Source organism: Magnolia sinica, chromosome 4 (genome assembly GCF_029962835.1).
Source record: "Magnolia sinica isolate HGM2019 chromosome 4, MsV1, whole genome shotgun sequence".
NCBI lineage: Eukaryota > Viridiplantae > Streptophyta > Magnoliopsida > Magnoliales > Magnoliaceae > Magnolia > Magnolia sinica.
Genome location: NC_080576.1, coordinates 8,514,687 through 8,580,770, shown reverse-complemented (window position 1 = coordinate 8,580,770; position 66,084 = coordinate 8,514,687). Strand labels below are relative to the sequence as shown.

The 66,084-nt window shown below is 40.9% G+C and overlaps 1 protein-coding gene across 1 annotated transcript; it reads left to right on the top strand.

Annotated features, from left to right (window-relative positions):
- Positions 1-13,866: 13,866 nt before the first annotated feature.
- On the top strand, positions 13,867-38,732 carry LOC131242345 (protease Do-like 1, chloroplastic). Its single transcript, XM_058240931.1, has 8 exons — positions 13,867-14,315; positions 14,428-14,550; positions 20,795-20,966; positions 28,988-29,025; positions 34,089-34,287; positions 34,590-34,742; positions 38,057-38,191; positions 38,476-38,732. Exons 1-8 carry the CDS (start codon positions 13,897-13,899, stop codon positions 38,551-38,553), a joined length of 1,317 nt encoding a protein of 438 aa, XP_058096914.1. The 5' UTR covers positions 13,867-13,896; the 3' UTR covers positions 38,554-38,732.
- The last annotated feature ends 27,352 nt before the right edge of the window (positions 38,733-66,084 follow it).

Sequence of the window (66,084 nt, the reverse complement as noted above, 5' to 3'; positions counted from 1 at the left end):
AATAATTAAAACTATTCAAATAATTTGATTTTGGCATTGTGAGTTAGCAATTGCAGTCCATAATTTAATTGTCAAATTTCAAGTTAATATATGTCTCGTGTACAATTTTTTAAAGCTTGAATTATGAGGGACTCGGATGTAAAGTGCAGCACACGTGTCAAAGTTTTTTGGGCCTAACCCGTGATGAATGTGTTATATCTACACCATCCATCTATTTTGCCAAATAATTTTAGGGCATGAGCCCAAAAATGAGGCACATCCAAAGCTCAGGTAGATTGCACCATAAGAAACAACAATAATTAAACGTTCACCGTTAAAAATTTATTGGGGGCTAGAAAAGTTTTAGATCAAGCTGACATGTGTGTTTTCCCTTCATCCACGTCAATGTGACCCAATTAACAGGTTAGATTGAAAATAAACATTACAGTGGACTTTAAGTAATTTTTAATGGTGAGCATTCTATAATCATTATTTTCTATGGTGTGGTCCACCTGAGATTTGGATATTATTAATTTTTTGAATCCTGACTTAAAATGACGTGGCAAAATGGATGGACGATATGGGTAAAATATATACATTACGGGGGGCCCAATAAACATTACCGTGCGCCCTACGAATTAATTGTGAAAATCATTATCTCTGCTGCTATTTTTGGCGTGGTCCACATGATCTCTGGATATAATTTATTTTTTGGCTGGTGCTCTAAAATGATCTCTGAAAATAGATGAACGGTGTAGATGTGATAAATACATCACCGTGGAGCCCATATAACTTTGATCTCCTTTGAACCGTTCGTACAACTCGGAGCTCGAGGAGTGTCAGCGCTCGTCTTTGCGTGACACGTACCTACAGCTAGTAGCAGCTAGCTGCTGCGAACTAAAAGAAAAAAAAATGGAGAGAGGGAAACGAAAAGAAAAAAAGAGGGAAAAGAAAAAAAGAGGGAAAGGGGGAAAGAAGAGATTGAGAGAGAGAGAGAGGAGGAAGAAGAAGAAGAACAGGAAGAAGCGGCGCAGGGCGCAGCCGCAGCTGCAGCCGCAGCAAGGCGCAGCCGCAGCAAGGCGCAGCCGCAGCCGCAGCCGGGCGCAGCCGCAGCTGCTCGAGAAGAAGAAGAAGAAGATGAAGAAGAAGAAGAAAAGAAAGTAAATGTAAGCTACCATTAAAGCATCCGAACCATAGCCGTAATGACTCTAGTTGGATAAGTCTTATAACCTATTAGTCACTTAGGCCCTAATTAATCCATCCTAGCCTAAGAAACATTGGGCAACATTTATGGCCACCATGCTCATACAGTCTATAAGGGTCCATGCAATACCAGTGGCTAGGTATGGCTTAGTTCACGAATCTCTTCGTCTATGAGGCATGGATAATGTCCATTAGGAGCAGTTGGATAGGGTGGGATCCTAGTTTCTAGGACTTGATGGATACCATTAGTTACATGTTCCACTAAAGTGGCTATAATTAAGGATACCCCTTGGCCCTTGGATTCAAGGGCATGGCACTAACGTCGTGCGTAAGGATCAATTAGGAGGCATTTGTATCCAAATAGGTGGTGTTCAACCCAAAGGAGCTTGCCATCTAGTTGAAGCCAAACGGAGTGGGGTGGATGGTGTTAACAGCATGGGATCAAATGGTCCATCTGTTTATTCACTGTTCTTTCTTTAACCAAGTCTAGACAACAATTTTATCCTCCTTCAATATATCCTGGTCCTTCCCAGATTTGACGGGTCGGCTACTCAAAGCCTAGCATGGGACTAAGCTAGGTAAACAAAGAACTACAGTTTGAAGAATGGCCCTCTTGGTTGTCTGGTGGTCGGTGTGAGAAGAAAGGAATGGGAGGTGTTTCAATGGTGTTTCCAACTCGGGGGGATCCATAGTCCAAAGAGCGCGGCAGTATATAGTCGAGTGGGCTTCTAATATTGTTAACTTAAAGGGTTGTAATATGCTCTGTTTTGGAGATTAATCGTCTTGCTATCTCAACAAGTTGATTCCCTCTTTGTTTTCCTTATGCTTTTTCTTAATAAAGTAATCGTTATCTCTTAAAAATAAAAATAAAAAATGGTCCATCTTGCTACAAATGTGTTGGATTGTTTGGGCCTACATTGTTAACATTCACCTAGCCTCATGTTGTGAAGACCACTCACATGTTGCGATCTCGGCCCAAAGGAATGAGTCGTAATTATGCATTGGGTTTCACACAACGATTTGATGATTAGGCCCGTCATCCCGAATAATCTAGTTGACCGCCCCGTTGATTAGATAAAGTTTAGTATAATGGGTTTTTTTTACTATATGTTCAAGGTTTAAATAGGGTTTTTCCTCTTATGTGAGTTCTCGTACCTTTTATGTTGCAGTTATGAACATTAGATCTATTCTCTCTCAAATTAAAGGCATCCCTACACTAAATGGCAATAACTTCTCGAAATGGAAGGAATCATTATAAATTGCTCTTAGAATGTATGGAGTTAGGGACCGAATACACCTTAAATAGATTAGAGTGGTTGTAAGAAGAGACCACCCAACGTAAGATTCTCCCACTTGCCTACGTCTCCTCAATCTCGTTCCTGGAAGAGAAATCATCTTCCAATACAACTCTATCCAGAGTTGTCAATAGTACTTTATGCCCATAAAATCATGTACACCCGTTAACAGCATGAGTCTCACCCTAATGGCCATGCGATTGATCCAAACCAATCATTGCATTGCCCGATAGAATTATGTCATTCATGGCCCACAATTCCAACACTCTCCCACTTGGGACATTCATGGCATTTTTTAATATGTGATGTATTATCTAGTATTTCTTTAACGTGCTCGAAACTTTACTCGATATTTTAATGGATTCTGTAAAGTACCAAGAACTATCCAGTCCATTGGCCTTACAAACACTTTAGTAATCCTTACTATGGGAGAAATTGTGAGTATACAGGATCCATAAATTAGGTAAATAAAGAGATGTGATAAAGATGTTTAGCTCATGTACAGTAATACCAGTTGGGTGGAACTTATGAGATGAATAAGTTTGTACTACATTGAGTGCCTCGTTAGTGGGAGGTCCAATTTCAGGTCTTGTTTCATGGCGTGAATGATGTTACTCAATAAGGTGCAATGTAAGCACTTATGACATCATGCATTGAAACATAATTTTCACGTCTATCACGAAGCCAGGTGTTAGACGTTGTGGTGTTGTATTCCTCTGAATTAAGACAGGGACAAAATAGCACTCGCAAAGGTTTCTTGAAAGGAAGAGGATCTATAATCGTCAAATGTTTGTAAACCCCAGTTGATAATTGCATTAGAGGGTGCTCAGGGTCAGTGGAAGGTACAAACATCAAGGTAGTGTATGCGTTTGATAAAATTAAAGTTTAATTGACGACTGAAGGTTTGATTTCTATTAAGGTATACTCATTGTGCATGCAGAAGGTGAAACGAACAGTTAGATATGGCTATGATTGAGGTTAAGGCATCTCTTGATAGAGATGATTGGACCACTTGATGATTGGACCACTTAGAAGTTTGCATGCGGGTTACACCTGGCATGAGATTTTCATATTCCGCACTAATGTTTTTCAGTATTCATGTTGTTGGAATGATAGCATTTGTGATCGCGCATGGTCCCACCTCGACAAATGAGGCGAAGGCTGCCGAGGTTCGGTATCAGTAATTCCAATGGACCGGATAATTTAATATACTTCACATAATCCATTAAAATATCTAGTAAAGTTTTGAGCTCGTTAAGGAAGTACTTGATAATACATTGCATATTTAAGAATGTTATGAATATCTCAAGTGGGAGAATGTTGGAATTGTGGGCCATATATAGCATAATTTCATCGGACAATGCAATGATCGGTTTGGATCAATCGCATGACCATCAGGGTGGAACTTATACTGTTAACGGATGTACACGGTTTTATGGGCATGAAGTATCATTGACAACTCTAGACAGAGTTGTATTGAAAGATAACTTGTGTCCCATGAATGGGAATGAGGATACGTAGGCAAGTAAGAGAATCATACGATGGGAGGGCTCTTACTATAGCAACTCTAATCTATTTAAGGTGCATTCGGTCCCCAACTCTATACATTCTAACGCACATTTCTCTTGGAGAGCATACAGTCGTGGGTGTAGAGGAGGCGGAAGACTAACGTGCAATCTATCTTCCCCAAGGTTCACAACAGCCAGCACAATGGCTGATCAAGGTACACATTCAAAACACTTGAATACCCTAGATTTGATGCTAGTAAAAGATAGTGGAATCCATTGCGGTTTATTCATCAGGTTTCTGATCCTTTGATATGGATAAGACTTCCATTGGAGTGACTGACAGAGAAACCATTTCCATGGTCAACTATACATGTATTTGAGGCAATTTTATGTCTTGTGCAGCTAGTAATTACCCATCATCTCTCCCCAACACCCGCCAATGTTTCCATTACATCCGTCCATCCAAACACCCCTTGTCAACTAATTTACACTCCACGGGAAAAAGACAAAAAACTCTTTCCATTCAAATCCATCTTCCATATGACATTATGCCACCAAAAAAAAAAAAGAACTGAAATTTCCAATTCCCATTTTAATTGAATAGAATATACTATTATCGTGTTCTTCATCTAATGAGAACCCCCCAAATTAAAAAATAATAATAATAATAAATCAATATTTACGAAATTGTCCATTGCTCTCGTACATCCAGATGCCTGTCACTATGGATCAAGATCTACATTTACTCAGTGGCAATTCGTAAGCATTCAGAAATTCATTTGAAGAAAAACAAAAGCCTATATCTATTTTTCTGATTTCTCAAAACAGATCCAGATGACTGAATTTGAGATCATGGCAGGAATTACAGAAAAAAGAAAGAAAAAAAAAAGATCCAAGTCTGGAGAGAGAAATTCTTGCCTCGGCTAGGGTTGGGGTTTTCTCGGCCTCGCCATCACCCATGGCTATTTTCTATCTTCCTCTTCCTTGCGGCGATTTTCCTTTGGTGAGGAGTGAGAACGAGCTGCGAAAAGGGCTTTGGTTGGTCAGAACCTAGACGCCTCTCCTCCACTGGAAGAACGTCGTTTTGTCTCTGTCGCGACTCACCTTACATCGTATGTCTCCGCCCAATGGGGCCCACATGGTAAGTGGTTCGATGATCAGAGCCGATCATGTTGTGGAATTTATAACAAACAGCGCTAGAAGTAAATTGAGAATTAACAGATTATTTCAGGCATCAAAATATCTAGAAGAATTTAAAGCAATGAAATAGAAATTTTTCAACTGATCGAATTCAACTCTTAAATAAACGGATAGGATCGTCACTGAAGTAAAGTTATGGAATAATAATCTAATCATAGTAGTCACGAAAAAAAAATCGACGGTTCAAATCATCGCATCACCTTAGTGTGTGGGCCCCAATGGGTGGAGACGCACAATGGAACCTAAGTCGCGACAGAGGTAACGCGTACTCATATGGAAGAGTCTCCACACAGCTACTAGCCACGTGACATTTTTGTTAGACCAGGCGATCTAGGGCGAACCATGCGACGACAAACCAGAATCGTCTGGAACACCTATGGGAAAACACCCTATCTTAGTGAGGTCCACCATATTCTATATATAAAATCAACTCCGTACATCATGTTAGAAACTTTATATTAACCGTACGATAAAAATATAATACTGATTAAGAACTCAAATGATCCACACAGGATGGAACAATATCAATTTGCTCCCAAAACCGCTGACTTCGCACGATGTGTAGTGTTGAGATATCACACACGTGTGACAGGATGTCATGTGTGCAGCGAATCTCCTCTTCAGTAGACCCTCGCACGAATCTGTTTAGCATTCAGCAATTTTCGGCAGAGTATTGAGTGTATCGCCATTCTCAGGCAGCCAGTCTTCGTATCCGTGTAATGCATGGACATCAGTCCAAACCATCTGGATTGTTGGCCGGATGCATATGAGACAGATCTTCTAAATTAGACTTATTCGATAATCCTACCGTCAGATTGTCAAATTTTATTCTCATCTAGCCATCCATTTTATGATCTCCAGCCATGTGGTTATGATGTACGGTGTAATTTCTGGGCATGATGAAATGATAGTCGACACCACAGGTTGGACGGTTCGATTAAAGTTTCTGTTATGCGGCGTATACAGTGTACAGGTAAGCGAATTGGCTGGTGTACCACACATCACACACCTGGCTGGTGTATGTATGTGTCGTGCGAAGATGAGCGCTGACGAACAGTTCAAAGGGAAACGGATTGGCTACTCCCCCTGCCACTAGGCCGGTGGGCCGGTGGCTGATGGTCGGTGCTCTATGGGCCTCACCATGATGTATGTGTTTCATTCATTCCGTTCATCCATTTTTACATATCATTTCAGGGCTTGATAAAAAAATGAGAGGGATATAAATCTCAATCACAGGTGGACCACACCACAAGAAAACAATAGTTATTGGATATCCACCATTAAAATCCTCTTAAGAACCACTGTACTGTTTATTTGACATTCAATCTGTTGATTAGGTCATACAGACCCAAATGAAGGAAAAAAAACAAAGATAAGCTTGATCCAAAACTTTTATAGCCCCAAAAAGTTCTTAATGGGGGACATTCATTCAACACTGTTGTTTCCTGTAATGCGTTCCAGGGAATGGATGAAATACATACATCATGGTGGGGCCCACAAGCACCTACTATCAGTCATTGACCAGTGGCAGGTGGAGTAGCCAATCCATTCCCCGGTTCAAAGGGAAACTGTTTGTCGTACATAGCCTGAAGGGAAAAAATAAAGACAAGGTTGATCCAAAACTTTTTTGGCCCTAATGAAGTTTTCAACGACCCACGTTCATTCAACATTGTTTCCTACAACGCATTTCATCTGAGATTGGGATATAAGTCATTTTGGTCTCATGTCATAAAATAATCTGTAAAACTGGATTAATCGGAATCGATGAAACACATACATCACCACCACCTGACAGGTTGGTGGCAGGGGAGTAGCCAATCCGTTTCCGTTCAAAGGAGATCAAAGTTATATGCCCCATTTATTATATTCACATGTTTCATATGGTGTTGATAGCCTACCATTTAGATCTGCCTTGTTTTTTGGACAATTGCCTAAAATGTTATTGAAAAATGGATGGACCTGGATAAAACATATAAATCATGGCGAAGACCACACATCTTTTTTCCTTGCCTATGAGTACCGTGCTCAGTACTGGAGGGATCACTACCGAATCCCATCTCGAGTGGCGCATCTACAATGGCCACTCCCGAGGAGTCCCAGTCACACATTGACTATGGTCCGTGGGCTACTTGCCCTTTTCATCCATCTATAAATAGTCTCCTTTTACATCCATCCATTTTTCGGCCATGGATGGGATGGTTAGGATTTCATGATAGAAATGAATAATTTGAACCGCAAGTAATTTATGATGTGCTCATTTGGACTTGTTTTTATACGAACAATTTCGATTGCCCTTCTGAAGGTTAGTGCTTGGGTGCTCGGAATGAATTCGTCAGTGCCAATTTTGCATAAATGTGGCAGGGAATTTCGGTCGTCCGTGACAATTTAGCTCGGTAGACCGTGAATTTAGTTGTAGGCATAATGTACGGATTGGATTAATCCGTTGGACAGCAAATTCCATGTGTGCTACAGAAGCAGTACACAGCACACAGCTATTAAAAAAGCACTGTATTATTTATTCTGCCTCCATGGGTGGGTAATGGAATTGAAGGGCAGAAGTAGAATTTGGAAGAATTCGACGCGATTCGAACTGGATGTCAGGATTAGTCGGATCGAGTAGGCGCACTCATATTCGACCGTACATTGAGTCAAGTTGGGATCAGTGGCCAATTCGAACCGATCCGATGCTATCCGATCCGGTCAGATATCTATATAAGATATTTTTACCTTTTTTTTATTTTTACTTTTTCATCACCCTCACTCAAACGAAGCCCTAATCCCTTTTTTTCTCTACCCGAACAAGCGGCGTCACACCCACCCATCTCGATCCAACCACTCAGCAGCCCGGCACCCATCTTCACCGTTCATCTTCCTTCATTGATTAGGTAAGTTCCATTTTTTTTTTTTTGTATTTTCGAGCGGTGGCTCACCCTGGCTCGCTAGTGGACCGCACGAGATGCTGGCTCGGCTATAACGTCCCGCCCTGGCTCTCCTCCTTTCTCTCCCTCTTTTTCTCCCCATTTCCCTTCTCTCCTCCTTTCTCTCCTGATTTCCTACATCTCATTCTTTCTTTTCCCCTCTCTCCTGATCTCCTAAGCATGAAAGTATCCGGCTCGACTTGATTCAGCCCAGTCCGAATTGACTGACAGACTCAACTTGATCGGACTCAGTTCGGTTTCCCTGATCGAATCAAACTCGGTTCGAGGTCAGGCTAGCAGGGTTTCAGACCGGATCGAGTCAACCTCGCTGGACTCGATCCTAGATCGGATCAAGTTCGGGTCAGGTGCTTGGAATTATTGAATCGAGTCAAGCTGGACCCAATCTAGTCCGACTCGACTCGATGCCCACCTCTGGATAGAAGTACTAATTCCCACCTAGGGCTCGTTTATAACTAATAATAGAGGTTAACATAAATAAAATGCATTTGAAATTCATATATCATGTTTAGATGGGAGTAAATTAATGGGATGAATTTGAATGTATTGAAAATTTCTAATATATTCATAAGAGCTTATGTGACGTATAAAATTAGCTTTGACATTCAAAATTAATACACATATATTTAATAAAACAATTGTTGCGAGCTCATTGAAATATATATTCATATAAAAAATGAAAAGAAAAACAAGCCTCATAAGAATTATAAACAAGTAATTTTTCTGGAGTATCATCAGCATACCATGTGCATAGTGGACATGTGCACAATGACACCTTTGTTTAATTATGTGACTCTCCAATAGGGGTGCACACGGTTCGGTTTGATCCGGTTCTAGGTTGAAACTGGAACCGAACCGTTTCTTACAATTCTAGGATTTTTGGAATTGGAACCGGATCGTTAGCACCCTATAACTGAACAGGAACTAAACCGTGAAAATCAGTTTAGTTCCGGATCGGTTCTACGGTTCTGGGCTTTTTATAATCCAGCCCAATTGCATGTTCTATTTTATAATTTAACCCATGTCCATTCGCATTGTGATCTATTTGATGAATGGTTTAGATATTGTATATAGTGTGAAAAAATACATTTATGAAAACAATCAAAATGTGCATTGTAAACCATAAATCATGAGTCAAGTATATAATTAAAATATATTGTAAACTCACGGTTCTAGGTTCGGTTCTATAGTTCGGATTTACGGTTCGGATCATGGTTCGGTTCGGTTCTACATACCCTCAAACCGGAACCGAATCGAACTAAACGGTTCTTTAATTTTTTGAACCGGAACTGGAATCAATGCACTCTAGAACCCGACCAAACCGGACCGTTTGGTCAGTTCCGGTCCGGTTCCACGGTTCTACCTGTTTGATGTGCACCCCTACTTTCCAATGAAGCTTAACAAAATATTTCACCCCATCTCCCTCTAAATCCTCTCGAAGAGAATATTTTCATTTGTACATTTTGATCATCACTCATGCCTCGATGGTAGACTGACATGAGTTTCAATGCGAAGCCATGAGTTCAGGTACCCATTGTGGTGTGAGTGCGTGGGGGTGTGAGTGCATGTGTAAAAATAAATAAATAAATAAATAAAATTTATACAGAACCATTCACTCTTATTTCATTTCATTTCCATACATTTACTCTCATCCAAACGCACCTTAAATGCTACTTATATCAAAACCATTCCTATATGAATGAGTTTACTCACTTGTCAAATAAAAAAAGAGAGAAATACATTATATTAAATGAGTTTAAAATGAAAATTTTGAAAATTATAAAAAAGTTTGAAATTTTACCTTTGTTGCCTAAATCACCTTAATTTGGTTTAGTTTTATCCTCATGTTGAAAAGTTATTAAGAAAATTAAGCCTTTGTATTGAAATATCTCACTAATCCTTTGTATTGAAAAATAAAAGTATGCCATTTGAGCAACCTTGCATATGCCACGAGCTACGGCGCAGCACGTTGTGTCTTTGATCGGACACTTTTATTTTCTCTGCAAGTGCTTTATCCTTATGATGCATAAGAAGAAAAAGAGTTGTTATACACTTACCTAATAATTAATGAGCCAGCATGCACCGACATACATTTTTTATGTTGCTCACACGTACCTCGAGCCTAACGGCCACCTACTTTTCTTTATAAGGACATCTCATCTCTGCTGCAAAATTCATTCAAAATTTTCATTTTATTTAGTTTTTGACATGTGTTCTTTGTGGGCAAATAAGTACGGCAATTCTCAAGTTCTCGTATCAAAGATCGAAAGTGCACCTGATTGACGTTGTTCATCTTAGAGGAGAGTCGTTGTATCTCTGAAGTAGACTTGTTGGAACCCAGTAATTCTGAAATTTTCCTGTGAGAGTAAATATATTTTTAAGACAACGAGCATAACGTACCTTAGCTCTCCAGACTCTTATTTTTATATTTATGATTCCGTTATTTTGAATTTTTATTTCATCGTGGTATATTGGAACTAACAAAACATACCTTTCAATTTTCTTATTCTTAGTTTTACTCTGAGTCTTGTTTGGATTCAATGAAACAGTGGCACCATCATGGCATGTAGGTCCAAACCGAAATTTATTCACAAATTGCTCCAACCATGTTTTCCCTAAACTTAATTTGGTCCGCTCATAAGGTGAGCCCCAATGTTAGAAATAAGTGAATGGGTTAGAAAATTTTAGCCAAATGTATTGGAGTTGTAGGGTAGTTTTGCAAATTATGGGCAACTTGATCAGTGGATCAACCTAACCCCTAGGCCCAGGCATAAATATAATGACACATTTTGAACAGATGAACTGGATATGGGACTGCTTGCTATGACTGCAAATGTATGGTGTGTATAAGTTGTGTCACACACAGGTGGGTCTAGAAAATCTCATGTTTGGAGAAGCTGGATGGGCGCCACTTCCCCATAACCACCACTTGCTTCACAATGAGGCCCATTTGTGCTAACCTTGTGCCTTCCACTCCATCAATCTACTTGCCATCTCATGTTATTGTATGACTTAAAAAATGAGGAAAATCTATAATTTAAGTATGCCACTCCATAAAAGATGGTGGGGGATTCAATATTATCCATTGAAACTGCTCACACATAATTAGTTGGACGTTCAAATATTAAGGATTATTTAATGTTAATAAAGATGGTGATCCGAGTTATTATTTTGCATCACTTTGGAAATTAGGGGGCAGTGCTTGGGTGGGCACATTGTAGTTTTAATATGAAATCCACCTTAACCATTGGGTGCATCACCTCATGTTAGAATTGAACTGATCATCGGCCCCATCCATGGTATGGGTGGACCATATGATTGAAAACAATGTATATGAAAAAGTTTATCATTCAAATTATGTTTCCTTAGTGTGGCCCACTATAAACCTCGTGTGGGCCTAATTTTTGGACCCTAGCCCTAGGTTTTGGTATAGTATTTAATGGCGGGAGTGAATTTCACATGCTCATCATAGTGAACCTCATAAAAATCAACCGCAGACGTCTCTCCAAACGGTCTCTCTTAATGTATCCCACTTAATCACAAGTCAGCATTTTTTTATGACGCCCAACATAGAATTATACATCTAATGGTGGGAGTGGACCTCACATACATATCATAGTGGGCCCTGTCAAAAGTCAATGTTGGGCATTTCTATTTTTTTTTTTTTTCTAATTCTAGTGAGAAAGTTTGAGTCCAATGGGCTGATCAATTGGGTAAGATCCAATCAACAAATAACTTCCAGCCTTTCACGTGTACATGACATCCAACTCGTCTGATAGGTTAGCCTCCCATGAGCATCACATTCTAGAATAATCCTCAATGACAACCACTCATTAAGTGGATTAGAATTTAGTTTTGCTATTTGTGAATGTCCTAACTCTGTCTTATATGGTGTGGACCATGTAAATACCGTTGACTATTGCACTATGTGATTCTCGTGATAGGGCAATCTATCGGAAGGGCTAGATGTCACATACATTTAATACTTTGAAACCTATCATATGGATGGACCATAACTCATGGTCCAAGGGTCCTTATTCTTGTCCCAGTGGTGGTAGACTCTGAAGAGTTGCAACACCGGATAAGGGTTCAAGTACCCATAGGTGGTGAAATTTCGCTTAGTGTGGGGGTTTGTGCGCGTGTGTGTAAAAAAAAAAAAAACACTCATGGTCCAACCAAGTAGACTCAAAAAAAACACTTATGGTCCAACTAATTAGACCCAAAATCTCTTTTTTTACAAATGCCCTCCTAATTTTTAAAGAGCAAAGTAAGCTTTTCTTATACACTGTTTCCAGTAGTGTGATCCACCTAAATCATGGATGAGCTTTTCCCTATGCACTTTTTCCCACTGGATTTCATATTAACACCATGGTGGGCCCGATCAAGCACGGAATCCATTTCCAAGGTGATGTGAAATAATAAATCTTCTATGTTGACATAAATTAATTCTTAAAATAAATTAATTAATTGGACGTACAGCTAAGATGCTTGTGAGCATGCGACGGAATGCCTGGTGGAGATGTATTTTTTTTTACACAAGCAGTTCACGTGAAAAGATTCGGGTCAATTGTTTCTTGAAAACCAATTCAAACGGACGGCAAAGATTCCTTTCACAGACTTCATCTTTAATAGATCTCCTCATATGCTACGTTTTAATTTTAAATGATCATTTTTCAACGTCTAATTTTTTTCGTTCACCTTGATGCATGTATTTTATATCCATGCCGTCCATCCATTTTTCAAGCTCATTTGAGAATGCATGCCTAAAAATAAAGCAGATCCATATCTTAGGCCGACCACACCACATAAAACCAAGGTGACTGACCATTAAAGCTTACTGTAGCCCCAAAATTTTTGGATGAAGATAGCATTTTTGCTTTTCCAAGTTTGTTTTAATTAATCAAAAGATTGGATGGCAAATAAACATATTTTCCCCTGCGAAGTTTTTAATGGTAGGCGTTCACCGTTGTTTCTGATATTTGAATCTACTTCAGTTTTTGGGCCGTGCATAGACTGAGCTACATGTACAAGGTATACATTGAGCTGGGCCATGATCACGACGTGCTCAGACTCAGCCCCGATCCGACTGATTCGGCTTCCTCCATACTCAGCCCCCTGGATCCAACTGAGGTCACATTTCCATAACATGGGGATCCAATCCAACGGCATCAGAACTCTGGGAGCAGCTTCCATGGATCGCTGGATTCATCGGTAAGGTGGATTCCTTACTGTGGGCTCAGTATGTGTTTTATATATGCACCATCCATGGGTTCCGTCAGATTATTTTAGAGTAGGAGCAAAAAACTGGCCGGCTGAAAATCTCAGGTGGACAATACCACCACAGGATACAGTGATGATTGAATGGCCGCCGTAAAAAGCTTATTGGGAGCCACAGGAATGTTATATGCAATCCACCCGTTGATAAGGTCACAAAGACCTGGACGAACGGACCACGCAAGTATCAGCTTGATCCCAAACTTTTGTGGACCCCATACATTTTTAATAGTCAATTACCACTGTTTCCTGTGGTGTGGTCCACCTGAGATTCGAATCTGCTGCATTTTGTGTTCAAACCCTAAAATGATATGGAGAAACGGATGAACGACGTGGACAAAAGATACACGCATGAAGGTGGGCCCCACAGTCTGGGATCCACTGAAGCCGGTCCCATGGCTCCAACTCAGTGGATCATTCCCGAGAAAGCTGGACCCACTTGTCACCATATATACAAGACACCTGTAATCGATCTCCTACACAGCAGGTGTTTTGAAGAGAATGGCAGCTTCTTCTCTGATTTCCTCTCTCCTCCGCTTTTCCCCTTCTACACCTTCTTCCAATACCAAAAGAGAAAAACCCACTCCCACTCTCAGATACATTCTTTCCAAATCTATCCTCGAAAAAACACCTATTTCCAACTCAGTCCCATTCCTCAACTTCAACAACTTCAACAACAACAACAGCAAAAGCAAGGGCTACAGCAATCCCTTCCCCTCCAACAAATCCCCCCTCGATTCGATCCTTGTCTTCTGCGCCTCCGTTGCTCTCTCATTCTCTCTCTTCGCTGCCGACGTTGATGCTGCCGCCGCCTTCGTCGTCACACCTCCCCGGAAGCTCCAGACCGACGAGCTCACCACCGTCCGGCTCTTTCAGGAGAACACTCCGTCCGTTGTCTACATCACCAACCTCGCCGTCAGGTATACGGTCCCGTCGCATCTCTCTTGTAACTTCGAATTGCTGTGGAATCTGCACCTCCGTCTCCCAATTCGATGATGGGCCTGATAGTTGATTTATCATTCTTTTCCCAAGGCAAGATGTATTTACGTTGGATGTACTGGAGGTGCCGCAAGGTTCCGGTTCGGGGTTCGTTTGGGACAAAGACGGGCACGTTGTCACGAATTATCATGTCATTCGTGGAGCGTCCGATCTCAGGTCAGTAGATTGGTTTTTATTGTAGTTGTTGCTTAAAAATTCGCTCACTTGCTTGTATGATGCAATTTCCTTCTCTCCCATTGGTCTAGGGGCATAGAAACTGAAATTTATTGTCTTGAAGTAAAGTGAGCTTGGAAATTTTTGCACATGGAGTTGAGGAGTTCTAGTACATTCAATCAGCATTTGTGCATTTAGGCTGCGTAGGTCAGAAATTTTTATAGGCTTTAAATAGAATTGGGCCGATGGTAGATAGTGAAGAGTCAGTAATGTGTGGATTTGGAAGCATGCCTCGCTTTTACAGTTTGCACTGGAGAGTGATTTTTGGAAAGCGGCGTGCCATACTCTTTGTTATGGTTTGAAGTTTCTATACTTGGATTGAGCGCAACGGATACTGCCTCAAATGGCAACTGAGTCGTTTTTTCAAATTTGGCTGCGTTGATGGATTTTAGCCATACGCTCAATGTGCAATGGGGTTTCCACTTTCCACACTCGCCAAAGCAACTTTGCAGAACTGCCTTTGGTGCCTTTTTCTAAATTGCGCTTGAACAAAAGTCTCCATGAATATGAGGAGGTTCTCACACATTTATTAAATGATCAAAAGTACTTTATTGGAGGATCTGAAATCCAGGACTTGATAACTGTGACTGTGGTGCAACCCAATTATCGATAACTGTGCTGCAGTCCGGTTATCGATTCCCCCTCCCCCCGACTCTTAAGTGAATTTCTAATGAGAATCCCTCCAACTAAGAAATTGATTTCAAATCAATCATAGATGACTTTAAATCAATCTATTCTATCTAAGATGGTAATATCCTAACAATAGTAAAGGCAAATATCACACCCCCCTCATATCTTTAATGACACATTTAAATCGGCCCCCATATCTCCCAAAAACAGTAAATTGCAATTATTGATTTAGGCCCTCAAATCTATAAATAACAGTCCAAAAATCAGCAAATGTTCTGCCCTATGGTGGGCTGTGGGCCTGCATCAATTCTCCTCACCTTTAATCCTTGAGTTAGAAACCAATCTCAACCTTTGAACTCTTACTACCTCTATGACGAATCTTCTTCTTTTTTGGTGGAAATTGGTGGTTCAATCCTAAGCATTGGTTCTGCATAACTTCTATTGGTGTCCGCCGTAGATGATGTTTCTTTTGCTTACGCTTTTGTGAGTGCCAATTGCCAACTGCCAACTTGTTTGTTGTAACTTAAAGTTCTTCTCGGATCCTAAAACATTTGCCTCTTTCTTTGTGCCAGGGTTATCTTTTTCTAAGGTGCTTCAATTTGATTGTTGAGACCTATTTGCATGTTTATCAATGTGACTGTCAATATCAATGGATCCATTGGTGAATTCAATTGTAGGCTCAACATTAATGCATTGATTAGATCTCTTCATCATTTCCGGAATTTCTACTTCAATTTTGAGTTCTCTGTCACATTCCAACAATTAGATTCGATCATTGGTGTTTTCATAAGCCGGGGTTGTATTTGTTGGTTAGGACCTTAGTGAGGACCTTCCCCTATGTGTCTACGTGCTCTAATTTTGGTATACGAATTCCCTCCACGTCGGAGCTTTCCCATTTGTTTAGTGATATTGCCTACCGTATGTGTGAGTTGATCTACTCGCTTCGTGAGTGTGGATCAATTGGTTTACTTACGTAAACTCTCATGTGCCACTCTCTTTGAAGTCCTTAGGAGATGATGTACAGTTGAAAAATCTCCAAATTCGATCCGCATACCAAAATGGTGCAACCCGGTTATTGAATTAATAAGATTTCGACACTGAATCGCAAAGAAGTGGACAAGAATTACACTCACAAGAATATTTGAGTAGAGAGGGAGAAATTACTTTATTAATATCAATTTTATTTTTATTTTTATGATACTTAAGAAACCTCACACTCAAGAAGAAAACCTTGGGATGACTCTTAATTGAATCCTTAATGAGAATCCCCTAACTAAGAGATTGGTTTCAAATAAACTATAGTTGACTTTAAAGCAGTCTAATCTACTTAAGATGGTAAAAGCTTAACAATAGTAAAAGCAAATATAGAAAATCCTAATTACATATCTAAATCAGCCCCATATCTTCAATCACATCTCTCTCATATTTTCAATCATATCAATCACATTTCCCTCATATCTTCAAATCAGCCCCGATATCTATCAAAAATAGTAAGTTGCAATCCTTAATTAATCTATAAATAAACAATAAAAAAAATCGGCACATGTTGGGCCCTACGGTGGGCCGTGGACCTACATCAAACTGTTCACTCGTAAGATCAAACTAGGTTGGGTTTGGGCTTGATGTGAAAATTGTGTGTGGTGGAGGCAGAGGGTCTTTTTAATTTTTAAAATTTTAAACCAAAGTAAGAGTTAAGTGATAAACCTCAGAGGCAAAACCTTATATAATGCCAATTAGAAATCACTGTTGGTCTCTTTCTTATAGATTGCAGGATGTGGGATGGGAAATAGTTATAGATGAGAGATTTGGTTGTCCGAAGATCATAGCATTTTCCTTTCCTATTGACTACATTCCTTGCTCTCTTTTTTTCCCCTTCTTTTCTTTTCTTTTGGTGGTCAGTTGCAGGTTTTGGATGGAATTTTGGTTATTGGAGTCTTCTCTCAAGATGGCAAGGATATATAGGAAAGCATATGCATAAGGTAATTTGCAAAACATGTTTGCATAGTTACCAGACTTCGATTAAGAAAATTGGACATAGGAGGTCAGATTTCTTCATGGTTCTAGTGGAGCAGGCAGGTAGGGTGTCATAAGATGATGGGAGAGTGACTGATGCTGCAAAATTGAAGGAATCTGAATTTTAATAGGAATCAAGTATCCGACAGTCTAGAGCTCAAAACTTCCTTTAGTATGTAGCAGTTTAGAGCTTTCTATGCCTTGTTAATGAGAAAAAAAATAGACCAAATAATGGGACTGTTGGTAGGCACCTATCAGTCTACCATTAGAAACTCATCACCCACATGCTCACACTTAGTAAAGGAGGCCTTGAGAAGACCTTTATTCAAGTCAACAATCAGCATATCCAATGTTCATTCACATTACCCTTGGACCTTTATGTAGCTCTCTTCAATCACTAGTTTCATTGCTGTTTCCCCTAAGTAAGTTTGGATGATGACGCAGGGTTGTTGAGATGGAGAACGAAGTTAGACTTCAAGAAGGGCAAATGTGCTTATGCAAAGCTTCCCATCAATCTGTAAAGTATCAAGAGAGCTTTGCATTAGTAGGAGCTGTGGGTTTGATCCTTCAATTTATTGTCCACATGTAGTCATTTATTATTTTGTAAGGTAGTGAATTGCTTGAATATTCGGTACTTGGCATCTGGTATAACATGGTATCATCTACATTTTGAAGTTGCCTTAGGTGTCCAACTCTCTCAACTATTACCATAATAACATAGATACGTTGGAAAAAATGAAAAAACCACAGTACCACTCTTACATTTTCTTTTTCTTTTTGGCTCAGCAATGTAAAAGATTTTATTGAAACGACAGAACATACAAAACAACCCCATTCATCATTCAAGACCAAGGTTTGAAATGGTTGTGTTACGTAATGTTTTTTTTTTTTTTTGAGAGGTAACATTAACTTTATTAAAAAACAAAGAAAACAGTAGGGAGGAGAACAACCCGCGTTACGTAACGTATTGTTTACCATCGATTCTATATTTATTGCCCTGTATCGGACTGTTTCCGGCGGATATGGGGCTGATACACCCATATCGTTCATGGGTGATACTGGAAAGTATTGGGCGATGCGTACCGGTTTCAGAATGCTTAAAACCTTGTTCAAGACACCCCTTCCCTATCTAGAGAGTCTGCTTTGGAATAAGCCTCCCTAAATATCAAAATACCAAGGCTGGCTGAGTTCGTGAGTTGATGACTCTTCCGAATCAATTCAGCTTTAATGACATAGAGTGAAAAAAGCTGTAGACTCAGCGAGAGCACAAAATTTATGCCTCTAGTGGGTCTGAGTTTTACATGATTCTGTGACTCTTCATAGTAAACTAAAACCAGGCCAAGTCATGTTCATAACCCCAAATGTAGGGTCACGATGTAGTAGTAAATCGGTGAAAACGAGGTCGAATCCGCAGGGAATGGGGAACATGGTCTAGAATTAATTTGAATCTAATTCGGTTTGTCTGGTTAATCCAGCAATTTAGAAAAAAGGTTTTAAAATAATAAAGATAAAAGACCAAGGATCTAGGAATCCACCTATAACAATCTCAATATTAATCTGCTTGATTCAATGATAACTCGATTAGAATCGAAGTCCTATCCTATCCAATCAGATGATAAAGCAGTTAAAACACAATCTGAACTTTCCATTGTTTAGTTCCCAAATATCCGTCTAATTGCAATGATGGTAGGGAATTCAATCATCCACCATGCCCAGGAGACGATGGTGAATAATGGGATTTTACACATCACACAATTTCAAAGCCAATAAGATCATATCAAAAGCTTTCACAGTATCTACTGTAATTTCAGTCACAAAAAACCATAGAAAACTGAAAATATATCTTAATTCAACCCAAAACTTAATAGAAGTTCAACATATACTTGAATCAAAGCAAACTAAACATCAAAATAAACCATGGGTTTCATCCCTTAGCCTTAGCTAAGAGATTAGCCTAAGAAGACTAACATCCTAAAAGAAAAACAAAAGAAAAACTAGAAAGATCTACTAAAACCATGGAGAAATCGAAGTGGAAGAATGTTGTCGGCGCTCCACCTAGGCTTTTCTCTCCATTTTCAAACCCTAGAAGATGATTTGGAGTAGCTTGGGGACTCCTTTAAATAGTTTTGCAACTCAAACTTTCGCACCGCCTCAGAAAAAATCCACAAACTGCCTCAAAATTACGCACTCCGCTCCGCATAAACTCTGCGTAATGCCTTCGATGTCATCAAACATCCTTCGATGTCATCGAACATAAAATCCCAAGTTGAATAGAATTCGGAAGTCGCGCCTTTTTGCACTGCATAAATCTTCGATGTCTTCTAACAGACCTTCGATGACATCGAAGGGTGTTCGAGTAATCGAAAAAGTGTCCAGAATGTTCCAGCAAGTTGCTTCGAAAATTTTCATAATTCTCGATGTCATCGAACTGCCTTCGATGTCATCGAGCACTTACTTCGATGTCATCAACTGGTGGTCGATGTTATCGAGAAATGCTTCCAATTTGTCCAGCAACCAAACTCGATTTTCATGTAATTCTCGATATCGACCCGTGTTCGATGTCATCGAACACTTACTTCGATGTCATCGACCACCGGTCGATGACATAGACAGTGAAATTGAGTTCTCTGAATTTTTGCACTTTGCACTTCCAACTTCTTTTCTTCTCTACTTGGTTTCCTTGAATCTTTGGCATGTGAATTCTTCATTAATGACTTCCAAATCTCCAATTCTTCATCATCTTCTTTTGAGTTCTAAATCCATCCTTTTAAGCGCATATTCATCATAAGCTTTCGAATCACCTTGCATGACAAAAAACGTATATAATTAAATCAAATTATCAATTAAATGACAGAAAAACTAATGTAATTGAAGGGATAAATATGCAATATTTGAGTCTCAACAAGTCACATCATATCTTGTTGTGTTAAAAAGACGTGAATGTTATATAGCCTTCATGATATTAATATTAAGTTATAGCTATTAAAATATAACACACACTATAATGGCCTCTCAAAAAAAAAAAAAAACCACTATAATGTATTGGTTATTTGTTTTAAGATGATAAAATGCTTCTTTTAGCTAGGGTATCTCTCTCTCTTTCTCTCACACACATTTTCGTTTCTTGTTTCCTGGAAGTTTCAACTGGGCCTACAACTCCAGAGACCGGCAACTGATTGTAGGATGATGAACAACCATGGACTAGACAACTGAAAATGGAATGATGAACAACTTTATGCTCAAATAGTTCTTTGGATAGGAGGCATCATAAGGGGCTGGCTTGATCTTGCATGCCCCAAACAAACATGCATAAAATTGTGTGCAAAATCTAGCTTGTTGACTTTTGTGGTTTCTAGTGTATACTTTTACTGTTTAATGCAACTTGGATGCTTCATGCATGCCTCATTTTTTGGGGCTATTTTACACAATAATTTTGTGCCACATTGCATTCTGGTCTTGATGAGTTCCCTACATACTAATCTCTTTATTCTAGACATTATTAGTCGATTTTTTTCTCATTTTTATTGGTGCTAGTTATGTACAGGGTTACTCTTGCTGATCAATCAACGTATGATGCAAAAGTTGTTGGGTTTGACCAAGATAAGGATGTTGCTGTGTTGCGTGTTGATGCACCAAAGGATAAACTAAGACCCATACCTATTGGTATTTCTGCGGATCTGCTTGTCGGTCAGAAAGTATATGCCATTGGAAATCCTGTGAGTACAGTCTCCTCTATACATCTGAATATGATGATGTTGCATGATCTCTCTCTCAAAAAAAAAAATAAAAATAAAAATTTGATGTTTCATGGTTACGCATTGTTCATTTTCCTTTTCTCTTGTTTCTCGGGCATAAATCCTGCATCTTCATGCTTTTATCTACCAACTGCAATTCTGTATCCACATGCTTCCTTGACCAGGTTACATTTTGGTATTCTAAACTTCCTTGCTATTTTTTAAGGAATTTTATATGAATATGTGATTTCACACTCTAACTTTGTCGTGTTGCTGACTTTGCAGTATAAGCAGGTTCCTAAGGATTTCCATTTTTGTGTTATTTTACATTGTTTATTGTGTTTATATATAGTATGAGAGCTCGGGTTTAGGTTTTTCCGTTTGGTTATTTTATTTAGCAAATTTATATAGGCAAGGTGAAGGCTCAAAAATATGTGGATGGAGGTACTAAGAAAATAGTTGATGACATATGGTTTTACTGAGGATATGGTCAGTGTTGGAGTGGAATAGCAGCACAGGATTCATGTAGCTCCCAGTTAGTTGGGATCAAGCTTTGATGATGGTGGTGATGATGATGATGTAGGCCACACTTATGTTTTGGTTACTCTGTGGACGTTAGGGCCTTAGGGGTTTACTTTGGGAACATGGAAGTGTTGAATATTTGAATGCTTTATACTATAAAGCTCTTAGCAAGCAAATGTATTACTTGGAAATCCATCCATGGAAGCAACTGTTCTATTTCTACCATGCTACAAACATTTATTTACCAATTTAGAAGTGTCATCTAGTCTCTAATTATTTCTTCCATTTTTGGGTAGTGGGCACTCTACATGTATACATTTGGCTGAAGCATTCAGGCATAACTATCTCAAGTAACAAAGGCCAATCATAAACTTCAGGTTTCATATAATCTTTAGAATCCTAATGTAGGTTCTGCTACCATGTAATAGAAATGCTCCAGTGCTCTCAAAGCACTAGAAGTTATAGTGCTCCTAGTTGCATCCTGTCCATTTGGACAATCCATCTGGTCGATCTGAACTGTCTATTAGGTCCAGAACATATTTCATGGACTACCTTGCAAAAATCATACTGATTGGATGATCTAATCCATCCTTGATTTGGCCTTATTTTCTTTTGGCCATTCTTTTTCCAAGCTATGGATGGGATGGCTATGATTGTCTAACAAAAGTGATTCTTTAGAATCATAAGCACTCCACGATGGGCCCTAACAAATAGATGGATCAAATTTGTTGATTGTACCTAGTTTGTGTAAACAATCTAGACCGTCCATATAAAAGGCCATTGATCAATGGCTAATATTTGTTGGGTTGGTGTGACATTCGTATGGTAGCCCATTAAATGTGTGTTGGACATAATGAACAGCTGGATCAATGAATTGGACCGTCTGTGTCCCAATGCAACTAGCACTATAACTTATAGTGCTCTGAGAGCGTTGGGGCATTTCTCACCTTGCAATATTGGAGTGTCCAATAAATGAAGTAATTTACAAAGCTCTTTATCATGCAAACTTGTAATATTAGAGTATCCAACTAATGATGGAATTTACAAAGTTCTTTACTTGCTAATATGTGGCTGCCTATTTTGGCTCTCTGACCTATATATATATATATATATATATATATATATATATATATATATATATATATATATATATATATATATATTACTTGCTAATATGTGGCTGCCCATGGATTGATCACTAAATGACCTTATATATATATAAATGTACATAATGTCTAGATCTCAATAGTAAAATGTTCAACGATAGTGTAGCAACACATGTACAAACTCTAGTACATACAAAAGCATATTTTCTAGTATGTACAACCAATGTTTTAAATATCAACAATATCAGTGGATATATCCCACGATATATCTTATATCCCACCTGTGTGATACGAAATGCACAGGTAGTGCCGATATATCTCACATGTTCGATCCAGTGAGCATTTTCAATTTTCGATCAAAATTTTTTTTTGTTAAAATTATGTTAAATCAGTGTCAAATGGTTATAAATCCATTGGTTCTTCATGTTTTACATGAAAAATTATATATTTGGATCTTCGATTTCGATATCCATTTGTTCTTCATGTTCTTCATGTTTTTATCAAAATTTTCCTTCAACCAGCTATTGATTGAGATTAATTTTGAAGTATTCAAGAGTATTTCATGAAATGATCATCACATACACTCTAATTTCAAAATTTGTGCATAGGTGGTGTCATTTGTAGAAAATTGGGGAAAATTAAAAATTTCTCAAATTTCTTTCAAATTGTTTATAATGTTGCACTCCAAACATGAAATCAAGCATGTATGAGGGCCAATTTACTGATTTGTTAAGTTGTTGTCAATTTTCAGAAAATAAAAATCAATTTTCAATTAAAAATTAATAAAAAATTATTTTTTTAAAATTTCCTTCAACCAGCTATCAATTGAGAATAATTTCAAAGTATTTAGGAGTGTTTGATGAAATGATGATCACAAACACTCTTAAATGTTATGCATTCGATTTGAATATAGTTGCATTAGTTTAGTCAGATAACACATGGTTTAGGACCCTATACAAAAGAAACCTATTATATGCACTTCTTTTTTGAGATGTTATGACTTAAAAGTGTGTATTAAGATCTTTTTTAACAATCCCTGAAGTTTCATTGAAAAATTCAACCATTTTCCCAACATTTCACAATGTTTCCCAAAAAGTGTGATAAATTACCCGATACAAACGATTTATCCCATGTGATAAACGATATGTATCTATATCCCAAGGATGTGATATGTAACGCGATACCGATATTTTGAACACTATGTACAAAAAACACTTGACAAGGATGCCCTTAGTGAATTTCATAGTATTTTAACATATGGTTGCTTGGGATTATGGAGGGAGAAGTTTAAAATGTAGTAATTTGTTTGATTGGAAGTTTATAAATTTAAAATAGATAATGCAAATGCGATTAATGTTCTGATGAGATAAAATACTCTACAAGGCTAGGAAAATAGAAAAATGTTGCAGAGTCCCTTGAAAATGGAGAATTAAAATATGGGCTATGCATTCCCATTTTATGAAAACAGAGTCGACAATTGACCAAGCCCCACACTAGACCTTGGCATCCTTATCTGAGTCATGCAAAGGCTTCACTGCTAGTTCTTTTCAACCAATCTTATTATTTTCACTCAGATAACTATGGAAAATTCCCTGCTTTTGATCATGGCGTCCTGCTGCTTTCAACATAGAGTTGGCATGTGAGTGACGTAACAAAGAATTTGAGAACAGTGGAAGTGGTGGTTGAAGGGAAGATTTTAGGCTGTGGGTATGTACTGTAGGGGCATTTTCACACTTGGCTCGAGTGGGGTGGCCTGTGGGATGCGGGGGGTGGGCGGTCCGCGGAACCGATGTGATTATTGAACAACCATTTACTCTAAAAGCTTTTAGAGTAAATGGTTGTTCAACATGGTATCAGAGCGGAAGGTCCTTTGTTCGAATCCCGAGAGCAGCAAATATGCCTTGCCAATATATTATTCTCCCACGAGGGGTCAGGAAAATTAGGTCTAGCCCAGGGACCGGGAAATTAAGCCCGGCCTATTTATGGTGTGAGTGTCCCTCCACCCTCGTCAGTATATTCTCGTGCGGAGTTCCCACCCCGCACGTGCGGGGGGGTGTTGAAGTGATAAAGTCCATTGATATACATTGATACACCACACTCTGAAAGCTTAAGCTTTTAGAGTAAATGGTTGTTCAACATGGTATTAAAGTGGAAGGTCCTATGTTCGAATTTCGAGAGCAGCAAATATGCCTCGCTAAAATATTATTCTCCCACGGGGGGTCAGGAAAATCAGGTTCGGCCTAGGGACCTGGAAATCAAGCCCGGCCTATTTATGGTGTGAGTGTCCCTCCACCCTTGTCAGTATGTTCCCGTGCGGTGTTCTCACCCTGCACGTGCGTGGGGGTGTTGAAGTCATGAAATTCGTTGATATACATTGATACACCACACTCTAACAGCTTAAGCTTTTAGAGTAAATGGTTGTTCAACGGTGATTTGGGGCTCGTGTGAGGCGGGTGGCTCGTGTAAGGTGGAACCCATGTAATTTGTGGCCCACAAGGGGGTGGAGCCCATTCATTTGGAGCCCATGAGGAGGGTTCGGCCGAGGACCTAACCCATGGATGTGGGGTCTGGGCTATGAGATAAATGGATTAATTCGCCATGCTCTATCAGTTCGAGCTTTTAGAGCAAGTGGTTAATTGTCCTGCGTTAAATTGGTATTAGAGTGGGAGGTCTCGTGTTCGAGACTCCTTACTGAGGGTGATTAATGCAGGGGCATTTTTACACCTTGCTCGAGTGGGGTGGCCTGTGGGATGCGGGGGTACACTTGAGGTGGGCGGCCCACGGAACCCATGTGATTTGGGGCCCATGTGAGGCGGAGCCCATGTGATTTGAGGTCCACGAGGGTATGGAACCCATGGATTTGGAGCCTACGAGGAGGGTTCAACTGATGACCTAACCCATGGATGTGGGGCCCGGGCTATGAGATAAAGGAATTAATTCGCCAAGCTCTATTAATTCGAGCTTTTAGAGCAAGTGGTTAATCGTCCTGCATCAATATGGGTCATTTAATTGGACATCATCAACTCCAGCTATAGTTCGAATGCGTTTAATTTGATTCATTTCAATCTCATGTTCTACTTTTCTCCATCAAAGCATTTGCTTCTATTAATTAGAGCTTTTAGAGCAAGTGGTTAATCGTCCTGCATCAGTATGGGTCATTTAATTGGACATCATCAACTCCAGCTATAGTTCGAATGCGTTTAATTTGATTCATTTCAATCTCATGTTCTACTTTTCTCCATCAAAGCATTTGCTAGGAACAAACAAATGCTTTAGGGAAATTTACAAATAAACTATCCACTTAGTATAGAATTCACATTCCGGTACCTTTTCCGAAAAAGGTTTCCGATAAGCTACCACATTAATTAACTAATTATCATTAGAGTACCTTCCATTAGATTTCTTGATAGCGGCTCGTGGCAAGCAAAGGGATTTGTGGCTTAGGTGAGCCCCATTGTGATGTTTATGTGAAATCCACCTCGAGCGCCATGTGTGTCACCCCATGTTAGGCCCAGGGCCATCAGCCCCATCCGTGTTTTAGGTGGACCACACTATTGGAAACAATGTATAGGGCAACGCTCAGCCTCCAAATTGTTTCCCTTGATGTTGCTCACTTGAATCACAAATGGGCCTGATTTTTTGCCCTAGTCCTAAATTTCGGTGTGGCATCTAGTGGTTGGAGTCGATTTCATGTAATTATCACTGTGGCCCTTGAAAAATCAAGCGTGAACGTCTTTAACTCAACTATTTCCTTTGTTGTTGCCCCCACCTAAATCACGTGTCAGTATGGCCCTTCGCCTAACTTGGGACTACACATCTAATGGTCGAAGTGGATTCATCTCACATGCACATCATGGTGGCCCCCATCAAAAATCAAGGGTGGGTGTCCCATAAAATTCCCTTTTTTCTAATGAGGTCTTAGGTCCAACCGGTTGGACCACAAGTTACAGTATACTCCGACGGTAACTTCCAACTTATTAAGTGCATGTGAAATCCAACCCTTCCAATAGGTTGACCACACTTGAGGATCGCCTAGTGCAAAAGTTAACCCTATCTACTCATCAAGTTGGCCACACCATATAAGACAATTTCTAGCAATTGAAAAATAGCAAAACACAAGTGTGGTCCACTCAATGAGTGTTGTTTTTGAGTTTGGCAAAAGGTGATGCTCATGATAGGGCCAACCTATTGGACGGGTCGGATGTCATACACACATGAAAGGTTGGAAGTTATCAGCTAGTTGGACCATAACTTATAGTCCGACTAGTAGGACTTGAGACCTTCTTTGTTTAATATATCATCTAGAAATCTTTTTTTTTTTTTTTTTGTGGGAATGGTCAGGAGAGGGATGTCCGCTCTTGTTTGATGGGTCCACCATGATGTGTATGTGAAATCCACTTTGACCATTAAATCTGTAATCCCATTTTAGGCCCAGGGCCAGAAAAATCAACTTGTGATTTAGGTGGGCCACACCAAGGGAAACAATTAAGATATTTGCCCTTGATTTTTACATGGGTCACTGTGATGATCATACAAAATCCACTCCAACCATTAAATTCCACCCCAAAATTTAGAATTGGGGCCCAAAAATCAGGCCCATCCGTAATTCAGGTGGCCCACGCCAAGGGAAACAGTTTGTAGGGTGAGTGTCGCCCTCTACACTGTTTCCAGTTATGCGGTCCACCTGGATCATGGATGGGGCTAATTTTCGGGCCTTGAGCCTAACATGGGATGAAGCACCTAGTGGTCAGGGTACATTTCACATAAGCATCATGATGGGGCTGACCCGAGCTGTGGGCCTCTTTGCATGCATGGCTGATCCGAGCCGCCATTAAGAAGTCTAACAGAAGGTACTCTGATAAGTTCCTAAATTAATGTGGTAGCTTATTGAAAAACTTTTTGAATAAGGTACTGGAATGTAAATTGTTAATATGTAGGTGATTTTTTTAAATAAAATTCCCAATGCTTTATACAGATTCTACTGCGAGAAGTACGATCTGTGTAGTTATCGTATATTTTATCTGCCTTTTTATCCACAGAAAATTCAGATTTCTCTTTTCACTCACTTTGCTGACATTCTAATGGTGGTACCAGTAATAGAATGCTTTTAATTTGAGTTGTTTTAATCTCATGTTCTGCTTTCTCTCCATCAAAGTATTCATTCATGATTTTTCTCTAGGAACAAACAAATTCTTTATGAAAATTCTGCTGTGAGAAGTGCTTCCTGTAGTTATTATATAGTTTTCCTGCCTTTAATGTGCAGAAAATCTGAAATTTTTCTTCACTTACTTTGGTGATATTTCTAATGTTGGTGTTAGTAGTGGTATTGTATCGTCATGCCATGCAATGAAAGTACATTATGGTCCTGCTCAAACTTCAGGTGTGTATTGAAAATGCTAAATGAACTCAAGCAAGTACACATTTTTGGGAGTTGGTTCATGTGGTGGCATTTCATGTGTGAGAGATCCAAGCAACTCATTGATGGTAGATGCCTTGTTTCAGTCATCAGGCTGGTCTGATCATTAGGTGGATGAAATGTGCTTGAAATAACTTCAAGGTAGAGATGGATTTAAAAATAGTCCAAATTCAACTAACACGTATCGCTTGCCTAATGATCAAATTAGCCAGACTTTTAGAGGAGGCATCTTCTTCATAGGACTTGTTGGATGATCGGCGGGGAACTGGTGAACCAATGACTGCCATATCTAACTGAATGCTCAATCTCCAGTTGTGGAGCCGGACGAAATAGGAGTTCCACACTAATACCTCGACTCGGGGAGAGAAAAAATGGAACTCCAATTTTGTTAGTTGCTTCATGTGGCAGCATGACATCTGTGTGAGTCTAAACAACTATCTGATGGTAGATACCATGTTTCAAACATCAGACTGGTCTGATCATCTGGTGAATTATGTGTGCACAGAATAAATGCAGGGTAAAGATAAATTGAGAAATAGACCAAATATAACGTATGTGTTTGGCCCACCTAATGATCAAATTGGCCTGTTTTTTTTGACTTGGAATCTACCTCATAGAGGTCTCTGTATGATCGGCTTGGAGCTTGCATACATTTGCCATGTTGCTGCATCCCACATGTGAGAGGTGCCTGCTGAAAATGTGTATTTGCTCGATTCACTTAGCATTATTCCTCATGTGTTCTTTGGAGACATGGTACCTGATTTGTTCCAGATGTCCAAGTATGGTTCTCCTACAGTTGTAGATAATTTAGCGACTTCATCTCTTGTAATTTCCTTAAATGTATGGGTAAAAGAAAAGAAAAGAAAAAGGCTGGCTACATTTTATGCGAAAGTCTTGATTACCGATATGGATCTATAAATCGCTAGAGGACTCATTCCTTTTTGCATATATTTTTGCAGTTTGGCCTTGATCATACACTTACGACTGGTGTTATCAGGTAGGAAATCTCTGTGGTTCAATGTTCACCTCTTTTTGATAGTAAAAACAGCAATACTCAAGTCTGCAGTATTTATTCTGATTTCTCCTATTGATGCAATATTTTATTTTTTGGTAAATTTACAAGAAACTACCTAACTAATATGGAATTTACATTCTGTTACCTTTTTCAAAAAGGTTTTCAAAAAGCTACCTCACTAATTGATGTAATTATTATTCCACTACCTTCCGTCATGGTGTCATGCGAGCAAATGGGTTGGTGGCTCAGGTGCGGCCCACCATGATGTTTATTTAAAATCGACCCCAACCATTAGGTGTGTCACCACATGTCAGGCTAAGGGCCCAAAAATCAGCTCCAATTGTGATTCAGGTGGACCACATGATTGGAAACAGTGTAAAGGGCTACACTTGCTCTCCAAATTGTTTCCATTAGTATGGCCTACGTAAATCACGGAGGGGTGTGATTTTTGGTCCACGGGCCTAAATTTTTGTGTGGAATCTAATGGTTGGAGTGGATTTCATATAATTATAATAGTGGGCCCTGTAAAAATCAAGGGTGGACGTTTCTCCTAAATGTTTCCTTTTGTGTTACCCACCAAAAATTGGCCTGATTTTGTCTATGGGCCTAATATGGGACTAAATATATAATGGTCGGAGTGGATCTCACGTAAACGTCACAATGGGCCCTGTCAAAATCCAAAAGCCGCGTCCCATACAATTCCGATTTTTTTTTTCTTTCTAAATACTCTCTTTTCTACGATTCAAGAGGGAAGCTGGGACTTGATTTTTGGAGGGGCCCACCATGATGTGCATGAGAAATCCACTCTGACCATTAGAAGGGCAGTCCTAGTTTAGGCCAATGCCCAAAAAATCAGGCCGACTTGTGTTTGGGTGAGTCACATAAAAGAAGCAGTTGGGGGAGAGACTTTCACCCTTGATTTGTACAGGGCCCACCATGATGATTATATGAAATCCACCCCAACCATTAGATGCCACACCAAAATTTAGGCCCGTGTCCTAAAACTTAGGCCCATCCATGATTCAGGTGGGCCATTCCAAGGGAAACATTTTGGTGGGCAATCGTTGCCATGTACACTTTTTTCAATAATTTGGTCCACTTGAATCATGGATGGGAGTGATTTTTGAGCCCTTGACCAAAAATGAGGTGATGCACCTGGTGGTCGGGTTGGATTTTACCTAAACATCACAGTGGGGTTCACCCAAGCAGCCACCCATTTGCTTGCACACCTACCCAACTGGCTGTTAAAATAAATGTAACAGAAGGTAGTGGAATGATATTATATGGAATCATGGATTAATGAGGTCGCTTTTTGAAAAAGGTACTAGAATGTAAATTCCATATTAATTAGGTAGTTCTTTGTGAAATTCCCTTTCCTTTTCTTTTTTCCCCATGGGGCAAGTAAGAAATCATTACATGAAATAAATACGACAGCTGATCTGTATCAGGGCTTTACCTATAAGAGATGCAAACTTTCATCGTCATCATCATCATCATCATAAATCATAATCATCACCTAATTATCCCAACTAATTTGGTTGGCTACATGAATCTAGGCCAGCCATTCCACTCTATCAAGATTCAAGGACTATATCCTCGATTAAGCCATAGATGATCAAGTCCTTTCTTACTACCTCCTCCCACATTTTTTGTTGGGCCTTCCCATTGCCTTTTTACGGCCTTCATTTTGATTCAGCTTGTAGTTACTGGTCTCTGTTGTGCATGGCCAAATTGTCTCACTAACTAATCCATTTTTAATTATATCCTTCTTGTTCCACCATTCATCCATCTCAACATCCGTAACTGCCCAACATTCTATCCCGTCAAGCATGGCTGGTCTTATAGCTATCCTATAAAGTTTCCTACTGTTTGATTGGTATGTGGTGATCACATAACACTCTAGAGGCACATCGACAGTTCATCCACCCAGCTCTGATTCTATAAGCAGCAACATCCTTCTCAATCTCTCTCTTCTTATGAATTATTGACACAAGATATAAAAAAATGTTCATTTGTGGGTACTTAATACGCAATCTTCACTAGTTCTTTGTTTCCACTCCTCTTGTCCTAAAAATGTATTCCATATACTCTATTTTAGTTCGACTAATTTCAAAACCTTTAGATTCTATAGCAGCCCTCCAGAGTTCTTGCTTTGTGTTTACCCCTTCCTTGTCCCATCAATCAAAACTATGTCACATGCAAAAGACATACACCATGGGACCTCATCATGTAAATGCTTTGTTAACTTGTCCATAACTCGAGCTAGTAACGGGCCAGGTTCATACCGGGCCAAGGTCAGGGGAAATCATTACACCTTGTTGAAATCGATTTCATTTCCATGGTTTTCCAGAGGATTCCACCAATCCAAACAACCTGGAATTATTTTCAACTACTGTGGCAGACTGTCAGCAGATTGAGCAGAAGAATTTTCTTTCTGTAATTGATGAAATTTGTTCAACATTCAGTCATAAAACCTTAATTATCTGTTGGAAGGTTTTTGATTGGTGAAACTTCAGCAGCGTTGTTTCTTTACTCCAATTATTTGGGAGTGGGCCTCAGAAAATGCACACTTTTCTGAGATTCAGGATTCTGTATGTTTGGGACCAATGGTTTAGTGATCCAAACAGTTGACTGATTGACCCTACCTTTGGAAAAGGGATGCCCCCAAAATTTCTCAGATTGGAAGATCTTAGCCCTTAAATCTGTCTAATTTTCCATTTAATGCGATCTGTTGCTCTGTTTTCTTCGTAGCTGTCTATTTGTAGGACACTGATTGAAAGGTTAGGATATTCTAATCTTGTAGGTTTTGGGGCATCCCCCATCTTGACTGGGTCTTATCAAATCAATAGTTTGGATGACCATACCAATGTTTTAAATATCGACGATATTGGTCGATATATCCTACGATATATCTTGTATCGCACCTGTGCGATACAAAACGCATAGGTAGTGCCGATATGTCCCACATGTTTGATCCGATGAGCATTTTTAATTTTCTATCTTTTTTTTTTTGTTGAAATTATGTTAAATTAGTTTCAAATGGTTATAAATCTATTTGTGCTTCATGTTTTGCATGAAAATCATGGAGTTGGAGCTTTGATTTCAATATCCATTGGTTCTTCATGTTCTCCATGTTTTTTTTTTTTTTTTTTTTTTTAAATAAAATTTTTAAACAGGGAGTTGGAGCTTTGATTTTGATATCCATTGGTTCTTCATGTTTTCCATGTTTTTTTTTTTTTTTTTTGAAAATTTCCTTCAACCAACTGTCAATTGAGACTAATTTTGAAGTATTTAGGAGTATTTGATGAAATGATCATCACATACACTCTAGTTTCAAAATTTGAGTGTAGGTGGTCCGATTTGTGAAAAATTGGAGAAAATTCAAAAATTTCCCAATTTCTTTCAAAAATTTCACAATGTTGCACTCCAAAGATGAAATCAAGTATGTATGAGGGCTGCTCCACTGATTTGTTAAGTCCTTGTCAATTTTTGAAAAATAAAAATAAATTTTAATTAAAAATTATTAAAATATTTTTTTTCTTCAAAATTTCCCTTCAACCAACTATCAATCGAGACTAATTTCGAAGTATTTAGAAGTGTCTGATGAAATGGTCATCACATACACTCTAAAATGTTATGCATTCAATTTGAATATAGTTGCATTAGTTCAGTCAGACACTGCATACCTTAGGACCCTATACAATGGAAACCTATTATGTTCACCTTCTTTTTTGAGATGGTATGATTTAAAAGTGTGCATTAAAGTTTTTTAAAACAATTTCTGAAGTTTCATTGAAAAGTTCAACCATTTTCCTAATGTTTCTCCATGTTTCCCAAAAAGTGCAATAAATTACCCGATACAAATGATATATCCTGTGCAATAACTGATACGTATCTGTATCCCAAGGATGCGATACGCAACACGATACCAATATTTCGAACATTGGACCGTACCATGAATTGCACATTATGGAATCATACACCTTAGACCTTATTTGCTAAGGCTCAATATAGTTTCCATGGTGTGCCGTAATGGCCATTACAGGGCCGTAAAGGTTTATTACGTAATGATATTGGTGGGAGGTCATAATGGCTGTAACAGCCACTACGAAAAAAATGACCTGTAAATGCTTGTTATGCCTCCCGTAAAGGCCGTAACGGTCCGTTATGGGGCCGAAACAAGTTTTTTGTTTTGTTTTTAAAGTAAAAAAAGAGACTATAATGGCCGTTATAGCCTGTATTGTAAAGGTAAAGGTGGTGGCTGTTATGGTCACCGTTATCGTTGTGGAATACCTTGATGGTTTCTCTCGTTATTTTTCTATAAAAAAATTACTTTTACTCTATCAAGGTGAGAGTTCCCCACATTCTAAGGAAATTTGGCTTTTAAAGGAGAATTCCCCACCCAAACATCCTTCCAAAATCGAATCTGCTCCCCATTACTGGTGGTGGCTGTTTGCTTCTCTATCATTGGTGAGACGACGGTCTGGGAGCCCCCGTGTAGGAGATTCTTGAGTGATGATGAGATTAAAGAATTTGTGTCTTAGCCGGATCGCATTCACCTTTGCCTCCCAAAGAGGTCCGACCTGGATAGGATGGTGTGGAATGTTGATAAATTGAATTGTTTCTTGGTTTGGCTTTGCTGGATCGCATTCACCTTTGCTTCCCAAAGAGGTCCGACCTGGATAGGATGGTGTAGAATGTTAATCGTTTCTCAGTTTGGTCTCGTTATCACCTCATTAGAGATGATCAAAGGCCAGAGGGGAAGGGGCAAATAAAGTTTGTTTGGCATTATGGCATTCCCCTGAAGATTGCGGCTTTTGGTTGGTTAGTCGGTAGAAGGAGAGTCCTAACCGTTGGTAACCTCCAGAAACGAGGTATGGTGCACTTTTGAATCTGATCTAAAATGTTAAAAAATTGTTTTCTATTCGTTTCTATAGTTTATCTTATGGATAATGAGAGTTTCATCTAAGTTCTTCCACGTTCTTTTATTAGGATACATGCTGCTTCCTTTTGCATGTCACTTATGTGTTGTTTATTCTTTGCAGTGGACTTCGCAGAGAAATCAGTTCCGCTGCCACTGGACGGCCAATACAAGATGTTATACAGACTGATGCGGCCATAAACCCTGGGAATAGTGGAGGGCCACTCCTAGATAGTTCAGGAAGTTTAATTGGGATAAATACGGCAATTTACTCTCCCTCTGGAGCATCCTCTGGCGTCGGATTCTCAATTCCAGTTGACACGGTGTGTTATTCTTCATTGTTTGGCTTTCATGCAAAAGAAGAATTTATAAAAATTTTAGAGCCAGTTTGTGCAGGGTGCAAACCCTTCTTAAAAATAAATAAATCCAATAGGATTTGAATTTCAAAAGTGGGCCGTTTGGACTCCAAAATGTCCTTCATGAGATCGGTAGTGCTATTCTGTCAGAGTTTAACAGAGCCACCCATATCCAAAAAGGCCTTTAGCTTTCAAACATGGAAATCTCTTCCTTTTTCCAATTATTTCCAATAAATTATTGAACCTTGTTGTCTCCTCACTTTTTCCAGGTCAGTGGCATTGTTGATCAGTTGGTGAAATTCGGGAAGGTGACAAGACCTATCTTAGGGATTAAATTTGCACCGGATCAGTCTGTGGAGCAACTCGGGGTTAGTGGGGTGCTAGTTCTAGATGCTCCTGCAAATGGTCCAGCTGGCAAAGCGGTATGGTTAATCTTTTTGTAGGATTATTGGTTCTTCAATTGGCATTTATTTTTATTACTGCATAGAAAATTGATGGAGAAATATAGGGAGAGGAGGAAGGATCTACGTCTTTATTGACTTAGGGAAGGCTTTCGATAGGATCTCTAAAGAGTTAGTTTGGTGGGTGTTGGGAAAGATGAGAGTTTCAAGAGGATATATTGACATGATTAAGGATGTATGAGGGAGCGATAACAAATGTGAGGACAACTAGTGGAGAGACATTTATTATTAAATAGAAAAAATGATAGACAAATATAGGGAGAGGAGGAAGGATCTGCATCTTTATTGACTCAGAGTGAGGATGACTAGCGGAGAGACATTTATTACTAAATATAGGGTCTCTACTCATGGCTCAGTGGTAGACACTGTGTTTCCACTCTGTGGTCATGGGTTCCATAACCCATGTGGTGTGTGTTTGTGGGTGTAAGAGTGTGTGTGTATTCACCTTTCAAAAAAAGAAAAAGAAAAAATAGACATTTGTTACTAAATAGAAAAATTGATGGACAAATATAGGGAGAGGAGGAAGGATCTGCGTCTTTATTGACTTAGAGAAAGCTTTCGATAGAATATCTAGAGAGTTAATTTGGTGGTGTTGGGAAGGACGGGAGTTTCAAGAGAATATATTGACATGATTAAGGATAATGTATGGGGGAGTGGTAACAAATGTGAGGATGACTAGTGGAGAAACAAGTGAGTTCCCAATTACTGCAGGCTTGGACTAGGGGTTGGCATTGAGCCAATACCTTTTCGCATTGGTTATGGATGAGTTCATGGAGTATTTGCTGGAAGAGATCCCATTCTATATGTTGTTTGTAGATGACATAGATTTGAATGACAAGATTATGAAGAACGCAAACACAAAGTTAGATTTATGGAGAGGTGCTTTAGAATCTAAAGGATTTAAAATTAGTTGGCTAAATCAAAGTATATGGAGTGCAATTTCAGTAACAGTAGTAGTAATGGGGAATAAGTTAAGATTGCAGACCAACAAGTTTTCCAAAATGACCACTTTCAAGATCTTGGGTTGATAATTCATGAGTGTGGAGAGATTGAGAAGGGTGTTGCTCACATAATTCACGTTGGATGGAAGAAATAGAGAATCAGAGATGTGCCTCATGTACCACTCAAACTAAAAAGGAAATTTTGTAGGATTGGTATAAGATCAACCATGCTTTATGGGATAGAATGTTGGGTTGTTAAGGAAAAACGTGGTCATAAGATGAGTGTAGCTGAAGTGAGGATGTTGAGATGGATGAGTGGCAAGACAAGGATAAAATTAGAAATCCTACTACTACTCTCTATGAAATCCATACCCGCATATTTATTCCATCAGCTCATGTTAGGACATCAACCCAAAATGAGGTAAAATCTATGTAGTTGCGAGCTTTTTGTTAGTGAATTTAAACTATACGCTGGATAACGCCACCACATTTACTAGTTCCCAAAATACTCTGGCCTTTATTTAAAATGTCTTCCCATGCCTTTTCAATATTCAAGTTTCTCCTTCTAGGAAAACTATTTAAGGCAAAAATGTCCTAAAGCTAGTCGTTTAGACAAAGCATAGATTTAGATTTCAACACACGGATTCGTGCACACACAAACGCACGCACAGACACATGCACACACATTAGTGTTTTAAATAGCTATCCTATTTAGTGTGTCTGTGGTGTAGCTTAGCCTCAACGCTACGTTGCTCATGAAAATAGCTTCAGTCATGTGTAGCCTACGCTGCATGATTAATTTGCATATGCTACATGCTACATAGATGATGCCACACGCTACGTAGCTCACATTACAAGTTATTTTTTACTACAACATTAAAATCAATTAATGTTTTAATGATTTGTTGCAATTTTCTATTTCAATAAAAATTAGTTAATCTTTTCAATGCTTTTAGTAAATTAATACAAGTAACTGTATTAAATCAGTTTTGTTGCTCTTTCTTTACCTTCTTACTTGATCAATGCTCTTTTCTATTACTTGAGGTTGTGTTTGGTTGCACCAAATTTCATGAAAATTTCTTAATTTCATTATTAATCAATCTAATATGGTGCATAATATCATGAAATTGGTGCAACCAAGCACAAACTTGATTAAAAATTTGGAAGTAGCAGGTAGCTTATGCTACACGCTATGTAGCTTACGCATCATGCTTCAGAGGGGTGAACGCTACTTACGACACTTACATGCACTCGCGCATGCGCGCACACGCACACACACAGCTCACTGTTGGTTGGGCTGTATTCAATACTCTCACTTGATGTTTACATGAAAAGTGGGTAATTTTCTTAAATTTCATTATTTTGTCCAGCTTAATATTCACAGTTATACTTGTCATTTTTGTTTACAAGGAATTACATGTTGCTTGGCCCGTGCGTATGCAGTGTCCTCAGACCTCAAGACTGTATGTGGACCCCATTCTCTAGTGATTTGGACAGTTGACTGATGGGCCTAATCAGGATGAACCATGTCCCCAAACATCCCCCAATGGGGCAGTCCAAAAATACAGCAGCCTGAAGATCCCGCTAAGGCCAAAGAGTGGTGATAGGATCTTTCAGTCTGGGAGACTTTTGGGGAATGTTCCATCCATAGTGGTCTATCACATGGATCACCAGTCTAAATCAATGAACCACAGGCTCCACTTGTATGCACAAAAGGTTCATACTGCATTTTCTCGAACCAAGGTTCACAAACTGCCTATTTGTTAGTTCTTTCATTGTCATGAGCAACTGACAGAACTAAACCTGCACTGGAAATATCATTACACATCTCATCTATACAAGCAAGTGCCTTTCTGTTTTGAGGTGGGAACATTATACAGGCTGATTCATCAGGACCATGAGTATTGTCATCATGTGCCCAATCTGTACAACTAAGGCCCTTGGTTGATGGTTCATTTGCCCAGTTCATTGAACAGTTGGGTTCTACCTTGAATGGGGATGGCCCATAAATGTCCAAATTGGAAGGTTCTAGCCATCAAACCTGTGTTGCTTTCTTCTTAAACGTCTATTTGTTAGGCTATTCATTGAATGGTTTGGATCGTCCAACCTGGGAGATTTTTGGGGTATCCCTCATCCATGATAGGGCCCATTACGTGAATAGCCTGGATATGTGAACAATGAGCCCATTTGCACAGACTGCTGTGTCAAGATACTATTCACATCCTAATGCATCGGGACTATAAAATTCTTTTTCAGTTCAAATGAAGCTTTAGTATAATATGCTTTGCTTTTGAGCATGCAGTGCCATGCCTGATGGATCTTAATATTCTGCAGGGCCTGCAACCAACCAAAAGAGATGCCTATGGCCGACTCATCTTGGGTGATATCATCACATCCGTGAATGGTAAAAAAGTCAATAACGGCAGCGACCTATACAGAATCCTTGACCAATGTAATGTAGGTGATAAGGTACGGCACTGATCCTGCATTTACCTCTGTTTTATTTTGCTTTTCATTTCCATCAGGTGGAAGGCTGTCTATGTTTACTGATATGCTCAACCGGTTTGAATTGCAATCACATGTTACTTCTGTGGAATTGCAGTTTTTAGTGTTTACTGATATTACTGAAAACTGTGTTGGTTGGTTGAAGGGAAAATGGAAAACTGTTCAAGTTGAAGATGATTACGGGGATGGAATATTTACTAACATGGACGTGAATTTGAACCTGTTCTTTTGATATTTTTGAAATTCAGGTGACAGTGGAGGTCTTGCGTGGGGATCATAAAGAGAAAATACCTGTGATACTTGAGCCGAAGGCTGATGAATCATGATTGCCAGGGCAAGGAAGGTTTAGCGTGGTAAGTGAGATAGATCCACACTCCCTTGTATTTTGTCAATCATATGCAATTATCTCTTGAATTAATGCCTTTTGATTTGTGGAGTAATTTGATACTTAAACGAGGGATGTATTGTACATAATTGGCTAAATTTTAGTGTGATATTTACTCAAGCGGTCCACAGTCTATGCTACAGTTACCATTGGGCACGCATATGCAAACCCACGTGTTTGTAAATGCCGAGATAGGTCTGTTGTGGGGTGAAGCATGCTCCCACAACATGTATGAATCTCATCTCTTGTGAGTATTATATCATAATTGTTATTTATTTATTTATTTATTATTATTATTATTATAAATTTTTTAACAATAAGGAGTGGTTGGGGATAGCACCCTCGTGGGCCCCACTTCACATGAGCCACCCGGTGTAAAAATGCCCCTGCATTTTTCACTCCCAGTGAGGAGTCTCACTTTGATGCAAGATAACTACTTGCTCTAAAAGCTCGAATTGATAGAGCATGGTGAATTAATCCCTTTATCTCATAGTCCAGGCTCCACTTCCCATGGGTTAGGACTTTGTCAGAACTCCCCTTGTTAGCCCTACTTCACATGGGTTCCGCTTCACACGAGCCACCTGCTTCACACGGGTGGGGCCTGCCTCACATGGGCCACCCACCTTGAGTGTGCCCCTGCATCCCACAGGTCACTCCACTCGAGCCCGGTGTAAAAATGCCCTTGCATTATTTACCCTAGTTGGTCACACACTAGAACTTGGCTTGACTTTTGATGCATCCCATTACCCTAGCTGGGCACACCTATGAATGGGTTGACGACCTTGTGCACCACACAATCCAGATGGGTTTGTCATGGCAGACGTATCTTTCTCTATTGTTCCTACTCATCTTTCTCCTAGGTCTACTCTTCCCTTCTACTGAGGATTACCAGACTGACGCTCAATGGGTAGCTGGTGTAAGTTGTAACTAGGGCCATACGACAGGGTTTCAATCAATAGAGAACTAAGTACATTCTGATTTCAAAGGAAAACTTGAAATGGAACCCCCTCTTGAATTTTTGATCGGCCTGATTTTTGGGCTACAGGCCCCATACACGGGGAGGCACACTTAATGGATGGGTGGAGTGGATGTCATGCGCATGTCGTGATATGCCCTATGGAATTCAGGAGGGTTTTCATGTTTGGCATCCTCTTCCCAATTATTGCCTGTGGTGTGACCCACCTGGTTTCTGGGCTTGGGCAAACACAGGGTGGTAGCTGCTGTAACTAGGACCATACTAGGAGGATGTCGCGTGGATCATGGTGGGACCTGTAGAGCTCGACTCACATCTGATCATTCTCAAAAAAATAATAAAAAAACTTGGGACTTTAATTAAGTTCCTGCCCTACTGAAAAACAGTAAAAATTCACAAAAAGAAAGAGAAAAAGAAAAGGAAAAAGAAAAAAACTGGAAATGCCAAAAATTTGGAGAACAAAAAACTCCGGGCTTAATGCAATTTCGTCTTACAAACTAATTACTATGTAATTGTGCGTGCATTATGTTGTAGAGCTTTTCTATTGTGTATGACAATGCCAACCCACTGAACACATCACACATCAGAAAATTATAAATACACAAGATCGAATGGACTGACATATAGCTCCCTATATTTTCGTGTAAATTTATTAACCTCCTCATTTTTTTTTAGTATTCATCAACAACCCCCTTTCTCTTCTGCATACAGTCAAAGCTGTACCTGAAGGTATGATCCATCAAAGCTTTAAGCATGAAGAAAGATGTTTCTACCCCTGTATATTATAAACAATAAAAATATGTTACAATTTTTTTTTTTTTTGGAGGTGGTCACTGCGTATAAGATTAAGATTTGCTCATTAGGTGGGGATCATTCTGCATGAATGGCCGTCCCCCATCGAACCATGGGGCCTACCGATGTTTTGGATCATTTCGGTACTTGTGGCGGGACTTATGAATGGGTTATAGCATGTAAACATCACAGTGGACCTCATTAAGGTTTCAATGGTGGGTTTCATTGGTGTGGCCTACTTGAGCTATGGATAGATTTTTGGGATCACCGTACAACGGAGTGGATGAAAGACTGACATCAAGGGAGGCCCAGAAAGCTCTTTATTACGGGAGGCCCATAAAGCTCTTTATTACGGGAGGCCCACAAGTACCCTTTTATGGGCATTTTTTTTGTCATTTATTTAAAAAGATATTTTAATCTATTGCAAAAGGAGCATTTAATAAAAACTTTAAAAAATTGAAACAAATGCCGTATCAACTTATTGTTAGCGTTATTTAAGTAAATAGCTATAAAATAGAGTAATTTAACATATTTTCCAAAAGAAAGAAGGAGAAGAAGAAGAAGAGCCCTTCTTGTAACAACGGCACCAAAAAATGTAGGCTTATTTGATTATCTTACTATTGGGCAATTTATTGGACGGTAAGAAAATGAAAACATCCAATAGTCCAGGTAAGTATTATTGTATGAAATTGATTTTGGTACTTTTGCTTAGCGCCAGTGAGCTCCGAGCTTTTGGTAGGTTTAATTTTAATTAATTTATGCCATGTGTACAATTTAAGTGCCTGCGTATCAACCATCATACGCAGTCTGCTGTGGAGAGACCATTCCCCGAGAACTTCCTTGGTTTAAGATCCTAGCCCTTCAATTGGGATCTTACAAATAGACGGTTGAAAAAAAAAATAAAAAAAAATACAAACAACGCCGTCGATAAAATCTTTCGAAAAAAAGACGAGGGATGGGATTCGGATTGCGTAGTGTAGAACACGGCAACCATGTCGGTACCCTGTGGGGCAATACTCAGTAGCCTCGCCCATCATAATGTTACCTATTTTATCAGGTCATTTATTCATTTTGCCCTATCACTTTAGGGCATGAGTTTAAAAATATGCAAATCTGGGACTGTTTAAACCTTTGGCCCATATCAGCTTGATCCAAAATTTGTGGTCTTCACCAAGTTTTCAACTGTAGGTGTTCAATATCTTCACTCCTTCCTATAGTGTGGTCCATTTGAACATTTTATATATGTCTTATTTTTTGGCTCATGCTTTAAAATCATACTGAAAATTAGATAGACATTGTGGATGGATCACATACATCCGGAGCCTATTAGGTGCGTCCTTGCGGCATGATCTAACTCAAGACGGAACAGCCCTTACGGTGGGGCTCACCTTGATGTATGTATCATATGTTCACATTATCCATCTATTTTAGCATATTATTTTAGGTCATTAGTTAAAAATGAAAAACAAAAAAAAAACATTCAAATCTCGAGGGCCATGGTATAAATGGTGTTGATTGAACCCAACCATTATAAATACTTCCTATGATTCACCGTAATGTTTATCTGCCATCCAAATTATTAATAAGGTCACAAAAGCATGAATGAAGTGAAAAAGTAAATATCAGCCGCATCCAAAACTTTTGTAGCCCATTAATGATTAATGGCCACCATTTCTTATGGCTGAGAATTTGATCTACTTCATTTCTGAGCTCATGACCTAAAATGATCAGGAAAAAGAAATGGACAGTATGAATATAGACTATAATGTGGTGAGGTCAGGCAACACGTAATCGGCTCCTTGACCCGGTCATCGCTGACAGGAGTATGTGACCCAATCAAATCCTGCGGCGCTGGCCACCATGGATATCTGCCATGGCAGGTCACCACGCACTCCGCCAGTAGATCCTCCGTTGGGGTCGTCAACGGTCTGGATCATCAAACCACAGGCCCCAGGACCTTACTCACACCTTATGCATCGGGATTAGATAGGGTCCTCGGCAATGAATGCATTCATGGACTGAACAACCGTCCAAACCATAGATAAGGTAGTCGAATTATTAGATTGGCCAAAAAAATGAAAGATGTCCAACACTCTTATTTAAAAAAAACCAAGTTAATCCCGGATTTAATTTGAGTTAATATATTCAAGGTGTACTTTTCAAGTGCCTGCGTATCAAGAGTCATACGCAGACAGAGTATCATATAACATCTGAAGATCATATGTCAGAAGACAGCAGGAAATGGGCCCATGGACAGTGTACGAACCAAGCTAGCTCGGTTAGCTCGGTCGACTCGACTCGAAAAAGCTCAATTGGACTCAGTTTGAAGCTGAGTTCAAGTCAGGTCGAGCTGATTTTTTTAGCTCGAAAATGAGTTCGAGCTGGCCCTAGCTCGACTTGACTCGGGTCGAACCCAGCTCGAATTGAACTCGGATCGAACCAGTTTGGTGCCTTGATTACTTTGATATTGATGTTGCTCACCAAGTGTTTGATGAAATGACTCAAAGATGTGTCGTTGGTGGCAAGGAAGGTATGTATATAAAACCAACACTTTTTTTTTTTTTCTTGAATTTTATGTTGCTCAGAAGGTGTTTGATAAAATACCTATAAAACCATTGCTGCTGTTGCTAATAGAGATTTTAAATATGCAGTTCAGGTATTTGTGAAAATGTTGCACTGGCAAACTTGGCTCGATCTTAACTTGAACTCGGCTCGAACTGGCCCGAGCTGCTTACCGAACTGAGCCGAGCTGGCCAATCAAGCTCGAGGACCGATCTGAGCTGAGGCCAGCTAGTGGCTGATCGACAGACAGGCTCCACCAGCGTGTACACCCGAGTGAAAACTTTGGCAGTTCGACAGACAGGCTCCACCAGCGTGTCAGTACAAGTGTGAACTGGGAGGACTTGTATGAGATCCGGCCCGGTCATCAGGTGGGCCCTCATCATTGATATGCAGCAAGGAAAGCTGGATGGTTGGACAACCCCAACGGCTGGATTTGAGCGTAGGATGTGCGTGGATGGCTGGTCAATTTTCTCAAATAGTCGATGGCAAGGCGGAAATGATTTGATAGAGCGAGCGATCCCTGTCATCATGTAATACAGCGGCCTTCCTTCATCCACGTGGAAGGGTTGAAGGTGGATCTGGACCGTCGATGATGTAATATCTGCCTTAAATGGACCACGGGTAAAAAAAAAACCCACTGAGATTAAAACTGCAGGCATCAGGATTCAGTCCATCACAAGACTTAGGTGGGCCACACTACAGTTAACGGTGTAAAATCACGCCTAAAAATCTAAATTCCTGTGGTGTGCCTGAAATTAGTCTTGGAATGTTCTGATTTTCAGCGACTCCAGTGATCCTGTTGCGTTGCGCCAGATGAGTGGATCTTATGGCATATATACTCGATGCTGGACCCCATAGCAATTCCAACGATTCTAGTGGTGAGCCTTCCTGTCTCAACTGTTTCCCGTGGGCCCCACTGAGATGTCCGTAAGGAATCCACCCCATTAATTAGTTTCTCCAGCTCATGTTAGAACCAAATCCGAAAAATGAGCCACATTTAAAATTTAAGTGGACCACACTGCATGAAACATAGGGATGAAAATGTCACCATTGAAACCATCTCAGGCTCCACCATGATGTTTATGCACCATCCAAACTGTTCATAAGGTCATTAAAACTGGGTTGAACTGCAAAAACAAATATTAGCCTGATCCAAAACTATGTCCCATAAAGGTTTTGACGGTGGGCGATCCATCTCCACCTTTTCCTCAGTGTGGTCCACTTGAGTTTTGGATCTGGCTCAATTATTGATAGAAGGTTCAATAATTGTCTGATTGTCCATCATGTGCACCCCACCTTTGGCACACATTCCTCCTAAAATAGCTTTAATAGGATCATCTAACCATTTGATAAATGGCTTAGGGAATGGATGGTCCATATTTATTGACCTAAAGGGTTCAATCCGTTATCTACATCCTCCCTTTCGATGGCCCATCGATCCCTCTAAAAATCACTTGATCATAAGATGAACCTAACAATATGATCAATGGCTTTGGAGATGGATGGTCCATATTAATGCATACGAGTGAAGGTTCGACCGTTGATCTCAACCATCTATTATGTGCTGCCAACCTTTTGGCTTGCAATTTATTATTGCCCAGGTATGATCACCTGTCTTAATATGCAAAATTATCCAAGTTCTCTTGTTGTAGATTGAAAAGGAGCATCAACTTCATCAAATTACTTAACTCAAGTGGGCCCCACCACAATACTGTTTATACAAACATTCTACTAGTTCATTACCATCTGTTTTGTTATTACTGTCATCTGGTAAACACAACATGATCCACAAGGAGGTGGCAGGATTCAAACCTATGGCCGGCCAACCCCTACCCTGTTGGGTTGTGTGGGTCAAATCTGCATCTTTGCGCTTGCTAACCCTTTATTTCAAGGGATGGTGCATCCGGTGCATGATTGGTTAATGACAATTCTTTCGGAATTTTGAATCCAATAAGACTATTATCATTCAACCCATAATAAATCGATATGAATATCACAAGCCATCATGTAATAAAATCAGTTGTTGCTAATACATACTTCTCAATTACTTCTTGTATATCTTGAAATTGGAAGGACCCATCATACATGTTTAAGGGTCATTGGGAGAATGTATATTTAATATGCATGAGTAATTACCATAGAATATGTAAAGTTGAGAATTCATCATCTTTTATTGAAAATGAGAAGCTCTCTTATAGAGATGATATGGGTTGAAGAATAAAATAAATTCAATTTAAAAAATATTACAAAATTTAATAAATAATAAATAAAGAATTTACTATAGATGGTCAATTTAATTGAAACTTATTATAAAGAGTGCCCTAAAGTACTGGCTTACAGTCTTACACCTATACATAATCCCAAAGGGATTCCGGGAGAGGGCTCGATGTTGCGAGAGCAACAACACAAATACAGGACTCTATGCTTTTATATCATGTAAAACAACCGCTTTCTAAAAGCTCGGGCCATTAGAGGTTAGCGAATTAATGTATATTGAGCGACTCGAACACAAATTACATAAAATTGATCACCTTTTAAAATTATGGGCCATCTTCTTAGATGTATCAGGAACCGGAATTATACTCATTTGATCATCGAATTGGTGGACATATTTTTGACAGTTAAAAGAAAAATAGAAAGATCTAACAGCCATTCCAACAAACAAGTGTTCTAAATCAGAGTTTACGATATTGCGAGCAATTTGATTTTAAGACTATAGCATAGCTACAGCATGCAACACAATTTAATTTACACCACGTGTACAATTTCTCATAAACTGCATATCAAGTTTCATGCTCTGGCAGAATATGAAAATTCTCAACGTGATAGTCAAATCAATAGCGGTGCAAGACTCTGGAAGCGTGAAATCAGATGGGCCACCGTCCAGTGGAACGGATTAGATACTGAACGCTTTAGTAGCCAAAACGCTACTGAAGTGACGTGTTGAAATACAACTGGTTGAATACCAAGAGCATGATCCGTTACAATTAATGCTCTGTTCTTAGCAGTTCCGTTTGAAGTCTTTCTCCGTTTACTCGGTGCACGCACTCGATATAAGGAGTAAACGTTCAGTCGTTTCTTTTCTTCACTACCCCTACTGAAGTGAGGTCACTATTTTTCATGGGCGCCACTGTGATGTATGTATTGTATCCACACCGTTCATTCATTTCGTGATATCATTTTAGGGCAAAATTCAAAGAGTGAGAAAGATCCAAATTTCAAGTGCACCCCACTGTAGAAAACAATGGAGATTGAATGCCTACCATTAAAACTTCTTTGGGCCACAAAAGCTTTCGATCAAGCTAATATTTATACTTTACCTTATTCGATGTCTTTTATAACTTATAAAAAGGTTGAATCTACAATAAACATCATAGTTGCCCCAGGAAGGTTTCAACGGTGGCAGTCACCTCCCATTGTTTTCAATGGTGGGGTCCACTTAGAACTTTGGATCTGCCTAATTCTTTTGCTCACTTCCTAAAATGATCTCTTCAAATGGATGGATGGTGTGGAAACAACACATACATCATGGTGGGGCCAAAGAATGTGGTGATGTGACATCGGTAGTAAGACTAGTTACCGTTGGTTCAGTAGCCAACCCGCGTTACAACTCCATTTAATTTAAAGAATTAAAAATCCCATCCTCTTCAAAATACTAAAACGCGGTCACATGAGTATTAAAAGTAGTAACATCAGTTTTTCTAGATTGTGAGGGAATATAATTTCCTTATTCAACCAATTGTAATTCACCACGTCACTCGAGTAGCGTTTTGGCTACTGAAGCGCTTAGTACTTAATCTGCTCCTGTGTTTAAGGGCTTTTTATATTTTTCAATGCAAGTGTAAATACTCAATAAATAAATAATTATGACGCTTTTACCCCTTCTGAGAACTCCTGCCTTTGAAACTGGTTTAAAAGTGCTAGTTAAAATTTCTATGCCTTAGAAACTGGTTTAAAAGCACTGGTTATAATTTTTGTAACACAGTGATATATATGACATTTTTGTTCCGCCATCCGTTTTACTACATGAGCTGAAAAATAATGCAAATCCAACAATCAAGTGGCTCACACCAGAAGAAACAAAAACCCTTAGGAGTTTTTAATAATAAGTGTTTGATTCACATTTTCTAGTGGCATGGTCCACTAGAGTTTTGGATATGCCTCTTTTATTATTATTATTTTTTTGGGCTTATATCGTAAATTCAGCTAGCACAATGGATGAATGGTAGGGATAAGCGAAATGCATCAGAGTGGGTCCTATAGATATTTTACAGTGTTCTAAAAACATGCAAGTTAGTCAAATCAAGAACGGATGAAAACCTTGTAAATGCATTAGGTAATAATTATTACCCCCTTTGCCGGGTATTTACCAATGTACTCGAAAATCAAACAACCCCCCAAGGACCGATCTCATTTAATGAAACGTTACACTAAAAGACAAATGTAGGTTGCATGGCATAGCTGTTGCCAACTTGTACAAGTTTTACAGCTACGTCATTGCCTTAGTCAAAATCGGCCGCGGATTAGATACTAACAAGGTCAGTAGCCAAATCTCTACTGAAGTGACGTCACTAAGCTCTGTGGACCCCACCATGATGCATGTATTATTTCCGTACCGTCCATCAGTTTTTAGAGATCGTTTTATGGCATGAGAAAAAGAATGATATGGATCTAAAGTTCAAGTGGATCCACCGTAGAAAACTGTGGGATCAGTCACACCCACCGTTGAAACATTTATAGGGCCCACCATGATGTATTTTTTAGATCCAACCTATTCATAAATTAACATAGAGATAGATGAAGTGAAAACAAAAACATAAGCTTGATCGGAAACTTCTGTGGCCCCTAAGAAGTTTTGAACGGTGGATGTCACTATCCCCATTGTTTTCTATGGTGGGGTCCACTTGAACTTTAGATCTATCTCATTATTTTTATCATCCCGTAAAATGATCTCTCCAAATGGATGGACGGTATGGTTATAACACATGCATCATGGTGGGGCCCACAAAGCTTGGTGACGTCGCTTCGGTGACGATTTGGATACAGACCTTGTCAGTATCTAATCCGCGCCCGTCAAAATCCAAAAACCGTACGTGTCTGATGAACTGGCAGGGTGTGACATTGGATACGCAGGCACTGAGAAATTGTGCACATGACATACTGCAACTCCAATCAACCGACTAGACTGTGGATCCAATTTTAGCTGCAACTCCAATCAACCGACTAGACTGTGGATCCAATTTTAGCTGCAACTCCAATCAACCGACTAGACTGTGGATCCAATTTTAGCTGGGCCTGTTTGATTTTCGAGTGAAATGGTAAATGCAGCGTAAAAATGTAATAATTACTCCCCCCTACAATTACAACTTATCTGATTTGACACGAAAACTAAGAATATTACAAAATATCTGTGGGTCTCACTGTGATGCATTTCGCTTATCTACACCGTTCATCCATTATTCCAGTTGAATTCATAGTATGAGTAAAAAATTGAGGCATATCCAATACTCAATTGGATCACGTCATACAAAAAAGGGAATCAAATACTTACCGTTAAAAACTTTGTAGGGCCACTGTTTCTTTTGGCGTGGGCCACTTGAGTGTTGGATCTGCTTCATTTTTTGTCTCATGCTCGAAAATATTGTAATAAAACAGACTAACGGAATGGATATATCATTCGCATTACCTTGCAGTTCAAAAATTAAAATTACATCTTTTGAACCAATTTCACAGGCACAAATTCCCATGAATATTCAAACGCAGTGAAATTGTAATAATTACTATTTCCCAGGTATTTCTCATTTCTTTGAAAAACAAACATGCTCGAAAACCCCAAAACTAGATTGGTTGGGTAATCCGAGCCTTTGATTGGTGGATACATGTTTGTTGAAATAGGACCATTGAGTAGTTTTCATTTCTGGCTGCATGTACACTGATCTACTCGACGGATAATCAAATGAGTTTAATTTTTAGTTGGTGATAAAGAGGATCCTGTGATTTAAATATTTTAACTTGACGTGATTGAATGCCATGTACGTGATTTCTAACTGCGAGCCTGTCATCCTTCACATTACGGCAGAGTGTCAAAATTTTTCTTGCAAATGCAAGGGACCCACACGTACTCTTGCAGCTCGGACTATTGAAGTGAATTCGTAGTCCGTGTGGTCGGCTATCTTGCGTTTAACTATAAGATACGAATGTTATACATACAGCTGTATATCTTATGATGCTCTTATGATAGATTCTTACGTATCTATGAAGATGTACTCAAACAAATCATAAAATAGCTAGAGATCCTTTGGAAGATGGGGCCCCGGGTACATGCAGGTATATGCTTTGTGGGGCTCGCGGAGATGTCCGTGAAAATTTCACTCTGTCTATATATTTTAAAAGACCACAATAGGGTAGTATTTAAAAATCAGGCAAATTCAAAACTCAGGTGGACCACACCAATGAAATAGTGGGAATGAAAACGTTCACCGTTGAAACGTTTCCAAGTTGACCTGAGTTTTATATGCCATTCAAACTATTCATAGGGTTATTATTATCACACAGATAAACTTCGGGTATAAAATATCATCCCGATACAAAACTTATGTTACCCTCAGGTGTTCAATCCTCACTATTCCGTGTGGTATGACTTACATTAGTTTTGGATCTGCCTGATTTTTAGTTTCTTGTCATATTGTAGACTTGAAAAACAGATGGGCGGAGTGGATTTGCCACAGACATCTCTGTGGGCTCCAAACAGCCCCGGGCATAGGAATATTTCTATGCCAGGGCTCAGAGGCAATCCGCTTCCAGAGCCTCTTTGGCTTGCGTTGTAAAACGTGATCGTGGGCATGTGTTTTGATTGGGGCTTGTTATGGGGAAATCCAACTCAATGAGTTAAGTCCGCTACCTACCTCGGAGTTCGGAGAAGAGACCTCGGAAGTGCATGATTGACAAGTGAAGTCGAGTCCACCCTTAGCCCAGGCCGAGGCCCGTCTCGGTTCCTAGCCGCTATCTTTGTTTAATAACTAGTCAAGGACCGATGCTTGTGGTCGGAAGCACCTTAGTTCGAAGACCTAGAGCCGAGGCCGAAGCTATATGTGTACATTCTGGACGCTGAACTAAGAAACTGCCTTACGCAGACATGACCGGATATCTCGCCCGCAGATATGCTCCTCTAAGACACGATACGCTACATAATCCCTTGATTGCGGTCGAAATCTCCACGATTACAGTATCCCATTTATTGAATAAATCGTGCTGAGATTAACGGACACAGATCACCCAATACGCAGGTATAAATATGAGGGGACTCCATTGGTACAGGTACGCAACATCTCGCCCCCTCTCTCTACATTCAACTTAGACCCAGATTCCCTTAACCTGACTTAGGCATCGGAGGGTTCCCTGGCTTAGCCAGGGTCTCCTTTGCTCATTCCTTGTGTAGGACCAGGGTTCGTCAAAGGTTCACCGTATTGAGTAGAGGGTGGTCCAGATTTTGACCTCAACATTTTTTAGCGCCATCTGTGGGAAGCTGATACGAAAGGTCAAGTTCGTATTCTTAAGTACAATGGCAAGAGGAAAGAAGAAATTGGCAGCTGTGGAACCGGAACAAAATGATCAGACCCGTTCCTCTTTGCTGCTCCACATCGAATCGGCCCTAGGGTCTTCACAGCGTTCTCGCAATCGAGCGAGCAAGTATCGAGCTATGCAAAGCGAGATATAAGCCTTGTGTGACGAAATTAACCAGATGAAGCAGAAAAATGAGCCGCAACCACATCCTGTCTAGGAAACAGTTGGTCCAGTAGTCGAAGCCCATTCCGCACCGAGAAGTATGAGACCCGAGGGGTCTCAACGCTAACCCGCTCGGGCATCAGCTTCGGCTTAGAACCCTCCCCCAACCTAAATCCGAGTTCCGGCTCGGAATATAGCGACTCGGGTTTCGACGAATGCCTTGGTCACCTCGGCCCTGGCACCAACTGATCTCCATCATGAGTTAGAAAGGAGGAGAAGAAGGAGAACTCCCAAAAGAGAAGACATACAAGAAATAGTGGTTGAACATAAAGATCCATGGGAGACATGGTTTGTGGAGCTCAACAACAAGATTCTGACGCTAGAAAAGAATCAGTAGCCGTCATCGGTTCCCACTGCCGTTCAAGCAATGATGGAAGAGACCGAGCCTTCCTTTACCTCTGCGATCATGAGCGAGGTGGTGTCATAGAGGTTCTGGATACCTCCCGTGATCCAATACTCTGGGTTTGGCGACCCGTCCGAGCACGTAGAGGCTTATCGTTCGTGGATGCAAATCCAGACAGCAACGGACGTAATGATGTGCAGGGGGTTTTCACTCACACTCACGGGATCTGCCCGGAGTTGATACCGCTACCTCAAACCTAATTTCATTGGTTCTTTTTCAGAGCTCAGCCGATTATTCCTTATCTAATTCATAAGTGGTAAGAAGAATCAGAAATTGAATACTCATATATTTACCATCAAGCAAGGGCCTAAGGAGTCATTGAAGGACTACATCGCTCGTTTCAATGAGGAAGCATTACAGGTGGAAGACTATGACGATAAGATGGCACTCTCTACCATGTTCATTGATCTAAAAGAGGGGAAGTTCACCTTCTCCATTGAAAAGAATCCACCGAAGATGTTAGCTGAGCTCATCACCAGATCTCAGAAGTACACTAATGCCAAGGAATTCTCCAACGCCTGCAAAAACCTTCAAGTAGCAGAGCCGACTGGCAAGGGGAAGAGGCCAAGGAACGAAGAACCTCAGCTATCCAGCAAAGGACTAGACAACCGTGCTCCTTGCGATCGTCGTCCAAGTAGAAAACCTGAGGGCAAATTCTGTTCTTATACTCCCCTCAACATATCTACTGAGTAAATACTACTAGACATCAGAAGCCAGAAGCTCCTGAACTGGCCCGTTTGCATGAGGGCCGACCCAGATCATCGAGATAAGCGCAAGTATTGTCGCTTCCATCGTGATCACGGCTACAACACAACAGACTGCTTGGATCTCAAAGATGAGATAGAGACTCTTACCATAAGGGTCACCTGCGCTGATATACTAAGGGGGAAAGAATGACTCGGAGAGAAGAACGAGAGCAGCCAAGCAACGTTGCAGAAGAACCAGCTGAAATCAGCACCATCTTTGGTAGTTCATCTGGTGAAGGAGACTCAAATAGGGCCCGTAAATCCCATTCTCGGAAGTCTGATTCAGAATATTTTGTTAACTTAATCGAAAGACCAAACAAAGAACTCTAAGTCAGCCCGTGCAGTTTAACCTTCACGGAAGATGATGCGCATGGAATCCAACACCCATATGATGACGCCTTAATGGTGACTATGACCATAACGAACCACAATGTGTATCGCATCTTGGTCGACACTGGAAGCTCAGTTGACGTCATCTACTCCGAAGTGTTTAAGAGAATGGGGATTCCAAGGTCACGCCTCAAACCTGTGAAACCCCCTTGATGGCTTTTCTGGAGAAAGAGTGATCTCCAAGGGAGCCATCTCCCTCCCTGTTACCGCGGGAGAAGGACAACATCAAGTCACCCTCATGGTGGACTTCTTCGCCGTTAACGTGTCATTAGTGCACAACGTCATTCTGGGCAAACTTTCTCTCAATGCAATGAGAGCAATTGTCTCCACTTACTATCTAATGATGAAATTTTTCACTAAGGGCAGAATAGGTTATCTTTGTGTGATCAGCGCGAAGCTTGGAGATGTTATGCGATAGCGGTAAAAAAAGGATCCGTGAAGCAAGCGCTCACCGCCAACGTTCTAGATCCCAGAGGACCTACAGGGGACTCATCTGTGGAAGACCTGAAGAAAGTACCACTCGATGAGGCAGACCCGAGCAGAACTATTTAGCTCGGAACATCGTTAAATTCTAAGCAGCGGTCCGAAATGCTAGCTTTCCTACAACAAATAGAGATGTCTTCGCATGGTCGCATAGGGACATGCCCGGTATCTCTCTGGATGTCATGGTCCACAGGCTGAATGCGGACCAAGATCATAAACCCATGAAATAGAAGAAAAGGCCGTTCAATGCCGAGCAGTATGAAGTCATAGCCGATGAAGTCTCCCTATTGCTCAGCGCTAACTTCATTGAGGAGGTACACTATCTCGATTGGATCGCAAACGTGGTCTCTTCAAGAAAGCCAACGGAAAATGGCAGGTCTGTGTGGATTACTCGGATCTAAACAAGGCCTATCTGAAGGATAGCTTCCCATTGCCTTAGATCGATCAGCCGGTGGACTGCACAGCGGGGTACGAACTACTCTCCTTCTTAGACACTTATTCCGGGTATAACCAGATCACGATGCATCTCCCAGACAGGCAAAAGACTACCTTTGTCACTGATAAGGGACTCTACTGTTACTGGGTCATGCTGTTTGGCCTGAAGAATGCTGGGGCCATATATCAGAGGCTGATGAACTAAATGTTTGCCAAGCAGATTGGGCATACTATGGAAGTTTACGTCAACGACATGCTCGTTAAGAGCATTAAGGCGTCCGATCACTTAACAGCTCTCGGAGAAACCTTTTCTATCCTTATAGAATACCAAATGAAGCTGAACCCCGCGAAGTGCGCCTTCGGAGTTGGCTCCGGTAAATTTCTCGGGTTTTAAGTCAGCCAGAGGGGCATCGAAGTGAACCCCGACAAGATCAAGGCACTCCTCGATATGAGCTCACCTCGGACTATCAAGGAGATACAATGCCTCACCGGACGAGTAGCAGCGTTCGGATGATTCATATCCAGAACAACGGATAAATGCCTCCCCTTATTTTAGCAATTGAAGGGTCATAAGAAGACAGTGGACATCGGAATGTGAACAGGCTTTTCAGCAGCCGAAACAGTATTTAGGTTCATCGCCCCTACTGTCTAAGCCCGAAGAAGGCGAGCCCTTGTTCTTGTATCTAGCGGTTTCGGCCTCAGCTGTTAGCTTAGCCTTGATTAGAGAAGTAGGCGGCAAGCAGTATCTCGTATACTATGTGAGCAAAGCCATGGTAGCAGCCGATACGAGATATTCGGCTTTGGAGAAGTTAGCACTCTATCTCATTGTCTTGGCTTGGAGGTTATGTCCGTACTTCCAGGCTCATTCCATCATCATCTTGACCGACTCTCCCCTTAAACAAGTCCTCTAGAGGCCCGAAGTGTCAAGTCAGCTCACCAAATGGGCCATCGAACTCGGGGAGTTCGATATCCAGTTCCGACCAAGGATAGGAATTAAGGGCCAAGCTGTGGCCGACTTCATTGCAAAATTCACCACCCCGAACGAAGAGGGGATCAGTGCCGAAGTCGAGACGGCTCCTTCGTCTGTTCCCCTAAATAATCAAGAGACGGTATCGGAACCAGGATGAATTCTCTATGTAGATGGGTCGTCCAATGCCAAGCGTGCCAGGGCAGAAATTGTCCTGGTCACACCTGATTCTACACCCATCCAGTACGTGATCAGACTCGGTTTCAAGTCCTCTAACAACGAGGCAGAGTACGAGGCTCTGCTGGCCGGCCTTAGGCTGGTGGCTAGTCTGGGGGTCCAGTCTGTCCAAGTACGATGTGATTCTCAGCTGGCAGTGAATCACATCTCCACCAAATACGAGGCCAAGGTGACTAGGATGGTTGCTTACTTAGCCGAAGCGAGGAAGCTGATAAAAAGATTTTGGAGCTGCATTATCTGTCAGATCCTTAGAGCAGAGAATTCTTGGGCCGATGCTCTAGCAAAGTTAGCCTCGACCATGGAAGGGAAGATCCCACGAGTCATTCCCGTGGAGTTCATAGAACATGTCACGGCCCAAACTCAGAAACCGGGCTCACAAAATTCCTGATCACCGAATCCGGCGCCGACAGCCTCCGTAGTGCCCCATTCTCGGATCCCGACACTCATATGCCAGATTCTGATCCTGCGAACTTACAAGGAGGATTTTCAGTATGATTTTTTTTTGCAATGGAGCATAACCACAAGCATAACCAAGTCACAAAACAACATCACCACATATCCACTATATCAAAAACTTTAAGTACAATGTGGAAAGGGATATACAAGGTGATCAAAAAGCTTCAAAATAGTTTGATGTGCGCTCCTGCCTCAGCGCTGCCGCGATCCAATGCCACCTACAGGCAACAATCGTGCATAAACTTACAAAAGCTTAGAGGGTGGTATAAGTGTGTGCGCAAGGCAAGCGCCAAGTATACAATATCAGAGTAATGCAGAAATATGCGGTAAGTCCATGAATGCTATCAGCTATACCAAAGCTATTTGATGCAAGGCATGAATGCTATCGGCTATACTAAGGCCATGCGATGCGAGGCTTATGTAACCAAATATCATATGTGAGATGTAAAGCAAGCGTACCAGTACTCATCAAGTACATATATCAGTACAATTCCTCTCTGGGATATCACCGGGGTTTAGTACACTCCATACTGACTGCCGCCTCCCTAGCCGCACAGCCTAGCAAACGGAATAGACCTCACTATTTGCCTGACCAGTAGTCTGCCAATACCTACCTGGCTCGTCGATAGCGGACTCATTTGTGAGCTGGTCAAACTCAGCCTAGCTTATAGCCCTCTCGCTCGGGCGGATAAGGCCACATCCCCTTCCAACCGATCACGACACAGTGAGAGACACGGCCTACTGGTATTCGGCACTCGGGCACTCGTGTATCTACTCGGTCTAGATATTGGAGCATCTCCTGGTACCAACAAGGTTCTGGGACTCTCACCTAAGAACATTCTAAGTGCTCATAGTGCTAGAACTAAGTATTTCTGGTATGCGATACGGTCATCTACGATGTGCTTGTGGAGCCACGATCCTGATGTTATTAGGGCGTACAGTGATCATGACACACAAATGCGAAATGCATGAATCACATCATCAAATTATGCAACAATCCAGCGCATACTGCGCGATCATGTGGGGCACTCCATCTTATAAGGAGTCCCATAAATGTCTCAGCCTAACTGGCTTATGCTATGATCAAACATTCCTCATATCAAGCATACATATGATGCGTATGGGCATGAGTCGTGAGATTATACTAAGCATGTTATAAAGTAATGAACTATCCTTATAACGCAGATGGGCCTAGGCGGCCTACACACAACAAGTATGGGCCTATCAATGGGCCCTAAGGAGAGTTACAATGCGGACATTTAACAAATATTATACTTACAATGTGGGCGTCAAACCATCATTGCTCCTAAGGCATAGCCCGTCATAAATATCAACACATAAACCACGGTGGAATCACATTACAATGGGCCTTATGTACATCCCATTGGGCCTCGACACATGGGCCTCCAATACATCAAATAGGCCTCATAACATGGGTCTCATATATATATATATATATATATATTAAGGTGGGCCTCAGCGGATGGGCCATAACTACATCAAGATGGGCCTAATCATATGGGCCCCATACATATACTAACGTGGGCTTCAATGGACGACCACAAATAAATTAAGATGGGCCTCATACATATACCAAGGTGGGCCTCAATGGACGCCCACAAATAAATCCAGATGGGCCTTATACATATACCAAGGTGGGCCTCAATAGACGGCCACAAATAAATCCAGATGGGCCTCATACATATACCAAGGTGGGGTTCACTTGAACTATAGATCTGTCTTATTCTTTAATCTCAGGCCTTAAGACGAGCTTTCAAAATGGTTAGACGGCTTGGATGCAACACATGTATCATGGTGGGTCCCATAGATGGAGGGCGTGGATGATACAAGGGGGACCCACAGAACTTGGTGATGCAACCCCAGCAGCTATAGCTGGAGTGAGGTACACCAGCCGTCTCACTCCCAGTGGTGGAGACGGTGTGGTTGAAACACATTATCAGTGGGTCCCACGTGGGGCCACCATAACGTTTATCTGTTATCCATCTGTTGGTACAGTCACATAGACCCAACACCAACAACAATAATAATAAATAAATAACATTTTTTTCTTTATACAGAACGTCAGGTTCTAATGGCAGACGTTCACTCTATACTGTTTCCTGTGACGTGGGCCACTCAAGCTCTGTATACGGTTGATTTTTAGGTGGCCCACAGCCAGAAGGAGGCCCACCCAATGCACGGTTTAGATGTAGATCACACATCCTGGTGGGGCCCACGACAGGGACCCACGTCCTAGCCCGTCCGTCAAACGCTGCAGCGTTAGCAGCAGCAGGCGTTACATATATATATATATATTGTTTTGATGTATTTCTAAGGTTTTTCGTATGTGGGGTCCATATCAGGTGAATCCGACTTAGCCATGAGTTTTTATGGCCCAAGATACACCCATCAAGCCCAATATTCAATATGTTTTAGCATACAGAAGCATTAGGGTAGATTTCAACGGTAAAAAGAGTGTTTTCTATGCTATGGCCCACCAGATACTCAAATTGGCCTCATTTTTCGGCTCAACGCCTAAAATGAGATAGGGAATGGGATGGACGGCGTGGATTAGAACCATACATCAAGGTGAGGCCTATATGAGTGGCCCACCCAAATAGCTAATTTTTTTTTTGTTAGTACACCCACTTCCTTCACAACGTCCAGCATCCAGGGACGCTGGACGTGGACGTAAATATTAAGGTAGGTCCCACGTAGACGTGGCCCACTTGATCAAACTGATTTTTATGTCTTCCCATCGCCAATGGTAGGGCCCACATGGCTTGGATGGTTGTGGGGTCCACTTGATGGACGGTTTGGACACCACATACACTCATCATGTGGGCCACATGTGGGCCACAAAATAAATAAAGGAGAGAGAGAGAGAGAGAGAGAGAGAGAGAGAGAGAGAGAGAGAGAGACGTGATGATGGAGGGAACCCGGCACTATGGGTCCTCCCTTGCATGATTTATAACATACATCAAGTGGGTCCCATTTCATATGGGCCCACCGATCAAAATCAACGGTGGAGACCCTTTCTCTACCGAAATGGAAGGTCTAGATGACCCTATCCATGCAAGGAAAATAAACATCATGATGGGGTCCATGGAGAATGGCCCTATCATGAAATGATTATGAGGATTAAGGTGGGCCATCGGCCACACCTTAGGGTCCAAAGTGACACGCATATCATCAATCGGTAGGCCTCACTTGGACCATTATAAAAACAAGAAATCTAAGCCTATAAAAGCACCCACCGTTCGATCTTCTTGGTCTGATGGAACGCCGGTCTTCTTGTGCTTCACTTTGATGGAAGGTGATGAGAGTTGAATGGCTAGGATGAAAGATTTTGGGGTGGGAAATGGGCCACACAATCTCACTCTTCTCTCTTGGAAAAGGCTTGGACGTGCACTCCTTTGGGTGCTTGGAAAATGTGTTTGTGAAATGAGAGAGAGGGTTGTAAGGGAGAGAGAGTGATGGGTGATGGATGTGAGGTGAGTGATAGGTGAGGGTTGTTGACTTTTGGGGTTTGCTAGACTTGTGGAGAAAGAAAGCATGGGTTGCTCTTGTACTTGATATGAGGTGATTGATTGATTTGAGTGACTGATTGATGAGACATATTGTAGAGATTCTCTTAGGATTACAAATACGCGGTATTTTCTTCGAAATAAATGCCGACCCACATCTCCATGCTAGGGTAACGGATCGGTATGTAAGATGTTGCGTTGAAATCGCGGAGACGGTACGGTTGCAATGGTACAAGTCTCGGATTAAGTCGACTCAAATCTATAGGATACGACTTAGGGTCACACGCAAACATTAAATATAGGTCACCGATTGTCGGACTTCGATGTGAAGGATCGCGGGAGTCAACGGAACAGTATGGACTAGGATATGGGTCTTACAGAACATCCAAGCATTGACCAGACGGAGAAGAAAATGGTTAATCCAGTAGATGATACTCCGACCTACATGGACCCGATTTATAGCTACCTTACATCTGGTGAGGTCCCCTCAGATATGTTAGAAGCTAAGCGCCTGAGAGCCAGAGCGATATGGTACGTAATTCTGGATGAGATCTTGTACAAGAAAGGGCATTCACAGCTGTTGAGGGTCAAATATTGCATATTAGACCCCAGTTTTACTAGATTTTATGAGTATGATACTGTTTAACGCTTCACTTTAATCATGTTTGTGATGCAAGGTGTAATTAGGAGCTTGGACTACAAAAGGGTGCTAAAAGCATGGATTTAATGCTCAGAATTCACCAAGGCAAGGGACGGACCCCAGGAGAACGAGATCGAAGAATTTACACGGCTGAGATTCGAGAAAGTCAAGCCGCCCACGTTAAAGAGGCCTGAAAAGTGTCATGAATGCAAGATCACATGGTTCCTATCATCCGTTCGGCTCAAAACTTCATACATAACCTGAGGACCATAAATGAACTGTACACATTAAAGTTCAGCTCCCGGATCCCTGTGAAAGTAGCTAAACTGGTAGATCAGCCCATAAAATCTTGATTTGGGGCCCGCCTAATATCTAGATTTACTTCAATTTTGTTCTCAACACTTTAAATTATGTGGAGAAACGAATGGACGGAACTGATTTCTCACGAACATCACAGTGGACCCCGCATGAGGGTGTGCGTGCATTGAGTGCACGCACACGGGAGCTGCACTAGACGGTCAGCCCGATCAAAGACGGGTTAACCCGTCTTTCTTGTTGCGCAGGAACAACGGACGCACCAGCGTCCGCCAGTTTCACGCGGTGGGGCCCACCCCTCATCCAAATCATCAATCTGGACCGTTCGTTATGTACAGAGTGGGGGTATTAACCTCACCTAGGTGTCCTTTCTCCACCATGCAAGCAGACGTGTGAAGATCTCAGCCGAACGTAAGAGGAACGGTAGCACAAAAGATTGTGTGGACCACACCGAATTAACTCCAAAAACACCCCTTCTTGGATGGTTTTTCATCCTAAAATCGATGGACGGAGTGGATTGTTCACCTGGCTTCAATAGTTGAGCCAACGCACAAACAAGAAACCGTATGGGACTTCTACAGAAGCTCTATTTCGTACAGGGACTTGCGGAGGAATGTTGTGAGCTACCAGCATGCATCCTTGGTCTAATCTGGACCATCCATCAAGAGTCCACGGTCCCTCTCATCCAAGACTAGTTGACGAAGTTTTAAGAAACATGGAGATCGGTTTTCAATCATCTAAACAGAGGACTAACGGTGCAATGAGAAATCTTGTGGGACACACCAAATTCGGTCTAAAAATTGTCCAGTTTTACTGAATTTTCAAGGGCGATCCAATGAATGGATTGGGTTTCTCAGCAATTCCCGATAATGGGCTCCACTTTCAGCACAACGCAAGACGTTACGCAGGGAGTGCGTAAAACCTCCGCACTGCTGTGTGTAAAGAAAACGTATGCTGCAAGTTTCCACCGACTCACTTCACCACCTCCAAACGCTTATAAAAGACAAAGGGGATGTGAGATCAGGGGGTTATGCGGTTGTGGACGTGAGGGAGAAAGAGGATCATCAGATACTTGGGGCAGCTGTTGTCACGCCCCAAACCCGAAAATCGGATTTATAGGAATCCCGATCGCCGAATCAGGTGCTGACAGCCTCCGTAGCACCCCATTCTCAGCCCCCAGCGTATATACGCCAGGTTCCGATCCTAGGATCCTACAAGGAGAATTTTTCAATGTACATTTGTCTCATGAGAAGCATAATCACAAGTATACCCAAATCATAAAGGCAACATCATTATCACATACCCACTAATATAATCCTTTGGATACAATGCAGAAAGGGAAATATATATATATATCGAAATCAAAACTTCAGAGGACAGCTGCACGCTCCAAGCTCAACGCTGCTGCAACCTAACGCCACCTGCATGCATCTATCGTGTATAAGCTTACAAAAGCTTAGAGGGTGGTGAAAGTGTGTGCACAAGATAAGTGCCAAGTATACCATAAAGCCTATAGATCATACATCATCGGAATAAGCAAAAATACTGACAAGACATAAATCATACGATATCAGAGTAAGTGGAAATATACTGGTAAGTCCATGAGTGCTATTAGTCGTACTAAGGCTATGTGATGCAAAACATAATAAGACAATAATAGATGCTGAGGATGCAATGCAATATGCAAATCCTGACGAGCCACGAACATCATCAACCTCATGTAGAAACATAGTAACCCAAAATGCTAAGTACTACAGATGCAGGGTAATATGCGGTGCGAATGAAATGGCCATGCTGGAATGTGAAGTCGGGATAATAGTATGTAGTATCATCGGCTACGGGGTCCACCACAAGGGACTTCTATTCAAACTAGTCCCATACCTAAATTTGGATAGTCCGACTTAATGTGGTGAACTCCTGATCTTAGGTTAGTCACGCGCCCAACTGAAATCCTGGCCATACGAAGGTACACGTGACAAATAGTTACGCACCACCAGCCCGAGTGGATAGTGAATGAATGAATGAATGGATATGCAATTCCTACTCAATAAGTCCACATATCAGTGCAGTTGCTCTCTGGAGAAATTACCGGGGTCTATTACACTTCACTCCGACTGCCTCCTCCCTAGCTGCACAGCCCAGTTAGTGGAAGAGACCTCACTATCCGCCTGCCAATATCAGGCCCGGCTTGTCGATAACGGACCCATTTACGAGCTGGTCATACTCAGCCTAGCTTATAGCCCCCTCACTTGGGCGGATAAGGCCACACCCCCTTCCAACCGACTACGACACAGTGGGAGACATGACCTCATGGTATAGGCACCGACGCTCATATTTCACTCGGTCTAGATGTTGGAGCATCTCCTGGTAAGAAGGAGGTTTTGAGATTTTCACCCAAGGACATCCTACGTGCCCATAGTGGTAGAACCAAGCATTTTCAGTGTCCCATCTGGCCATCCACGATGTGTCTGTGGAGGCCAAGGCCCTGATGTTGCTAGGGCGTATAATGATCAAGTCACATATATGCGAGATGCATGAGTCACACTATTCAGTCATGCAGCAATTCTGCACGTACGGCGCGATAATGTGGGCACTCCGTCTCATAAGGAGTCCCGTAAATAGTCTGCCCAATGACATATGCTATGATCAAATATTCCTCATATTAGGCATACATATGATGCGTATGGGCATGAATCATGGAGTTATACTAAGCATTTTATATGGTGATGAACTATCCTCACAACGTAGATGGGCCTTGATGGCCTACACACAACAAGTATGGGCCTATCAATGGGCCCTAGGGAGAGTTATAATGCGGACATTTAACTAACATTATTCTTATAATGTGGACGTCAAACCAACATTGCTCCCAAGGCATGGCCCGCCATAGATGTCATTACATAACCCACGACGGAATCACATTACAATGGGCCCTAACCCATGGGCTCCAAATACATCACAATGGGCCTCAACCCATGGGCCCTATACACATCACAGTGGGTCTCAACCCACGGGCCTTTATACATCAGAATGGGTCTCAACCCATGGGCCCTAATACATCATAATGGGCCTCAACCCATGGGCCCTAGAATACATCAAAATGGGCCTAATCACATGGTCCTCACATATGTCAAGGTGGCCTCCACAACGGGTCTCATACACATGACGGTGGGCCTCAATAACGGGCACTCATACACATTAAGGTGGGCCTCAATAACGAGCCCTCATACACATCAAGGTGGGCCTCAATAACGAGCCCTCATACACATCAAGGTGGGCCTCAATAACGGGCCCTCATCCATATCAAGGTGGGCCTCAATAACAGGCCTTGAATACATCACAATGGGCCTTGCCAAATGGTTGGATGGTTTGGATACAACACATGCATCACGGTAAAGGTCCACATGAACTATGGATCTGACTCATTTTTAGCTCATGCCATAAAATGAACTCTCAAATGGATGGACGGTTTTGGATGCAACACTTGCATCATGGTGGGTTCCACCAGTAGGTGGAACTGACTCATTTTTAACTCATGCCATGAAATGAACTCTCAAATGGATGGACGGTTTTTGGATGCAATACTTGCATCATGGTGGGTCCCACCGTCCAGGTGTGGACGGTGTGGATAAACACATAAATCATGGTGGGGTTCACTAGCCGTCCAGCAACTGGACGGCATTGATAAAACACATACATCTACGTGGGATCCACCGCTGTGGCTCCCACGTGGGGCCCACCATCATGTCTATATGCCATCCAATCCGTTGATAAGGTCACACGTACCTGGCTGAAAGGGAAAAACAAATTTCATCTTGATCCAAAACTTCTGTGGCCCAAAAAAAGATTTCAAAGGTAGCCATTTAATATCACTATTTCCTATGATGTGGGCCACCTGAGCCTCAGATAGGGCTGATTTTTGGGGATGGCCCACAGCCCTAAGGGTCCCACAGAATGGACGGAGTGGATATACAACAAACATCATGGTGGGGCCCACGGCTGGGACCGTGGGTCCCTGTCGTCCGCCTGCCTGCCAGCGCTGGCGTTGCCCGCGCCTCTAACAGCAGTAGCATCAGCTGTTGCTTTTTTTTTTTAAATCTCATTTTTTTGAGGTTTTTCGTACATGGGGCCCGCTCCAAGTGAATCCACTCCAGCCATTGGATTCTACAGCTCATAACAGATCCAACGAGCCCAATATTGGGTATTTTTCGATGTCTGGAAATATCAGGGAAGATTTCAATGGTGAAAACCACCATTTGCTATGCTATGGCCTGCAAGAACCTCGGATTGACTTCGTTTTTCGGTTTAACTCCTAAAATGAGGTAGGAAAGGGGATGGACAGCTTGGATGAGATTGATACATCGAGGTGGGGCCTACATGAACAGCCCTCTCCAAAGCTTGAGAATCAAGCTAATATTTCTTTTCCTTTCACGTCCAGCATCCCTGGACGCTGGACAGTTTGAGCATAACACATGTACAAAGGTGGGCCTTGCTCAGGTGGGCCACCAAGTGTTGGATGGTACGGGTACAACACACATGTAAAGTGGTCTCACCTGCAGATGGCTTGGGAAAAATACATGCTTCATGATGGGGTCCGTCCAGGTGGGCCACACGGCCATATCACACAACAATAAAAAAATGAAAGAGAGGGAGAGAGAGAAAGAAAAGGTGGGACACACGTGTGATGGAGGGACCCCGACATTATAGGCCCTCCCTTGCATGATTTAAAACATACAACAAGTGGGTCCCATTTCATATGGGCCCACTGATCAAAATCAACAGTGGAGATCCTTTCTCCACCAAAATAGAAGGTCTAGATGACCCCTTTTCAAGCTAGAAAATAAACATCATGATAGAGTCCATGGAGAATGGCCCCATCATGGAATGATCATGAAGATCAAGGTGGGCCATCGGCCACATCATAGGGTCCAAAGTGAGATCCATACTATCGATCGGTAGGCCTCACTTGGCTCATCACAAAAAACTAGCCTATAGAAGCACCCACCGTTCGATCTTCTCGGTCCGTTAGAACGCCGGTCTCCTTGTGCTTCACTTTGATGGAAAGGATGAGAAATGGATGGATAGGATGAAGGATTTTGGGATGGAAATGTGGGCCACACAAAAATCACTTTTCTCTCACACTTGGGATGCTTGGTCGTCCATATTTCTCTCCTTTGTTGCTTGAAAATGTATGAAGAGAAAGAGAGAGAGGGTTGTTGTAAGAGAAGTGATGGTTGATGGATGTGAGGTGATGGTGTACTTGACTAGCATGGGTGTGTAAGAGAGAGGGTGAGAGAGAGTTGACTTGGTGGTTGCTTGACTTGTGGAGAAAGAAAGCATGGGGTGATTGATTGATTGATTGATGGGACATGATGTAGAGATTCTCTTAGGATTGCAATCGCGCGGCGTTTCTTCGAAATAAACACTGGCCCACATCTCTCGGCCAGGGTATCGGATCCGTGCGCGAGTCGAGGCGATGGAACCGTGGCGACGGTGCAGTCACAATGGTACAAGTCTCAGATTTAGCCGACTTGAATCTACAGGATACGACTTAAGGTCGCCCGCAAACATTGATTATCAGTCGCAGTTTGCTGGAATTCGACGGGAAGGATCGCGAGATTCGACGGAACAGTACGGGCTAGGATACGAGTCTTACAGCTGTGGAGACAGGGAATGTGAAGCACAGAACGAGAAAGAGAGAGATTGAAAAGAAATCAAAGGGATGTGCTTCTTATCAATTATATTTTTCTTCTCTCCATTTGAATCTCCATTACTTTCTATGAATTTTTAATTTCTTAGCTAGGGCTGAGATGAAGCTCCTAATTTGAATGATTCTTGTTGATTGTTGATTTCATCCGAAATCGATTAATTTATTTCTTTCTCTATTATGATTAAATGAATACTCCATACCTCTCCAATCTATAAGCTTACCCAAAGTCTAGATGTGGATGTTGTTTGAAATCTTATTCTAGGTGTGCTTGTGTCTAACCATGAACAGGTTTTCCTACAGAGAAAGAAATAGGAATTTACATCTATTCATGCCTGAACATGGATGGAAAGATGTGATCCTTGAGATTTTTTTTCCAATTTCATCTTCTGTGATTCATAATTGAGATATTAGATGGTGGATGTGAATTTAAGTGGTTCGGTTGATTCTTAATGCCTATATATATATGACAATTGATTTGCATGCATTAGCGACAATTGATGTTAAGGGAAAAGTCACTTATGCTTCAAGAGAATTATACATCCTGTGTGCCTGACTAAGGACACAGATTGTGCTTTGTTTATTGAATGTATATCAATCTGAATTAGGGTGAATCAACAAGTAAAACAAGAGTTAGGATAATTAGGGGTGGATTCAAAAGTCCTAGTGTTCTCCTTGAGTGAATTTTTCTTCTTGTTCTCAGTTATTTTTCATTAATTTTTATTATTTAACTTAATAAATAACTAAACTATTTGTTGGATTAGTTAAGAAGAATCATAAAATTTAAATTATGACAACCAGTCCTCGTGGGAACGATCTTGTAATACGTACCGTGTCTACACTTGATTCGTATACTTGCGAGTTTAAAATCAATTTAAATCTGGTTGGTTTAAATAAAACATCAAGTTTTTGGTGTCATTGCCGGGGACTGTTTCGGTCGAATTGGATTTAGGATTCTCTCTTATCATAATTCATAGCCCTAGGATTTTTCTCGCATCATTTTATAAATTTTAGGAAATTTAATTTATTTTTGTCTTTATTTTCTACAGGAATT

Excerpts from the sequence above, each read along its gene's own strand:
- LOC131242345 (XM_058240931.1), top strand. The coding sequence starts at position 13,897 with ATGGCAGCTTCTTCTCTGATTTCCTCTCTCCTCCGCTTTTCCCCTTCT. Across the intron at positions 14,316-14,427 it reads ATCACCAACCTCGCCGTCAG|GCAAGATGTATTTACGTTGG; the intron begins GTATACGGTCCC and ends TCTTTTCCCAAG. Across the intron at positions 14,551-20,794 it reads CGTGGAGCGTCCGATCTCAG|GGTTACTCTTGCTGATCAAT; the intron begins GTCAGTAGATTG and ends AGTTATGTACAG.